We start from the raw sequence: 65921 nt of genomic DNA on the forward strand, positions 1-65921 counted from the left end.
GGTGTGAATGTCAGATCATAATTTGTAAAAAGCTGATGAGAAAGGGTGAGAATGCCCGACTATACACCATCAAATGCGGGAGCGGAGGTGTTCGGCTCTGAGTAGGTGTGAATGTCCGACCATAATTGCTGAAGAATGTGTTAGAAAAGGTAAGAATGCTGGACCATACATCATCAAAAGCGGGAGAGGTGGTGTTCGGCTGCAAAAAGGTGTGACTGTTCGACTAAAGTTTGTAAAAAGAGGGTAAGACAAGGTGCGAATGCCTGACAGTGTATGATCAAAAGCGGGAGCGGAGGTGTTCAGCTGCAAGAAGGTCTACATGTCCATCAATAATTGCTAGAAAACATGAAAGAAACTTTTCGAAAATCAAACCGCACATGATCATAAGTGGGATAGGAGGTGTTCAGCTGCAAGGTGTGAATGTCCACCCATAATTCCTGAAAAATGGGCAAAAAAAAGGTGTGAATGCCCAACCATACATCATCAAAAGCAGGAGTGGAAGTGTTCGGCTACAAGAATGTGTGAACGTCCAACCAAAATATGTAAAAAGAAGTTAAGAAAAGGTTTGAATATCCAACCAAACATAATCAAAAGCGGGAGCAGAGCTGTTCGACTGCAAGTAGGTGTGAATGTCAGATCATAATTTGCAAAAAGCTGATGAGAAAGGGTGAGAATGCCCGACTATACACCATCAAATGCGGGAGCGGAGTTGTTCGGCTGTGAGTAGGTGTGAATCTCCGACCATAATTGCTGAAAAATGTGTTAGAAAAGGTAAAAATGCCGGTCCATACATCATCAAAAGCGAGAGAGGTTGTGTTCGGCTGCAAGTAGGTGTGAATGTCCAGCCATAATTACTCACAAACGGGTAAGAAAAGGTAGTATTGCCAGACCATATATGATCAAAACAGGGAGCGGAGGTGGTTCAGCTGCAAGAAGGTTTGAATGTCAAACTAAAGTTCAAATATATTAACAAAAGCGGGAGGAGAGGTCTTCGGATGAGAGTGGTTGAAAATTTCCAACCATAATGTATAAAATGCGGTGAAAAAAAAGGTGTGATAGAACACTAAAAGGTGGAGCGGAAGTGTTCGGCTGCAAGAAGGTGTGAATGTCCGACTATATTTGGTGAAAAGCAGGTGAAGCAAGGTCTGAATGCCCAACCTTACATCATCAAAAGCAAGATCAGAGTTGTTTGGCTGCAAGAAGGCCATAGTTTGCCAAAAGCGGGTAAGGTTCGAATGTCCGACTAAATATCAACAAAATTTGGGGCGGAGGTCTTCGGATGCAAGTGGGTGTAAATATCCCACCATACAAGTATGGTGGAGAGGAAGCTGTGAATAGCTGACCATAGTTTGGAAAAAGCGGGTAAGAAAAGGTTTGAATGCCCGAACATACACCATCAAAAGAGGGAGCGGAGGTGTTCCGCTGTACGAAGGTGTGAATGTCAGACCATACTTGGTAAAAAGCGGGTAAGAAAAGGTTAAAATACCCGACTGTACACAATCAATAGCGGGAGCGGATGTGTTCGGCTACAAGAAGGTGTGAAAGTCCGACCATGGTTTGTAAAAAGCGGGTAAGAAAAGGTGCGAATGTCCGACAATGTATGATCAAAAGAGAGAGCGGAGGTTTTCGGATACAAGAAGGTTTGAATGTCCCACCATAGTTTGTAAAAAGCGGGTAAGAAAAGGTTCGAATGCCCGACTATACACCATCAAAAGCGGGAGCAGAGGTGTTCCGCTGTAAGACGGTGTGAATGTCCGACCATAGTTGGTAAAAAGCGGGTAAGAAAAGGTTAAAATACCCGACTGTACACAATCAATAGCGGGAGCGGAGTTGTTCGGCTACAAGAAGGTGTGAAAGTCCGACCATGGTTTGTAAAAACCGGGAAGAAAAGGCTCGAAAGCCCGACTATACACCATCAAAAAGAAGGTTTGAATGTCCATCAATAATTGCTTTAAAACAAGAAAGTAAATTTTCGAATATCAAACCGCACATGATGATAAGCGGGAGAGGAGGTGTTCGGCTGCAGGAAGGTGTGAATGTCCACCCATAATTCATGAAAAATGGGTAAAAAAAAAGGTGCGAATGCCTAACAATACATTATCAAAAGCAGGTGTGAATGTCAGATCATAATTTGCAAAAAGCTGATGAGAAAGGGTGAGAATGCCCGACTATACATCATCAAATGCGGAAGCGGAGTTGTTCGGCTGTGAGTAGGTGTGAATCTCCGACCATAATTGCTGAAAAATGTGTTAGAAAAGGTAAAAATGCCGGTCCATACATCATCAAAAGCGAGAGAGGTTGTGTTCGACTGCAAGTAGGTGTGAATGTCCAGCCATAATTACTCACAAACGGGTAAGAAAAGGTAGTAGCCAGACCATATATGATCAAAACAGGGAGCGGAGGTGGTTCAGCTGCAAGAAGGTTTGAATGTAAAACTAAAGTTCAAATATATTAACAAAAGCGGGAGGAGAGGTCTTCGGATGAGAGTGGTTGAAAATTTCCAACCATAATGTATAAAATGCGGTGAAAAAAAAGGTGTGATAGAACACTAAAAGGTGGAGCGGAAGTGTTCGGCTGCAGGAAGGTGTGAATGTCCACCCATAATTCATGAAAAATGGGTAAAAAAAAAGGTGCGAATGCCTAACAATACATTATCAAAAGCAGGTGTGAATGTCAGATCATAATTTGTAAAAAGCTGATGAGAAAGGGTGAGAATGCCCGACTATACACCATCAAATGCGGGAGCGGAGGTGTTCGGCTCTGAGTAGGTGTGAATGTCCGACCATAATTGCTGAAGAATGTGTTAGAAAAGGTAAGAATGCTGGACCATACATCATCAAAAGCGGGAGCAGAGCTGTTCGACTGCAAGTAGGTGTGAATGTCAGATCATAATTTGTAAAAAGCTGATGAGAAAGGGTGAGAATGCCCGACTATACACCATCAAATGCGGGAGCGGTGGTGTTCGGCTCTGAGTAGGTGTGAATCTCCGACCATAATTGCTGAAGAATTTGTTAGAAAAGGTAAGAATGCTGGACCATACATCATCAAAAGCGGGAGAGGTGGTGTTCGGCTGCAAAAAGGTGTGACTGTTCGACTAAAGTTTGTAAAAAGTGGGTAAGACAAGGTGCGAATGCCTTACAATGTATGATCAAAAGCGGGAGCGGAGGTGTTCAGCTGCAAGAAGGTCTACATGTCCATCAATAATTGCTAGAAAACATGAAAGAAACTTTTCGAAAATCAAACCGCACATGATCATAGGTGGGATAGGAGGTGTTCAGCTGCAAGGTGTGAATGTCCACTCATAATTCCTGAAAAATGGGCAAAAAAAATGTGTGAATGCCCAACCATACATCATCAAAAGCAGGAGTGGAAGTGTTCGGCTACAAGAAGGTGTGAACGTCCAACCAAAATATGTAAAAAGAAGTTAAGAAAAGGTTCGAATATCCAACCAAACATAATCAAAAGCGGGAGCAGAGCTGTTTGACTGCAAGTAGGTGTGAATGTCAGATCATAATTTGCAAAAAGCTGATGAGAAAGGGTGAGAATGCCCGACTATACATCATCAAATGCGGAAGCGGAGGTGTTCGGCTGTGAGTAGGTGTGAATCTCAAACCATAATTCCTGAAAAATGTGTTAGAAAAGGTAAAAATGCCGGTCCATACATCATCAAAAGCGAGAGAGGTTGTGTTCGACTGCAAGTAGGTGTGAATGTCCAGCCATAATTACTCACAAACGGGTAAGAAAAGGTAGTAGCCAGACCATATATGATCAAAACAGGGAGCGGAGGTGGTTCAGCTGCAAGAAGGTTTGAATGTAAAACTAAAGTTCAAATATATTAAAAAAAAGCGGGAGGAGAGGTCTTCGGATGAGAGTGGTTGAAAATTTCCAACCATAATGTATAAAATGCGGTGAAAAAAAAGGTGTGATAGAACACTAAAAGGTGGAGCGGAAGTGTTCGGCTGCAAGAAGGTGTGAATGTCCGACTATATTTGGTGAAAAGCAGGTGAAGCAAGGTCTGAATGCCCAACCTTACATCATCAAAAGCAAGATCAGAGTTGTTTGGCTGCAAGAAGGCCATAGTTTGCCAAAAGCGGGTAAGGTGCGAATGTCCGACTAAATATCAACAAAATTTGGGGCGGAGGTCTTCGGATGCAAGTGGGTGTGAATATCCCACCATACAAGTATGGTGGAGAGGAAGCTGTGAATAGCCGACCATAGTTTGGAAAAAGCGGGTAAGAAAAGGTTTGAATGCCCGAACATACACCATCAAAAGAGGGAGCGGAGGTGTTCCGCTGTACGAAGGTGTGAATGTCCAACCATACTTGGTAAAAAGCGGGTAAGAAAAGGTTAATATACCCGACTGTACACAATCAATAGCGGGAGCGGATGTGTTCGGCTACAAGAAGGTGTGACAGTCCGACCATGGTTTGTAAAAAGCGGGTAAGAAAAGGTCTGAATGTCCGACAATGTATGATCAAAAGAGAGAGCGGAGGTTTTCGGATACACGAAAGTTTGAATGTCCTACCATAGTTTGTAAATAGCGGGTAAGAAAAGGTTCGAATGCCCGACTATACACCATAAAAAGTGGGAGCGGAGGTGTTCCGCTGTAAGATGGTGTGAATGTCCGACCATAGTTGGTAAAAAGCGGGTAATAAAAGGTTAAAATACCCGACTGTACAAAATCAATAGCGGGAGCGGAGTTGTTCGGCTACAAGAAGGTGTGAAAGTCCGACCATGGTTTGTAAAAAGCAGTTAAGAAAAGGTTCGAATATCCAACCAAACGTAATCAAAAGCGGGAGCAGAGCTGTTCGACTGCAAGTAGGTGTGAATGTCCAGCCATAATTACTCACAAACGGGGGAAGAAAAGGTAGTATTGCCAGACCATACATGATCAAAACAGGGAGCGGAGGTTCAGCTGCAAGGTGTGAATGTCTGACTATAGTTTGTAAAAAGCGGGTAAGACAAGGTGCGAATGCCCGACAATGTATGATCAAAAGAGAGAGCGGAGGTGTTCGGCTGCAAGGTCTGAATGTCCAACCATAATTTGTAAAAACCGGTTAAGAAAAGGCTTGAAAGCCCGACTATACATCATCAAAAGCGGGAGCGGAGGTGTTCAGCTGCAAGAAGGTGTGAATGTTCGACTAAAGTTTGTAAAAAGCTGGTAAGACAAGGAGCGATGTCCCGACATTGTATGATCAAAAGTGGGAGCGGAGGTGTCCAGCTGTGAGTAGGTGTGAATGTCCGACCATAATTGCTGAAAAATGTGTTAGAAAAGGTAAGAATACTGAACCATACATCATCAAAAGCGGTAGAGGTGGTGTTCGGCTGCAAGAAGGTGTGAAAGTCCGACAATGGTTTGTAAAAAGCGGGTAATAAAAGGTTCGAATGCCCGAATATACATCATCAAAAGCGGAAGCGGAGGTGTTCGGATGCAAGAAGGTGTGAACGTCCGACCAAAGTTTGTAAAAAGCAGTGAAAAGCGAGAAAAAGCTTTTCGTGAGTTCTGCATGATTTGGGATTTTGCTTATAAAATGCATTACTTCACTCAAACTATGTTAAAACTGATTTGTCCTTCATATTTACCATGTCTACAAAGATTTAAACAAAAAAACAACGTTGTACTTTGCAGTAAAAGAAAGAGCAAATCTAAAGTTTCAGGAATCCGAGTATAAGCCTGCTTTCATGAGTTCTGCACGATTTCGGATTTTGCTATAAAATGAATTGCTTTGCTCAAACCAAGTTAAAACTGCTTTGTCCTTCCATATTCATCAATGTCTAGATCGACTTCAACAAAGAAAAACATTGGACTTTGAAGAAGTTGAAATCCATCTACATATTGATAAATATGTAGGACAAAGCAGTTCCCACTTGCCCATAAGAAAATAAGCTTATTCTCGGATTCCTGATCAGTTCAGGCAACTTCAGTTTTGCTCTTTCATCTACTGCAAAATACAATGTTTTTCTTTGTTGAAGTCGATCTAGACATTGATAAATATGAATGAAAAAGCAGTTTTAACTTGATTTGAGTGAATGAATTCATTTTATACATAAAATCCGAAATCGTGCAGAACTCATGAAAATAAGCTTATTCTCGGATTCCTAAAACTTTTGATTGGCTCTTTCTTTTACTGCAAAGTACAACGTTGTTTTTTTTGTTTAAATCTATCGAGACATTGATAAATATGAAGGTAAAAGCCGTTTTAACATAGTTTGAGTGAAGGAATTGATTTTATAGATAAAATCCCAAATCATGCAGAACTCCTCAAAAGGGGCGTATGGCTTAATCACAAGTGTGGCTCTTTCTCATTCAGAGTAGTATGAGGAAGTTTATGCTTGAAATATATGTAGAAATGGGTACATATGAAGGACAAAGCAGTGTTAACTTAGTTTGAGTGAAGGAATTCATTTTATACATAAAATCCCAAATCATGCAGAACGTATGAAAAGAAGCTTATTCTCGGATTCCTGATCCTTCAGTTTTGCTCTTTCTTCTACTGCAAAATACAATGTTGTTCTTTGTTGAAGTCGATCTAGACATTGATAAATATGAAGGAAAAAGCAGTTTTTAACTTGGTTTGAGTGAATGAATTCATTTTATACATAAAATCCGAAATCGTGCAGAACTCATGAAAATAAGCTTATTCTCGGATTCCTAAAACTTTTGATTTGCTCTTTCTTTTATTGCAAAGTAAAACGTTGTTTTTTTGTTTAAATCTATCGAGACATTGATAAATATGAAGGTAAAAGCCGTTTTAACATAGTTTGAGTGAAGGAATTAATTTTATAGATAAAATCCCAAACCATGCAGAACTCCTCAAAAGGGTCGTATGGCTTAATCACAAGTTTGGCTCTTTCTCATTCAGGGTAGTATGAGAAAGTTTATGCTTGAAATATATGTAGAAATGGGTACATATGAAGGACAAAGCAGTGTTAACTTAGTTTGCGTGAAGGAATTCATTTTATACATAAAATCCGAAATCGTGCAGAACTCATGAAAATAAGCTTATTCTCGGATTCCTAAAACTTTTGATTTGCACTTTCTTTTACTGCAAAGTACAACGTTGTTTTTTGTTGAAATCTATCAAGACATTGATAAATACGAGCCGAAACTCTGCTGCCGCTTTTGATAATTTATGGTTGGGCATTCTTACCTTTTCTTACCCGCTTTTTACAAATTATGATCTTACATTCACACCTACTTGCAGTCGAACACCTTCTCATCCACTTATGATCATGTGCGGTTGGGCTTTCGCACCTTTTCTTACCCATTTTTCAGTAATTATGGGTGGACATTCAGACCTTCTTGCAGCCGAAAACCTCCGCTCCTCTTTTGATCATACATTGTCGGGCATTCACACCTTGTCTTACCCGCTTTTTACAAACTTTAGTCGGACATTCAAACCTTCTTGCAGCTGAACCACCTCCGCTCCCTGTTTTGATCATATATGGTCTGGCAATAGTACCTTTTCTTACCCGTTTGTGAGTAATTATGGCTGGACATTCACACCTACTTGCAGCCGAACACAACCTCTCCCGCTTTTGATGATATATGGTCCGGCATTCTTACCTTTTCTAACACATTTTTCAGCAATTATGGTCGGACATTCACACCTACTCACAGACGAACACCTCCGCTCCCACATTTGATAGTGTATAGTTTGGCATTCTCACCCTTTCTCATCAGCTTTTTGCAAATTATGATCTGATATTCACACCTACTTGCAGTCGAACAGCTCTGCTCCCGCTTTTGATTATGTTTGGTTGGATATTCGAACATTTTCTTAACTGCTTTTTACAAACTTTGGTCGGACGTTCACACCGTCTTGCAGCCGAACACCTCCGCTTCCGCTTTTGATGGTATATAGTCGGGCATTCGAGCCTTTTCTTACCCGCCTATTACTTACTATGGTTGGACATTCAAACCTTCTTGTAGCCGAACACATCCGCTCCTGCTTTTGATGATGTATGTTTTGGCATTCGCACCTTTTCTTACCCATTTTTCAGTAATTTTTGGTCGGACATTCAGACCTTCTTGCACCTGAACACCTCTGCTCCCGCTTTTGATGGTGTATAGTCGGGCTTTCGAGCCTTTTCTTCCCCGATTTTTACAAATTGTGGTTGGACATTCAGACCTTGCAGCCGAAAACCTCCGCTCCCTCTTTTGATCATACATTGTCGGGCATTCGCCCCTTGTCTTACACGGTTTTTACAAACTTTAGTCAGACATTCACACCTTGCAGCTGAACCACCTCCATTCCCTGTTTTGATCATGTGTGGTCTGGAAATACTACCTTTTCTTCCCCCGTTTGTGAGTAATTATGGCTGGACATTCACACCTACTTGCAGCCGAAAAACCACCTCTCCCGCTTTTGATGATGTATTGTCCGGCATTCTAGTCTTTTCTATCACATTTTTCAGCAATTATGATCTGACATTCACACCTACTTGCAGTCGAACAGCTCTGCTCCCGCTTTTGATTATGTTCGGTTGGATATTCAAACCTTTTCTTAACTGCTTTTTACAAACTTTGGTCGGACGTTCACACCTTCTTGCAGCCGAACACCTCCGCTTCTGCTTTTGATGGTATATATTCGGGTATTCGAACCTTCTCTTACCCGCTTTTTACAAACCATGGTTGGACTTTCATACCTTCTTGTAGCTGAACAACTCCACTCCTGCTTTTGATGATTTATGGTTGGACATTCGCATCTTTTCCTACCCATTTTTCAGTAATTATGGGTGGATATTCACACCTTCTTGCAGCTGAACACCTCCTCTCCCGCTAATGATCATGTAAGGTTTGATATTCGAAAATTTTCTTTCATGTTTTAAAGCAATTATTAATGGACATTCACACCTACTTGCAGCCGAACACCACCTCTCCCGCTTTTGGTGATGTATGGACTGGCATTCTTACCTTTTCTAACACATTTTTCAGCAATTATGGTTGGAGAATCACACCTACTCACAGCCGAACAACTCCACTACCGCATTTGATGGTGTATAGTCGGGATTTCTCACCCTTTCTCATCAGCTTTTTGCAAATTATTCTCTGACATTCACACCTAGTTGCAGTCGAACAGCTCTGCTCCCGCTTTTGATTATGTTTGGTTAGATATTCGAACCTTTTCTTAACTGCTTTTTCACAAACTTTGGTTGGACGTTCACACCTTCTTGCAGCCGAACACCTACGCTTCCGGTTTTGATAGTGAATATTCGGGCATACGAACCTTTTCTTACCCGCTTTTTACAAACCATGGTCGGACTTTCACACCTTCTCTTAGCTGAACAACTCCGCTCCCTCTTTTGATTGTGTACAGTCGGGTATTTTAACCTTTTCTTACCCGCTTTTTACCAACTATGATCGGACATTCACACCGTCTTACAGCGGAACACCTCCGCTACCTCTTTTGATGGTGTATGTTCGGGCATTCGAACCTTTTCTTACCCGCTTTTTAAAACCAGGGTCGGACTTTCACACCTTTTAGTAGCCGAACAACTCCGCTCCCGCTATTGATTGTGTACAGTCGGGTATTTTAACCTTTTCTTACCCGCTTTTTACCAACTATGATCGGACATTCACACCTTCTTACAGCGGAACACCTCCGCTCCCTCTTTTGATGGTGTATGTTTGGGCATTCGAACCTTTTCTTACCCGCTTTTTACAAACTATGGTCGGACATTCAAACCTTCTTGTAGCCGAACACATCCACTCGTGCATTTGATGATGTATGGTTGGGAATTCGCACCTTTTCTTACCCATTTTTCAGTAATTATGGGTGGACATTCACACCTTCTTGCAGCTGAACACCTCCTCTCCCGCTTATTATCATGTGCGGTTTGATATTCGAAAATTCTCTTTCATGTTTTCTAGCAATTATTGATGGACATTCAGACCTTCTTGCAGCTGAACACCTCCGCTGCAGCTTTTGATGGTGTATAGTCGGGCTTTCGAGCCTTTTCTTCCCCGGTTTTTACAAATTATGGTTGGACATTCAGACCTTCTTTCATCCGAAAACATCCGCTCCCTCTTTTGATCTTACATTGTCGGGCATTCGCACCTTTTCTTACCCGCTTTTTACAAACCTTAGTCGGACATTAACACCTTCTTGCAGCTTAACCACCTCCGCTCCCTGTTTTGATCATGTATGGTCTGGCAATACTACCTTTTCTTACCCATTTGTGAGTAATTATGGCTGGACATTCACACCTACTTGCAGCCGAACACCACCTCTCCCGCTTTTGATGATGTATGGACCGGCATTCTTACCTTTTCTAACACATTTTTCAGCAATTATGGTTGGAGATTCACACCTACTCACAGCCGAACACCTCCGCTCCCGCATTTGATGGTGTATATTCGGGCATACGAACCTGTTCTTACCCGCTTTTTACAAACCATGGTCGGACTTTCACACCTTCTTGTAGCTGAACAACTCCGCTCCCTCTTTTGATTGTGTACAGTCGGGCATACAAACCTGTTCTTACCCGCTTTTTACAAACTATGGTCGGACATTCAAACCTTCTTGTAGCCGAACACATCCACTCCTGCTTTTGATGATGTATGGTTGGGCATTCGCACCTTTTCTTACCCATTTTTCAGTAATTATGGGTGGATATTCACACCTTCTTGCAGCGGAACACCTCCTCTCCCGCTTATGATTATGTGCGGTTTGATATTCGAAAATTTTCTTTCATGTTTTATAGCAATTATTGATGGACATTCATACCTTCTTGAAGCCGAACACATCCACTCCTGCTTTTGATGATGTATGGTTGGGCATTCGAACCTACTTGTTGCCCGTTTTTCATTAATTATGGGTGGACATTCACACCTTGTCGCAGCCAAACACCTCCGCTCCCTGTTTTGATCATGTATGTTTTGACATTCGCACCTTTTCTCACCTGCTTTTTACTATTGTCGGCCAATCACAGCTTCCTCTCCACCATACTTGTATGGTAGGAAATTCTCACCCACTCTCATCTGAAGACCTCTCCTCCCGCTTTTGTTAATATTTAGTCAGGCATTCGAACCTTTTCTTACCCACTTTTTACAAATTATGGTCGAACATTCACACCTACTTGCAGCTGAATACTTCCGCTCCACCTTTTAGTGATGTATGGTTGGCATTTGCACCTTTTGTTACCCTCTTTTTATACGTATTGCTGAAGATTAAGTTGTTCTTTCTCAAACTACAATTTTTTTTTAATTGTTGAAACTTGATTTGAAGTGGATAAATAAGGAGGACAAACAGTTTTAAGTCACGCTGATAGAAGAAATTAATTTTATAGCAAAATCTGTACTTCGTCATATGTCGAGAGATGCTTATTGCTGAAGAAGTTCTTTCTCATTCTACAAAGTACAACGTTGTTTATCGTTGAAACTTGATTAGACATGAATAAATATGAAGGACAAAGCAGTCTTAACTTGGTTTGAGTTAATTAATTCGTTTTATAGGAGAATCCGAATTCGTGCTTATTTTCGGATTCCTGAAGAATGAGTCTGGTTCTTTCTCATAATACAAAGTTTGTTGTTTATTGTTGAAACTTCATCAGAAGTGAAGAAATAAATGAATGCCTATCAACAAATGTGGGATCTAAACTCTACTGTTTCCTCTTAAATAATTTCTTTTCTCAATTCAGAAATGTGTGTGTGTAAGTCACAACACCCGTGACACCAAAACGGTTTTCTTTTCTCTCTTTTCTCTTCACTCTGCACTATGAGCACACACACCAAATCAGAAAGGCTTTTTTCTCTCTTTTCTACATTATGGACTGTGGGGACACAAAACCGCTCTCTCTTTTTTTTTTGATTGTGTGCCAGGGCGTTGTCTCACGTATGAGATTATGCTTAAGATACGAATGGGTTTATCAGTCACATCAGAATCCATACATACTGATCCTCCCGTAATAAAATGGTCGGATCTTATCAAACACACTTTGTTTCTTGTGACAATCAAGTCAGCGAAACAGCGTATACACGTCAAGAAACTGAATCAAGTTTGCCACAAGAACTCATAAGTTTGGCAGTATTGCTCTGCCGTCAGCAATCATACACCCATTTTATTTTCGTGAGACGTGCAGGCACCTGTTCATCTACTGTTCTATCACTATGAATTAGTTTATCTATTATCAATAAGGATACTTCTACAACTACTATCAAAGTATGTCCAGACTTCTTATGTTGTCAGTTGCTATATATGAATAAGTGGGTAGCTACTGACAAGCATTAAGCATGTCACACAGCCCAAACATATAACATTTCAGGACACACCACACAGTTAACAACCACAGTGAAGTGTCAAAGCCCAAACATTCAACAGGACACTTACACAACACATTCAAATCAAACAGTCAGACAACATACAAGAACATATACCCCAGCCGCCATTGCTCCCTGCCTATTTTCCTACAGCTCACTATGTGTGCGCACACCTTTAATCACAAACTCTTCAACTTATACTCTTTTACCAAAGCTGCTACAGCTCGATTGGCCGAATACCCTTAGATCCTATTTCGGTGAATTTGACATCTGCCTTACATGTAACAGATTAGCGGTTTAGCAGTTTTAATTTAGTTTGAGTGAAGGAATTCATTTTATAGCAAAATCCGAAATCGTGAAGAACTCATGAAAGTAAGCTTATTCTCGGATTCCTGAAACTTTAGATTTGCTCTTTCTTTTACTGCAAAGTCATGGTAAGACATGGTAAATATGAAGGACAAAGCAGTTTTAACATAGTTTGAGTGAAGGAATTAATTTTATAGATAAAATCCCAAGAGTCTGCTGAGAAAAGAGAGTGAATGCGAAGTAGACTTTAACACGGCTCTGGGAGCGAGCCGAGTGTGGGCTAACCGGGAGAATTGCTTGAAAGAAACGCGACACCGAATGAGCGGTCAGAACAAAGCCTCAATACGGTTTTCCCGTGGTGTTTTTGTTGCTGCCTTGTCGATTGCACAGGGGCAAGCGTTTCAACCAAGCAACGCTCACCATGGGGAAGGTGGCTATGGCAACTAGCCTGATGCCCTGCTCCCGCAGTGACGGATAATCGTACTCTGGTTTCTCTTCATAACATACAAGTCTTTCGCCTTTTACTAAAGACTTTCGTGGAGAGCAGCACTAATGAGTTGTTTCTATTTTTGGCAGGCTTTACCTTTGCGGGTGAAGCCCTTTCTGTCTGTGCAAAAGAAATCTTGTTACTGTGCAGAGTGACTTCTCTGAGTAGAGTCGCCTTACTTGTTGCGATTGTGCCGATGTTCGAAGCTGGAGTGCAAAGTTGTTGCTTGAATGGTGCTTGCTGGAGCATGCGGGAGTGCAAAGTTATACTATTTAAAAGGGCTGAAGAGTGCTCAGTGCAGCGGGTGGGCGGAGGTGCAACGTGACACTCTGGCCACCTATGGCCATAAAAAGAACACTGCTACAAGTGCGCATTGTGCCAGCAAGGGCCCTCGGACCTGAAACAGTGGACAGTTATCGCTTCTCGGCCTTTTGGCTAAGATCAAGTGTAGTATCTGTTCTTATCAGTTTAATATGTCCTCTATACGAGGACTACATATTAAATGGATTTTAAGAATAGGAGTTGAAAAAGAAGCTTGCTCCGTTCACTCCAAGCATCGACCCAGTACTGCAGTGCCGCTGGGAACGGTGCGCTCTTCTCTGCTCTTGTGAAAAAGCAAACAGCGGTGCAGGATGGAAGTTTCAGGGAGCCCAAGATGAAACTTTCTTTTAATCTGCTGAGAAAAGAGAGTGAATGCGAAGTAGACTTTAACACAGCTCTGGGAGCGAGCCGAGTGCGGGCTAACCGGGAGAATTGCTTGAAAGAAACGCGACACCGAATGAGTGGTCAGAACAAAGCCTCAATACGGTGTTCCTGTGGTGTTTGTGGCTGCCTTGTCTTTTGCACAGAGTAAAAGACAAGGCAGCCATCGAATAGGGCCCGATTGTTCCTACTTGGTCAGCCGAGGAGCAAGGGGGGGGAGCAAGCGTCTCAACCAAGCAAATCTCACCAAGTAGGAACAATCGGGCCCTATTCGATGGCTGCAACACCTGAAAGAGATATTGATGCGAGACCCGATCAAAAGCTTTTTCAAAGTCTAAATTTAAGATGACAAGCCGGGTGTTTCTGTCTCTAGCGTAATCAATGATGTCTCGAATCAGTACGAGGCTGTCGGTGAGTTGTCTCTCTGAGATGGCACAAGCCTGGTCTGGGTGAATTACCTCCTCTAAAACAGAGGACATCCGTGTCGTTAAAACCTTGCTAAAAAGTTTACAGTCAAAGTTTAAAAGTGTGATGGGCCTCCAATTCTTTAGGTCAGTCTTATCATTTTTATCAGAAGTGAAGAAATAAATGAATGCCTATCAACAAATGTGGGATCTAAACTCTAGTGCTTCCTCTAAAATAATTTCCTTTCTCAATTTAGAAATGTGTGTGTGTAAGTCACAACACCCGTGACACCAAAACGGCTTTCTTTTCTCTACACTCTGCACTATGAGCACACACACCAAATCAGAAAGGCTTTTTTCTCTCTTTTCTACATTATGGACTGTGGGGACACAAAACCGCTCTCTCTTTTTTTTTTATCGTGTGCCAGGGCGTTGTCTGACGTATTAGATTGTGCTTAAGATACGAATGGGTTTATCAGTCACATCAGAATCCATACATACTGATCCTCCCGTAATAAAATGGTCGGATCTTATCAAACACACTTTGTTTCTTGTGACAATCAAGTCAGCGAAACAGCGTATACACGTCAAGACACTGAATCAAGTTTGCCACAAGAACTCATAAGTTTGGCAGTATTGCTCTGCCGTCAGCAATCATACATCCATTTTATTTTCGTGAGACATGTGCAGGCACCTGTTCATCTACTGTTCTATCACTATGAATTAGTTTATCTATTATCAATAAGGATACTTCTACAACTACTCTATCAAAGTATGTCCGGACTTCTTACGTTGTCAGTTGCTATATATGAATAAGTGGGTAGCTACTGACAAGCATTAAGCATGTCACACAGCCCAAACATATAACATTTCAGGACACACCACACAGTTAACAACCACAGTGAAGCGTGTCAAAGCCCAAACATGTAACATTCAACAGGACACTTACACAACACATTCAAATCAAACAGTCAGACAACATACAAGAACATATACCCCAGCCGGCATTGCTCCCTGCCTATTTTCCTACAGCTCACTACGTGTGCGCACACCTTTATTCACAAACTCTTCAACTTATACTCTTTTACCGAAGCTGCTACAGCTCGATTGGCCGAATACCGAATAATCCTAATTCGGTGAATTTGACATCTGCCTTACATGTAACAGATTAGCAGTTTAGCAGTTTTAATTTAGTTTGAGTGAAGGAATTCATTTTATAGCAAAATCCGAAATCGTGAAGAACTCATGAAAGTAAGCTTATTCTCGGATTCCTGAAACTTTAGATTTGCTATTTCTTTTACTGCAAAGTACAACGTTGGTTTTTTTGTTTAAATCTTTCAAGACATGGTAAATATGAAGGACAAAGCAGTTTTAACATAGTTTGAGTGAAGGAATTCATTTTATTGATAAAATCCCAAGAGTCTGCTGAGAAAAGAGAGTGAATGCGAAGTAGACTTTAACACGGCTCTGGGAGCGAGCCGAGTGCGGGCTAACCGGGAGAATTGCTTGAAAGAAACGCGACACCGAATGAGCGGTCAGAACAAAGCCTCAATACGGTTTTCCAGGGGTGTTCTGCCGAAAGCCAGGGACTAGACCTGTTCTAAGTTCTGTACTTTTTAAAAGGGAGCCAACACAGGACAGGAGGGCCTGATGTCCACCAGGCTCGGGGCCTGCAGCGACCATATTCTGGGAGCTACTGTACCCCCAGAAGGTACCCATCCCGCCCCACCCCACTCAACCCAACCCCACTCCGGAGGACCTCTACAAAAAACAAACAAACAACAACAAAAAACAAACAAACAAACCACCCGGTCACACCAGTCGCAGCAGCCCGGGCCTGAGACCCACCATCACCCAGGCCCCCCCAGGCCCCCCCTCAACAGGTGCGCTCTTGTGAAAAAGCAAACAGCGGCAGCAACAAAAACACAACGGGAACACCGTATTGAGGCTTTGTTCTGACCGCTCATTTGGTATGGCATTTCTTTCAAGCAATTCTCCCGGTTAGCCCGCACTCGGCTCGCTCCCAGAGCCGTGTTAAAGTCTACTTCGCATTCACTCTCTTTTCTCAGCAGACTAAAAGAAAGTTTCATCTTGGGCTCCCTGAAACTTGCATCCTGCACCGCTGTTTGCTTTTTCACAAGAGTAGAGAAGAGCGCACCGTTCCCAGCGGCACTGCAGTACGGGGTCAATAGTTGGAGTAAACGGAGCAAGCTAATTTTTCAACTCCTATTGCTAAAAATCCATTTAATATGTAGTCCTCGTATAGAGGACATATCAGATATTAAACTGATAAGAACAGATACTACACTTGATCTTAGCCAAAAGGCCGAGAAGCGACAACTGTCCACTGGTTCACGTCCGAGGGCCCTTCCTGGCACAATGCGCACTTGTCCGCTAACACCCCTGTTCTTTTTATGGCCATAGGTGGCCAGAGTGTCACTTTGCACCTCCGCCCACCTGCTGCACTGAGCACTCTTCAGCCCTTTTAAATGGTATAACTTTGCACTCCCGCATGCTCCAGCAAGCACCATTCAAGCAACAACTTTGCACTCCAGCTTCGAACATCGGCACAGTCGCAACAAGTAAGGCGACTCTACTCAGAGAAGTCACTCTGCACAGTAACAAGATTTCTTTTGCACAGACAGAAAGGGCTTCACCCGCAAAGGTAAAGCCTGCCAAAAATACAAACAACTCATTAGTGCTGCTCTCCACAAAAGTCTTTAGTAAAAGGCGAAAGACTTGTACGTTATGAAGAGAAACCAGAGTACGATTATCCGTCACTGCGGGAGCAGGGCATCAGGCTAGTTGGCATAGCCACCTTCCCCATGGTGAGCTTTGCTTGGTTGAGACACTTGCCCCCCCCCCCCCCCCCCTTGCTCCTCGGCTGACCAAGTAGGAACAATCGGGCCCTATTTACTCTGTGCAAAAGACAAGGCAGCAACAAAAACACCACGGGAAAACCGTATTGAGGCTTTGTTCTGACCGCTCATTCGGTGTCGCGTTTCTTTCAAGCAATTCTCCCGGTTAGCCCGCACTCGGCTCGCTCCCAGAGCCGTGTTAAAGTCTACTTCGCATTCACTCTCTTTTCTCAGCAGACTCTTGGGATTTTATCAATAAAATGAATTCCTTCACTCAAACTATGTTAAAACTGCTTTGTCCTTCATATTTACCATGTCTTGAAAGATTTAAACAAAAAAACCAACGTTGTACTTTGCAGTAAAAGAAATAGCAAATCTAAAGTTTCAGGAATCCGAGAATAAGCTTACTTTCATGAGTTCTTCACGATTTCGGATTTTGCTCTAAAATGAATTCCTTCACTCAAACTAAATTAAAACTACTAAACCGCTAATCTGTTACATGTAAGGCAGATGTCAAAATTTCCGACCATAATGTATAAAATGCGGTGAAAAAAAGGTGTGATAGAACACTAAAAGGTGGAGCGGAAGTGTTCGGCTGCAAGAAGGTGTGAATGTCCGACTATATTTGGTGAAAAGCAGGTGAAGCAAGGTCTGAATGCCAAACCTTACATCATCAAATGCGAGATCAGAGGTGTTTGGCTGCAAGAAGGCCATAGTTTGCCAAAAGCGGGTAAGGTGCGAATGTCCGACTAAATATCAAAAAAATTTGGGGCAGAGGTCTTCGGATGCAAGTGGGTGTGAATATCCAACCATACAAGTATGGTGGAGAGGAAGCTGTGAATAGCCGACCATAGTTTGGAAAAAGCGGGTAAGAAAAGGTTTGAATACCCGAACATACACCATCAAAAGAGGGAGCGGAGGTGTTCCGCTGTACGAAGGTGTGAATGTCCGACCATAGTTGGTAAAAAGCGGGTAAGAAAAGGTTAAAATACCCGACTGTACACAATCAATAGCGGGAGTGGATGTGTTCGGCTACAAGAAGGTGTGAAAGTCCGACCATGGTTTGTAAAAAGCGGGTAAGAAAAGGTGCGAATGTCCGACAATGTATGATCAAAAGAGAGAGCGGAGGTTTTCGGATACAAGAAGGTTTGAATGTCCCACCATAGTTTGTAAAAAGCGGGTAAGAAAAGGTTCGAATGCCCGACTATACACCATCAAAAGCGGAAGCAGAGGTATTCCGCTGTAAGACGGTGTGAATGTCCGACCATAGTTGGTAAAAAGCGGGTAAGAAAAGGTTAAAATACCCGACTGTACACAATCAATAGCAGGAGCGGAGTTGTTCGGCTACAAGAAGGTGTGAAAGTCCGACCATGGTTTGTAAAAACCGGGAAGAAAAGGCTCGAAAGCCCGACTATACACCATCAAAAAGAAGGTTTGAATGTCCATCAATAATTGCTTTAAAACAAGAAAGTAAATTTTCGAATATCAAACCGTACATGATCATAAGCGGGAGAAGAGGTGTTCCGCTGTAAGACGGTGTGAATGTCCGACCATAGTTGGTAAAAAGCGGGTAAGAAAAGGTTAAAATACCCGACTGTACACAATCAATAGCGGGAGCGGAGTTGTTCGGCTACTAAAAGGTGTGAAAGTCCGACCCTGGTTTGTAAAAAGCGGGTAAGAAAAGGTTCGAATGCCCGAACATACACCATCAAAAGAGGGAGCGGAGGTGTTCCGCTGTAAGACGGTGTGAATGTCCGATCATAGTTGGTAAAAAGCGGGTAAGAAAAGGTTAAAATACCCGACTGTAAACAATCAAAAGAGGGAGCGGAGTTGTTCAGCTAAGAGAAGGTGTGAAAGTCCGACCATGGTTTGTAAAAAGCGGGTAAGAAAAGGTTCGTATGCCCGAATATACACTATCAAAACCGGAAGTGTAGGTGTTCGGCTGCAAGAAGGTGTGAACGTCTGACCAAAGTTTGTAAAAAAGCAGTTAAGAAAAGGTTCGAATATCTAACCAAACATAATCAAAAGCGGGAGCAGAGCTGTTCGACTGCAAGTAGGTGTGAATGTCAGAGAATAATTTGCAAAAAGCTGATGAGAAAGGGTGAGAAATCCCGACCATACACCATCAAATGCGGTAGCCTAGTTGTTCGGCTGTGAGTAGGTGTGAATATCCAACCATAATTGCTGAAAAATGTGTTAGAAAAGGTAAAAATGCCGGTCCATACATCATCAAAATCGGGAGAGGTGGTGTTCAGCTGCAAGAAGGTCTAAATGTCCATCAATAATTGCTAGATAACATGAAAGAAAATTTTCGAAAATCAAACCACACATGATCATAAGTGGGAGAGGAGGTGTTCAGCTGCAAGAATGTGTGAATGTCCACCCATAATACCTGAAAAATCGGTAAAAAAAAGGTGCGAATGCCCAACCATACATCATCAAAAGCAGGAGTGCATGTGTTCGGCTACAAGAAGGTGTGAACGTCCAACCAAAATTTGTAAAAAGCAGTTAAGAAAAGGTTCGAATATCCAACCAAACATAATCAAAAGCAGGAGTGGAGCTGTTCGACTGCAAGTAGGTGTGAATGTCAGATCATAATTTCCAAAAAGCTGATGAGAAAGGGTGAGAATGCCCGACTATACACCATCAAATGCGGGAGCGGAGTTGTTCGGCTGTGAGTAGGTGTGAATCTCCGACCATAATTGCTGAAAAATGTGTTAGAAAAGGTAAGAATGCCGGTCCATACATCATCAAAAGTGAGAGAGGTTGTGTTCGGCTGCAAGTAGGTGTGACTGTTCGACTAAAGTTTGTAAAAAGTGGGTAAGACAAGGTGCGAATGCCTGACAATGTATGATCAAAAGCGGGAGCGGAGGTGTTCAGCTGCAAGAAGGTCTACATGTCCATCAATAATTGCTAGAAAACATGAAAGAAACTTTTCGAAAATCAAACCGCACATGATCATAAGTGGGATAGGAGGTGTTCAGCTGCAAGGTGTGAATGTCCACCCATAATTCCTGAAAAATGGGCAAAAAAAAGGTGTGAATGCCCAACCATACATCATCAAAAGCAGGAGTGGAAGTGTTCGGCTACAAGAAGGTGTGAACGTCCAACCAAAATATGTAAAAAGAAGTTAAGAAAAGGTTCGAATATCCAACCAAACATAATCAAAAGCGGGAGCAGAGCTTTTCGACTGCAAGTAGGTGTGTATGTCAGATCATAATTTGCAAAAAGCTGATGAGAAAGGGTGAGAATGCCCGACTATACATCATCAAATGCGGGAGCGGAGTTGTTCGGCTGTGAGTAGGTGTGAATCTCCGACCATAATTGCTGAAAAATGTGTTAGAAAAGGTAAAAATGCCGGTCCATACATCATCAAAAGCGAGAGGGGTTGTGTTCGGCTGCAAGTAGGTGTGAATGTCCAGCCATAATTACTCACAAACGGGTAAGAAAAGGTAGTATTGCCAGACCATATATGATCAAAACAGGGAGCGGAGGTGGTTCAGCTGCAAGAAGGTTTGAATGTCCGACTAAAGTTCAAATATATTAAAGAAAGCGGGAGGAGAGGTCTTCGGATGAGAGTGGTTGAAAATTTCCGACCATAATGTATAAAATGCGGTGAAAAAAAGGTGTGATAGAACACTAAAAGGTGGAGCGGAAGTGTTCGGCTGCAAGAAGGTGTGAATGTCCGACTATATTTGGTGAAAAGCAGGTGAAGCAAGGTCTGAATGCCAAACCTTACATCATCAAATGCGAGATCAGAGGTGTTTGGCTGCAAGAAGGCCATAGTTTGCCAAAAGCGGGTAAGGTGCGAATGTCCGACTAAATATCAAAAAAATTTGGGGCAGAGGTCTTCGGATGTAAGTGGGTGTGAATATCCAACCATACAAGTATGGTGGAGAGGAAGCTGTGAATAGCCGACCATAGTTTGGAAAATGCGGGTAAGAAAAGGTTTGAATACCCGAACATACACCATCAAAAGAGGGAGCGGAGGTGTTCCGCTGTATGAAGGTGTGAATGTCCGACCATACTTGGTAAAAAGCGGGTAAGAAAAGGTTAAAATACCCGACTGTACACAATCAATAGCGGGAGCGGATGTGTTCGGCTACAAGAAGGTGTGAAAGTCCGACCATGGTTTGTAAAAAGCGGGTAAGAAAAGGTGCGAATGTCCGACAATGTATGATCAAAAGAGAGAGCGGAGGTTTTCGGATACAAGAAGGTTTGAATGTCCCACCATAGTTTGTAAAAAGCGGGTAAGAAAAGGTTCGAATGCCCAACTATACACCATCAAAAGCGGGAGCAGAGGTGTTCCGCTGTAAGACGGTGTGAATGTCCGACCATAGTTGGTAAAAAGCGGGTAAGAAATGGTTAAAATACCCGACTGTACACAATCAATAGCAGGAGCGGAGTTGTTCGGCTACAAGAAGGTGTGAAAGTCCGACCATGGTTTGTAAAAACCGGGAAGAAAAGGCTCGAAAGCCCGACTATACACCATTAAAAAGAAGGTTTGAATGTCCATCAATAATTGCTTTAAAACAAGAAAGTAAATTTTCGAATATCAAACCGTACATGATCATAAGCGGGAGAGGAGGTGTTCCGCTGTAAGACGGTGTGAATGTCCGACCATAGTTGGTAAAAAGTGGGTAAGAAAAGGTTAAAATACCCGACTGTACACAATCAATAGCGGGAGCGGAGTTGTTCGGCTACTAAAAGGTGTGAAAGTCCGACCCTGGTTTGTAAAAAGCGGGTAAGAAAAGGTTCGAATGCCCGAACATACACCATCAAAAGAGGGAGCGGAGGTGTTCCGCTGTAAGACGGTGTGAATGTCCGATCATAGTTGGTAAAAAGCGGGTAAGAAAAGGTTAAAATACCCGACTGTACACAATCAAAAGAGGGATCGGAGTTGTTCAGCTAAGAGAAGGTGTGAAAGTCCGACCATGGTTTGTAAAAAGCGGGTAAGAAAAGGTTCGTATGCCCGAATATACACTATCAAAACCGGAAGTGTAGGTGTTCGGCTGCAAGAAGGTGTGAACGTCCGACCAAAGTTTGTAAAAAAGCAGTTAAGAAAAGGTTCGAATATCTAACCAAACATAATCAAAAGCGGGAGCAGAGCTGTTCGACTGCAATTAGGTGTGAATGTCAGAGAATAATTTGCAAAAAGCTGATGAGAAAGGGTGAGAAATCCCGACTATACACCATCAAATGCGGTAGCGGAGTTGTTCGGCTGTGAGTAGGTGTGATTCTCCAACCATAATTGCTGAAAAATGTTTTAGAAAAGGTAAGAATGCCGGTCCATACATCATCAAAAGCGGGAGAGGTGGTGTTCGGCTGCAAGAAGGTCTGAATGTCCGACCAATAATTACTGAAAAATGGGTAAGAAAAGGTGCGAATGCCAAATCATACATCATCAAAAGCAGGAGCGGATGTGTTCGGCTACAAGAAGGTTTGAATGTCCAACCATAGTAAGTAATAGGTGGGTAAGAAAAGGCTCGAATGCCCGACTATACACCATCAAAACCGGAAGTGTAGGTGTTCGGCTGCAAGAAGGTGTGAACGTCCGACCAAAGTTTGTAAAAAAGCAGTTAAGAAAAGGTTCGAATATCTAACCAAACATAATCAAAAGCGGGAGCAGAGCTGTTCGACTGCAATTAGGTGTGAATGTCAGAGAATAATTTGCAAAAAGCTGATGAGAAAGGGTGAGAAATCCCGACTATACACCATCAAATGCGGTAGCGGAGTTGTTCGGCTGTGAGTAGGTGTGATTCTCCAACCATAATTGCTGAAAAATGTTTTAGAAAAGGTAAGAATGCCGGTCCATACATCATCAAAAGCGGGAGAGGTGGTGTTCGGCTGCAAGAAGGTCTGAATGTCCGACCAATAATTACTGAAAAATGGGTAAGAAAAGGTGCGAATGCCAAATCATACATCATCAAAAGCAGGAGCGGATGTGTTCGGCTACAAGAAGGTTTGAATGTCCAACCATAGTAAGTAATAGGTGGGTAAGAAAAGGCTCGAATGCCCGACTATACACCATCAAAAGCGGAAGCGGAGGTGTTCGGCTGCAAGACGGTTTGAACGTCCGACCAAAGTTTGTAAAAAGCATTAAGAAAAGGTTCGAATATCCAACCAAACATAATCAAAAGCGGGAGCAGAGCTGTTCGACTTCAAGTAGGTGTGAATATCAGATCATAATTTGCAAAAAGCTGATGAGAAAGGGTGAGAATGCCCGACTATACACTATCAAATGTGGGAGCGGAGGTGTTCGTCTGTGAGTAGGTGTGAATGTCCGACCATAATTGCTGAAAAATGTGTTAGAAAAGGTAAGAAGGCCGGACCATATATCATCAAAAGCGGGAGAGGTTGTGTTCGGCTGCAAGAAGGTGTGAATGTCCAGCCATAATTACTCACAAACGGGTAAGAAAAGGTACTATTGCCAGACCATATATGATCAAAACAGGGAGCGGAGGTGGTTCAGCTGCAAGAAGGTTTGAATGTCCGACTAAAGTTTGTAAAAAGCGGGTAAGACAAGGTGTGAATGCCCGACAATGTATGATCAAAAGAGGAGCGGAGGTTTTCGGCTGCAAGAAGGTCTGAATGTCCACCCATAATTACTGAAAAATGGGTAAGAAAAGGTGCGAAAGCCCAACCGCACATGATCATAAGTGGATGAGAAGGTGTTCGACTGCAAGTAGGTGTGAATGCAATCAATGTCTAGATAGATTTCAACAAAAAACAACGTTGTACTTTGCAGTAAAAGAAAGTGCAAATCAAAAGTTTTAGGAATCCGAGAATAAGCTTATTTTCATGAGTTCTGCACGATTTCAGATTTTATGTATAAAATGAATTTCTTCACGCAAACTAAGTTAACACTGCTTTGTCCTTCATATGTACCCCTTTCTACATATATTTCAAGCATAAACTTCCTCATATTACCCTGAATGAGAAAGAGCCACACTTGTGATTAAGCCATAACTCCCTTTTGAGGAGTTCTGCATGATTTGGGATTTTATCTATAAAATTAATTCCTTCACTCAAACTATGTTAAAACGGCTTTTACCTTCATATATATCAATGTCTCGATAGATTTAAACAAAAAAACAACGTTGTACTTTGCAATAAAAGAAAGAGCAAATCAAAAGTTTTAGGAATCCGAGAATAAGCTTATTTTCATGAGTTCTGCACGATTTCGGATTTTATGTATAAAATTAATTCATTCACTCAAACCAAGTTAAAACTGCTTTTTCCTTCATATTTATCAATGTCTAGATCGACTTCAACAAAGAACAACATTGTATTTTGCAGTAGAAGAAAGAGCAAAACTGAAGGATCAGGAATCCGAGAATAAGCTTCTTTTCATACGTTCTGCATGATTTGGGATTTTATGTATAAAATGAATTCCTTCACTCAAACTAAGTTAACACTGCTTTGTCCTTCATATGTACCCATTTCTACATATATTTCAAGCATAAACTTCCTCATACTACCCTGAATGAGAAAGAACCACACTTGTGATTAAGCTATACGCCCCTTTTGAGGAGTTCTGCATGATTTGGGATTTTATCTATAAAATTAATTCCTTCACTCAAACTATGTTAAAACGGCTTTTACCTTCATATTTATCAATGTCTCGATAGATTTAAACAAAAAAACAACGTTGTACTTTGCAGTAAAAGAAAGAGCCAATCAAAAGTTTTAGGAATCCGAGAATAAGCTTATTTTCATGAGTTCTGCACGATTTGGGATTTTATGTATAAAATGAATTAATTCACTCAAACCAAGTTAAAACTGCTTTTTCCTTCATATTTATCAATGTCTAGATCGACTTCAACAAAGAACAACATTGTATTTTGCAGTAGAAGAAAGAGCAACACTGAAGGATCAGGAATCCGAGAATAAGCTTATTTTCTTATTGGCAAGTGGGAACTGCTTTGTCCTTCATATTTATCAATGTGTAGATGGATTTCAACTTCTTCTACTGCAAAGTCCAATGTTTTTCTTTGTTGAAGTCGATCTAGACATTGATGAATATGGAAGGACAAAGCAGTTTTAACTTGGTTTGAGCAAAGCAATTCATTTTATAGCAAAATCCGAAATCGTGCAGAACTCGTGCAGGCTTATACTCGGATTCCTGAAACTTTAGATTTGCTCTTTCTTTTACTGCAAAGTACAACGTTGTTTTTTTGTTTAAATATTTCTAGACATGGTAAATATGAAGGACAAATCAGTTTGCCTAACAACTCTGATCTTGCTTTTGATGATGTAAGGTTGGGCATTCAGACCTTGCTTCACCTGCTTTTCACCAAATATAGTCGGACATTCACACCTTCTTGCAGCCGAACACTTCCGCTCCACCTTTTAGTGTTCTATCACACCTTTTTTTTCACCGCATTTTATACATTATGGTTGGAAATTTTCAACCACTTTCATCCGAAGACCTCTCCTCCCGCTTTTGTTAATATATTTGAACCTTAGTTTGACATTCAAACCTTCTTGCAGCTGAACCACCTCCGCTCCCTGTTTTGATCATATATGGTCTGGCAATACTACCTTTTCTTACCCGTTTGTGAGTAATTATGGCTGGACATTCACACCTACTTGCAGCCGAACACAACCTCTCTCGCTTTTGATGATGTATGGACCGGCATTTTTACCTTTTCTAACACATTTTTCAGCAATTATGGTCGGAGATTCACACCTACTCACAGCCGAACAACTCCGCTCCCGCATTTGATGATGTATAGTCGGGCATTCTCACCCTTTCTCATCAGCTTTTTGCAAATTATGATCTGACATTCACACCTACTTGCAGTCGAACAGCTCTGCTCCCGCTTTTGATTATGTTTGGTTGGATAATCGAACCTTTTCTAAACTTCTTTTTACATATTTTGGTTGGACGTTCACACCTTCTTGTAGCCGAACACTTCCACTCCTGCTTTTGATGATGTATGGTTGGGCATTCACACCTTTTTTTTGCCCATTTTTCAGGAATTATGGGTGGACATTCACACCTTGCAGCTGAACACCTCCTATCCCACTTATGATCATGTGCGGTTTGATTTTCGAAAAGTTTCTTTCATGTTTTCTAGCAATTATTGATGGACATGTAGACCTTCTTTCAGCTGAACACCTCCACTCCCGCTTTTGATCATACATTGTCAGGCATTCGCACCTTGTCTTACCCACTTTTTACAAACTTTAGTCGAACAGTCACACCTTTTTGCAGCCGAACACCACCTCTACCGCTTTTGATGATGTATGGTCCAGCATTCTTACCTTTTCTAACACATTCTTCAGCAATTATGGTCGGACATTCACACCTACTCAGAGCCGAACACCTCCGCTCCCGCATTTGATGGTCTATAGTCGGGCATTCTACAGCGGAAAAGACTCATTCTTATGTTTGGTTAGATATTCAAACCTTTTCTTAACTGCTTTTTACAAACTTTGGTCGGACGTTCACAATATCTTGCAGCCGAACACCTCCGCTTCCGCTTTTGAAGGTGTATATTCGGGCATACGAACCTTTTCTTACCCGCTTTTTACAAACCAAGGTCGGACTTTCACACCTTCTCTTAGCTGAACAACTCCGCTCCCTCTTTTGATTGTGTACAGTCGGGTAATTTAACCTTTTCTTACCCGCTTTTTACAAATTATGGTCGAACATTCACACCTACTTGCAGCCGAACACCTCCGCTCCCGCTTTTGATGGTGTATAGTCGGGCTTTCGAGCCTTTTCTTCCCCGGTTTTTACAAATTATGGTTGGACATTCAGACCTTGCAGCCGAAAACCCCCGCTCCCTCTTTTGATCATACATTGTCAGGCATTCGCACCTACTTGCAGCCGAATACTTCCGCTCCACCTTTTAGTGATGTATGGTTGGCATTTGCACCTTTTCTTACCCTTTCTTACCCTACTGATTGCTTAAGATTAAGTTGTTTTTTCTCAAACTACAACATTTTTTTAATTGTTGAAACTTGATTTGAAGTGGATAAATAAGGAGGACAAACAGTTTTAAGTCAGGCTGATAGAAGGAATTAATTTTATAGCAAAATCTGTATTTCGTCATATGTCGAGAGATGCTTATTGCTGAAGAAGTTCTTTCTCATTCTACAAAGTACAACGTTGTTTATCGTTGAAACTTGATTAGACATGAATAAATATGAAGGACAAAGCAGTCTTAACTTGGTTAGAGTTAAGGAATTCGTTTCATAGGAGAATCCAAATTCGTGCATAACTCGTAAAATAGAGCTTATTTTCGGATTCCTGAAGAATGAGTCTGGTTCTTTCTCATAATACAAAGTTTGTTGTTTATTGTTGAAACTTCATCAGAAGTGAAGAAATAAATGAATGCCTATCAACAAATGTGGGATCTAAACTCTAGTGCTTCCTCTAAAATAATTTCCTTTCTCAATTCAGAAATGTGTGTGTGTAAGTCACAACACCCGTGACACCAAAACGGCTTTCTTTTCTCTCTTTTCTCTACACTCTGCACTGTGAGCACACACACCAAATCAGAAAGGCTTTTTTCTCTCTTTTCTACGTTATGGACTGTGGGGACACAAAACCGCTCTCTCTTTTTTTTTTTGATTGTGTGCCAGGGCGTTGTCTCACGTATTAGATTATGCTTACGATACGAATGGGTTTATCAGTCACATCAGAATCCATACATACTGATCCTCCCGTAATAAAATGGTCGGATCTTATCAAACACACTTTGTTTCTTGTGACAATCAAGTCAGCGAAACAGCGTATACACGTCAAGACACTGAATCAAGTTTGCCACAAGAACTCATAAGTTTGGCAGTATTGCTCTGCCATCAGCAATGATACACCCATTTTATTTTCGTGAGACATGTGCAAGCACCTGTTCATCTACTGTTCTATCACTATGAATTAGTGATCTATTATCAATAAGGATACTTCTACAACTACTCTATCAAAGTATGTCCGGACTTCTTACGTTGTCAGTTGCTATATATGAATAAGTGGGTAGCTACTGACAAGCATTAAGCATGTCACACAGCCCAAACATATAACATTTCAGGACACACCACACAGTTAACAACCACAGTGAAGCGTGTCAAAGCCCAAACATGTAACATTCAACAGGACACTTACACAACACATTCAAATCAAACAGTCAGACAACATACAAGAACATATACCCCAGCCGGCATTGCTCCCTGCCTATTTTCCTACAGCTCACTATGTGTGCGCACACCTTTATTCACAAACTCTTCAACTTATACTCTTTTACCGAAGCTGCTACAGCTCGATTGGCCGAATACCGAATAATCCTAATTCGGTGAATTTGACATCTGCCTTACATGTAACAGATTAGCGGTTTAGCAGTTTTAATTTAGTTTGAGTGAAGGAATTCATTTTATAGCAAAATCCGAAATCGTGAAGAACTCATGAAAGTAAGCTTATTCTCGGATTCCTGAAACTTTAGATTTGCTATTTCTTTTACTGCAAAGTACAACGTTGGTTTTTTTGTTTAAATCTTTAAAGACATGGTAAATATGAAGGACAAAGCAGTTTTAACATAGTTTGAGTGAAGGAATTCATTTATTTATAAAATCCCAAGAGTCTGCTGAGAAAAGAGGGGGGGGGGCAAGCGTCTCAACCAAGCAAAGCTCACCATGGGGAAGGTGGCTATGCCAACTAGCCTGATGCCCTGCTCCCGCAGTGACGGATAATCGTACTCTGGTTTCTCTTCATAACGTACAAGTCTTTCGCCTTTTACTAAAGGCTTCTGTGGAGAGCAGCACTAATGAGTTGTTTCTATTTTTGGCAGGCTTTACCTTTGCGGGTGAAGCCCTTTCTGTCTGTGCAAAAGAAATCTTGTTACTGTGCAGAGTGACTTCTCTGAGTAGAGTCGCCTTACTTGTTGCGACTGTGCCGATGTTCGAAGCTGGAGTGCAAAGTTGTTGCTTGAATGCTGCTTGCTGGAGCGTGCGGGAGTGCAAAGTTATACCATTTAAAAGGGCTGAAGAGTGCTCAGTGCAGCAGGTGGGCGGAGGTGCAAAGTGACACTCTGGCCACCTATGGCCATAAAAAGAACAGGGGTGTTAGCGGACAAGTGCGCATTGTGCCAGGAAGGGCCCTCGGACGTTAACCAGTGGACAGTTGTCGCTTCTCGGCCTTTTGGCTAAGATCAAGTGTAGTATCTGTTCTTATCAGTTTAATATCTGATATGTCCTCTATACGAGAACTACATATTAAATGGATTTTTAGCAATAGGAGTTGAAAAAGTAGCTTGCTCCGTTCACTCCAAGCATTAACCCCGTACTGCAGTGCCGCTGGGAACGGTGCGCTCTTCTCTACTCTTGTGAAAAAGCAAACAGCGGTGCAGGATGCAAGTTTCAGGGAGCCCAAGATGAAACTTTCTTTTAGTCTGCTGAGAAAAGAGAGTGAATGCGAAGTAGACTTTAACACGGCTCTGGGAGCGAGCCGAGTGCGGGCTAACCGGGAGAATTGCTTGAAAGAAACGCCATACCAAATGAGCGGTCAGAACAAAGCCTCAATACGGTGTTCCCATTGTGTTTTTGTTGCTGCCGCTGTTTGCTTTTTCACAAGAGCGCACCTGTTGAGAGGGGGCCTGGGGGGGCCTGGGTGATGGTGGGTCTCAGGCCCGGGCTGCTGCGACTGGTGTGACCGGGTGGTTTGTTTGTTTGTTTTTTGTTGTTGTTTGTTTGTTTTTTGTAGAGGTCCTCCGGAGTGGGGTTGGGTTGAGTGGGGTGGGGCGGGATGGGTACCTTCTGGGGGTACAGTAGCTCCCAGAATATGGTCGCTGCAGGCCCCGAGCCTGGTGGACATCAGGCCCTCCTGTCCTGTGTTGGCTCCCTTTTAAAAAGTACAGAACTTAGAACAGGTCTAGTCCCTGGCTTTTGGCAGAACTGTCTTCTTTACTTTTTTTTTTTTTCCCCTTATTGTGTTCAGCATTACGGCAGCAGAATTGTAGTCTGAATACCTTTGATGCCAAACAGATTTGCTTTGCCAAGGGAAGTTTTATAAATGTAAAGCTCCCCTTGATTCCCATTTATTTATTTCTGTTTACAATATATGACATGTAATAGAACTGAACCGGACCGGGGGACAAGGAAAGAAGAAGAGGAAAGAAGAGAAAAACAGAACATACATCGCATACAACACAGCTGTGGATATAGATGACCTGAGACGACATGATAATACATCAACTGCTTAGCGACCATGCTACTGGACTAATTAATGTGGTTGTGTGTGTGTGAGAACATGCAACACCCATGGCACAGGACCTACATGATAACCGTGCTTAGTTATGAGTGTATAAGCGTACAGGGCCACAATCCACAGCCCCCCCAAGCAATCAGAAGCAGGCAGAGAGGGCCACAAGACCCAGGCCACCAGCAGCCCCCACAGAGCACAGAACCCAGGAAGCCCACCGCAGGGGCAACCACGCATCCACCCAGAAGACTGCAGAGGAAGCCCCCGGAAAGAGCCCCCATAAGCATAGGGCAGAGGCCCTCCGGGAGCCAGGGGCAACAGCCCACCGACGTCGCCAGGCCCCAGCCGCCCAGACATGGGCCGTGCACTGGATCCGGGCCCCAGGAGCCCGAGCGCCCCCAAACCCCCCGGCAGAGGCCCCACCCAATACCCAGGAGGGCCAAGCGCCCCAGACAGCCACACAGTGGGTCAGCGCCTGCCCCAGCACCCCTGGCCAAGTGCCCTGGGAGTCAAGACGTGCCCACAGGTGGGTGAAGTCGCGAGCAGCGGAGAGAGGCTACGCCGCCCCCCCCCATCGGGAGAAGCACAGGCAGGCCAGGCGACAGCAAGTCCAAGATCCAGGCCCAATCATTACCACACACACTTTCATGTCCCATACATCCACACGTCCTCCCTCCCTCGACTCCGCTGGGGTGTAGTGCAGCGGGCACACCAGGGGGCCAGCAGCCCCCCAGCCACCACAGACCCCAAACCAGCAGAACAATTAATTAATCCTCCTGGCCCCTCCCGCCCCGAGCAGCAACCAGGAAGCAGGGGTGTGCGAAGAAGACCCCTCCCCTCACCCTTCTGGCTCTTCAATATTTTCTAATAGTGAGCAATTAAAATTGAGGGGCAGCCAAACTTGTAGAACTGGGAGCGTGGCCCTCTGGGCAGCCTACATACCCAAAGAGCCCCGCCCACCAGATGCCACTCAGTGTAACCACCCCCCAAGACCTAATGTGTGTGTGTGAGTGTGTTTGATAAGTAGTAATGTCTAAGGTGTAATTAAAACAGGGGTGGGAACTGCAGAGTGCAACTACTGCAGAGTCCACTACACCCCACCGAACACACACGCCCCCAAAACCCTTCATGTGTGAGTGTGTGCTGTGTACAGGAGCCAGAAGGGAGAGAGGTATGGGGATATACACTGGGGGCAGCCAGGGACTGGCTGCAATAGGCATCCCCGCTACCAGGGAGCCAACACAGGACAGGAGGGCCTGATGTCCACCAGGCTCGGGGCCTGCAGCGACCATATTCTGGGAGCTACTGTACCCCCAGAAGGTACCCATCCCGCCCCACCCCACTCAACCCAACCCCACTCCGGAGGACCTCTACAAAAAACAAACAAACAACAACAAAAAACAAACAAACAAACCACCCGGTCACACCAGTCGCAGCAGCCCGGGCCTGAGACCCACCATCACCCAGGCCCCCCCAGGCCCCCTCTCAACAGGTGCGCTCTTGTGAAAAAGCAAACAGCGGCAGCAACAAAAACACAATGGGAACACCGTATTGAGGCTTTGTTCTGACCGCTCATTTGGTATGGCGGTTTCTTTCAAGCAATTCTCCCGGTTAGCCCGCACTCGGCTCGCTCCCAGAGCCGTGTTAAAGTCTACTTCGCATTCACTCTCTTTTCTCAGCAGACTAAAAGAAAGTTTCATCTTGGGCTCCCTGAAACTTGCATCCTGCACCGCTGTTTGCTTTTTCACAAGAGTAGAGAAGAGCGCACCGTTCCCAGCGGCACTGCAGTACGGGGTTAATGCTTGGAGTGAACGGAGCAAGCTACTTTTTCAACTCCTATTGCTAAAAATCCATTTAATATGTAGTTCTCGTATAGAGGACATATCAGATATTAAACTGATAAGAACAGATACTACACTTGATCTTAGCCAAAAGGCCGAGAAGCGACAACTGTCCACTGGTTAACGTCCGAGGGCCCTTCCTGGCACAATGCGCACTTGTCCGCTAACACCCCTGTTCTTTTTATGGCCATAGGTGGCCAGAGTGTCACTTTGCACCTCCGCCCACCTGCTGCACTGAGCACTCTTCAGCCCTTTTAAATGGTATAACTTTGCACTCCCGCACGCTCCAGCAAGCAGCATTCAAGCAACAACTTTGCACTCCAGCTTCGAACATCGGCACAGTCGCAACAAGTAAGGCGACTCTACTCAGAGAAGTCACTCTGCACAGTAACAAGATTTCTTTTGCACAGACAGAAAGGGCTTCACCCGCAAAGGTAAAGCCTGCCAAAAATAGAAACAACTCATTAGTGCTGCTCTCCACAGAAGCCTTTAGTAAAAGGCGAAAGACTTGTACGTTATGAAGAGAAACCAGAGTACGATTATCCGTCACTGCGGGAGCAGGGCATCAGGCTAGTTGGCATAGCCACCTTCCCCATGGTGAGCTTTGCTTGGTTGAGACGCTTGCCCCCCCCCCCTCTTTTCTCAGCAGACTCTTGGGATTTTATAAATAAATGAATTCCTTCACTCAAACTATGTTAAAACTGCTTTGTCCTTCATATTTACCATGTCTTTAAAGATTTAAACAAAAAAACCAACGTTGTACTTTGCAGTAAAAGAAATAGCAAATCTAAAGTTTCAGGAATCCGAGAATAAGCTTACTTTCATGAGTTCTTCACGATTTCGGATTTTGCTATAAAATGAATTCCTTCACTCAAACTAAATTAAAACTGCTAAACCGCTAATCTGTTACATGTAAGGCAGATGTCAAATTCACCGAATTAGGATTATTCGGTATTCGGCCAATCGAGCTGTAGCAGCTTCGGTAAAAGAGTATAAGTTGAAGAGTTTGTGAATAAAGGTGTGCGCACACATAGTGAGCTGTAGGAAAATAGGCAGGGAGCAATGCCGGCTGGGGTATATGTTCTTGTATGTTGTCTGACTGTTTGATTTGAATGTGTTGTGTAAGTGTCCTGTTGAATGTTACATGTTTGGGCTTTGACACGCTTCACTGTGGTTGTTAACTGTGTGGTGTGTCCTGAAATGTTATATGTTTGGGCTGTGTGACACGCTTAATGCGTGTCAGTAGCTACCCACTTATTCATATATAGCAACTGACAACGTAAGAAGTCCGGACATACTTTGATAGAGTAGTTGTAGAAGTATCCTTATTGATAATAGATAAACTAATTCATAGTGATAGAACAGTAGATGAACAGGTGCCTGCACATGTCTCACGAAAATAAAATGGATGTATGATTGCTGACGGCAGAGCAATACTGCCAAACTTATGAGTTCTTGTGGCAAACTTGATTCAGTGTCTTGACGTGTATACGCTGTTTCGCTGACTTGATTGTCACAAGAAACAAAGTGTGTTTGATAAGATCCGACCATTTTATTACGGGAGGATCAGTATGTATGGATTCTGATGTGACTGATAAACCCATTCGTATCTTAAGCACAATCTAATACGTCAGACAACGCCCTGGCACACGATAAAAAAAAAAAAAAGAGAGCGGTTTTGTGTCCCCACAGTCCATAATGTAGAAAAGAGAGAAAAAACCCTTTCTGATTTGGTGTGTGTGCTCATAGTGCAGAGTGTAGAGAAAAGAAAGCCGTTTTGGTGTCACGGGTGTTGTGACTTACACACACACATTTCTAAATTGAGAAAGGAAATTATTTTAGAGGAAGCACTAGAGTTTAGATCCCACATTTGTTGATAGGCATTCATTTATTTCTTCACTTCTGATAAAAATGATAAGACTGACCTAAAGAATTGGAGGCCCATCACACTTTTAAACTTTGACTGTAAACTTTTTAGCAAGGTTTTAACGACACGGATGTCCTCTGTTTTAGAGGAGGTAATTCACCCAGACCAGGCTTGTGCCATCTCAGAGAGACAACTCACCGACAGCCTCGTACTGATTCGAGACATCAATGATTACGCTAGAGACAGAAACACCCGGCTTGTCATCTTAAATTTAGACTTTGAAAAAGCTTTTGATCGGGTCTCGCATCAATATCTCTTTCAGGTGTTGCAGCCATCGAATAGGGCTCGATTGTTCCTACTTGGTGAGATTTGCTTGGTTGAGACGCTTGCTCCCCCCCCTTGCTCCTCGGCTGACCAAGTAGGAACAATGGGGCCCTATTCGATGGCTGCCTTGTCTTTTACTCTGTGCAAAAGACAAGGCAGCCACAAACACCACGGGAACACCGTATTGAGGCTTTGTTCTGACCACTCATTCGGTGTCGCGTTTCTTTCAAGCAATTCTCCCGGTTAGCCCACACTCAGCTCGCTCCCAGAGCTGTGTTAAAGTCTACTTCGCATTCACTCTCTTTTCTCAGCAGATTAAAAGAAAGTTTCATCTTGGGCTCCCTGAAACTTCCATCCTGCACCGCTGTTTGCTTTTTCACAAGAGCAGAGAAGAGCGCACCGTTCCCAGCGGCACTGCAATACTGGGTCGATGCTTGGAGTGAACGGAGCAAGCTTCTTTTTCAACTCCTATTCTTAAAAATCCATTTAATATGTAGTCCTCGTATAGAGGACATATTAAACTGATAAGAACAGATACTACACTTGATCTTAGCCAAAAGGCCGAGAAGCGATAACTGTCCACTGTTTCAGGTCCGAGGGCCCTTGCTGGCACAATGCGCACTTGTAGCAGTTTTCTTTTTATGGCCATAGGTGGCCAGAGTGTCACGTTGCACCTCCACTGAGCACTCTTCAGCCCTTTTAAATGGTATAACTTTGCACTCCCGCATGCTCCAGCAAGCACCATTCAAGCAACAACTTTGCACTCCAGCTTCGAACATCGGCACAATCGCAACAAGTAAGGCGACTCTACTCAGAGAAGTCACTCTGCACAGTAACAAGATTTCTTTTGCACAGACAGAAAGGGCTTCACCCGCAAAGGTAAAGCCTGCCAAAAATAGAAACAACTCATTAGTGCTGCTCTCCACGAAAGTCTTTAGTAAAAGGCGAAAGACTTGTATGTTATGAAGAGAAACCAGAGTACGATTATCCGTCACTGCGGGAGCAGGGCATCAGGCTAGTTGCCATAGCCACCTTCCCCATGGTGAGCGTTGCTTGGTTGAAACGCTTGCCCCTGTGCAATCGACAAGGCAGCAACAAAAACACCACGGGAACACCGTATTGAGGCTTTGTTCTGACCGCTCATTCGGTGTCGCGTTTCTTTCAAGCAATTCTCCCGGTTAGCCCACACTCGGCTCGCTCCCAGAGCCGTGTTAAAGTCTTTTTCGCATTCACTCTCTTTTCTCAGCAGACTCTTGGGATTTTATCTATAAAATGAATTCCTTCACTCAAACTATGTTAAAACTGCTTTGTCCTTCATATTTACCATGTCTTGAAAGATTTAAACAAAAAAACCAACGTTGTACTTTGCAGTAAAAGAAATAGCAAATCTAAAGTTTCAGGAATCCGAGAATAAGCTTACTTTCATGAGTTCTTCACGATTTCGGATTTTGCTATAAAATGAATTCCTTCACTCAAACTAAATTAAAACTGCTAAACCGCTAATCTGTTACATGTAAGGCAGATGTCAAATTCACCGAAATAGGATCTAAGGGTATTCGGCCAATCGAGCTGTAGCAGCTTTGGTAAAAGAGTATAAGTTGAAGAGTTTGTGAATAAAGGTGTGCGCACACATAGTGAGCTGTAGGAAAATAGGCAGGGAGCAATGCCGGCTGGGGTATATGTTCTTGTATGTTGTCTGACTGTTTGATTTGAATGTGTTGTGTAAGTGTCCTGTTGAATGTTTGGGCTTTGACACTTCACTGTGGTTGTTAACTGTGTGGTGTGTCCTGAAATGTTATATGTTTGGGCTGTGTGACATGCTTAATGCTTGTCAGTAGCTACCCACTTATTCATATATAGCAACTGACAACATAAGAAGTCTGGACATACTTTGATAGTAGTTGTAGAAGTATCCTTATTGATAATAGATAAACTAATTCATAGTGATAGAACAGTAGATGAACAGGTGCCTGCACGTCTCACGAAAATAAAATGGGTGTATGATTGCTGACGGCAGAGCAATACTGCCAAACTTATGAGTTCTTGTGGCAAACTTGATTCAGTGTCTTGACGTGTATACGCTGTTTCGCTGACTTGATTGTCACAAGAAACAAAGTGTGTTTGATAAGATCCGACCATTTTATTACGGGAGGATCAGTATGTATGGATTCTGATGTGACTGATAAACCCATTCGTATCTTAAGCATAATCTCATACGTGAGACAACGCCCTGGCACACAATCAAAAAAAAAAAGAGAGAGCGGTTTTGTGTCCCCACAGTCCATAATGTAGAAAAGAGAGAAAAAAGCCTTTCTGATTTGGTGTGTGTGCTCATAGTGCAGAGTGTAGAGAAAAGAGAGAAAAGAAAGCCGTTTTGGTGTCACGGGTGTTGTGACTTACACACACACATTTCTGAATTGAGAAAAGAAATTATTTTAGAGGAAGCAGTAGAGTTTAGATCCCACATTTGTTGATAGGCATTCATTTATTTCTTCACTTCTGAGGAAGTTTCAAGAATAAACAACAAACTTTGTATTATGAGAAAGAACCAGACTCATTCTTCAGGAATCCGAAAATAAGCACGAATTCGGATTCTCCTATAAAACGAATTAATTAACTCAAACCAAGTTAAGACTGCTTTGTCCTTCATATTTATTCATGTCTAATCAAGTTTCAACGATAAACAACGTTGTACTTTGTAGAATGAGAAAGAACTTCTTCAGCAATAAGCATCTCTCGACATATGACGAAGTACAGATTTTGCTATAAAATTAATTTCTTCTATCAGCGTGACTTAAAACTGTTTGTCGTCCTTATTTATCCACTTCAAATCAAGTTTCAACAATTAAAAAAAAATTGTAGTTTGAGAAAGAACAACTTAATCTTCAGCAATAAGTATAAAAAGAGGGTAACAAAAGGTGCAAATGCCAACCATACATCACTAAAAGGTGGAGCGGAAGTATTCAGCTGCAAGTAGGTGTGAATGTTCGACCATAATTTGTAAAAAGTGGGTAAGAAAAGGTTCGAATGCCCGACTAAATATTAACAAAAGCGGGAGGAGAGGTCTTCGGATGAGAGTGGGTGAGAATTTCCTACCATACAAGTATGGTGGAGAGGAAGCTGTGATTGGCCGACAATAGTAAAAAGCAGGTGAGAAAAGGTGCGAATGTCAAAACATACATGATCAAAACAGGGAGCGGAGGTGTTTGGCTGCGACAAGGTGTGACTGTCCACCCATAATTAATGAAAAATGGGCAACAAGTAGGTTCGAATGCCCAACCATACATCATCAAAAGCAGGAGTGGATGTGTTCGGCTTCAAGAAGGTATGAATGTCCATCAATAATTGCTATAAAACATGAAAGAAAATTTTCGAATATCAAACCGCACATAATCATAAGCGGGAGAGGAGGTGTTCCGCTGCAAGAAGGTGTGAATATCCACCCATAATTACTGAAAAATGGGTAAGAAAAGGTGCGAATGCCCAACCATACATCATCAAAAGCAGGAGTGGATGTGTTCGGCTACAAGAAGGTTTGAATGTCCGACCATAGTTTGTAAAAAGCGGGTAAGAACAGGTTTGTATTACCGACTGTACACAATCAAAAGAGGGAGCGGAGTTGTTCAGCTACAAGAAGGTGTGAACGTCCGACCATGGTTTGTAAAAAGCGGGTAAGAACAGGTTCGTATGCCCGAATATACACCATCAAATGCGGGAGCGGAGGTGTTCGGCTGTGAGTAGGTGTGAATCTCCAACCATAATTGCTGAAAAATGTGTTAGAAAAGGTAAGAATGCCGGTCCATACATCATCAAAAGCGGGAGAGGTGGTGTTCGGCTGCAAGTAGGTGTGAATGTCCAGCCATAATTACTCACAAATGGGTAAGAAAAGGTAGTATTGCCAGACCATACATGATCAAAACAGGGAGCGGAGGTGGTTAAGCTGCAAGAAGGTGTTAATGTCCGACTAAGGTTTGTAAAAAGCGGGTAAGAAAAGGTGCGAATGCCCGACAATGTATGATCAAAAGAGGGAGCGGAGGTTTTCGGCTGAAAGAAGGTCTGAATGTCCAACCATAATTTGTAAAAACCGGGGAAGAAAAGGCTCGAAAGCCCGACTATACACCATCAAAAGCTGGAGCGGAGATGTTCAGCTGCAAGAAGGTCTGAATGTCCATCAATAATTGCTAGAAAACATGAAAGAGAATTTTTGAATATCAAACCGCACATGATAATAAGCGGGAGAGGAGGTGTTCAGCTGCAAGAAGGTGTGAATGTCCACCCATAATTACTGAAAAATGGGTAAGAAAAGGTGCGAATTCCCAACCATACATCATCAAATGCACGAGTGGATGTGTTCGGCTACAAGAAGGTTTGAATGTCCGACCATAGTTTTTAAAAAGCGGGTAAGAAAAGGTTCGAATGCCCAAACATACACCATCAAAAGAGGGAGCGGAGGTGTTCCGCTGTACGAAGGTGTGAATGTCCGACCATACTTGGTAAAAAGCGGGTAAGAAAAGGTTAAAATACCCGACTGTACCCAATCAATAGCGGGAGCGGATGTGTTCGGCTACAAGAAGGTGTGACAGTCCGACCATGGTTTGTAAAAAGCGGGTAAGAAAAGGTGCGAATGTCCGACAATGTATGATCAAAAGAGAGAGCGGAGGTTTTCGGATACACGAAGGTTTGAATGTCCTACCATAGTTTGTAAATAGCGGGTAAGAAAAGGTTTGAATGCCCAACTATACACCATCAAAAGAGGGAGCGGAGGTGTTCCGCTGTACGAAGGTGTGAATGTCCGACCATAGTTGGTAAAAAGCGGGTAAGAAAAGTTTAAAATACCCGACTGTACACAATCAATAGCGGAAGCGGAGTTGTTCGGCTACAAGAAGGTGTGAAAGTCCAACCATGGTTTGTAAAAAGCAGTTAAGAAAAGGTTCGAATATCCAACCAAACATAATCAAAAGCGGGAGCAGAGCTGTTCGACTGCAAGTAGGTGTGAATGTCCAGCCATAATTACTCACAAACGGGGGAAGAAAAGGTAGTATTGCCAGACCATACATGATCAAAACAGGGAGCGGAGGTTCAGCTGCAAGGTGTGAATGTCTGACTATAGTTTGTAAAAAGCGGGTAAGACAAGGTGCGAATGCCCGACAATGTATAATCAAAAGAGAGAACGGAGGTGTTCGGCTGCAAGGTCTGAATGTCCAACCATAATTTGTAAAAACCGGGTAAGAAAAGGCTCGAAAGCCCGACTATAAATCATCAAAAGCGGGAGCGGAGGTGTTCAGCTGCAAGAAGGTGTGAATGTTTGACTAAAGTTTGTAAAAAGCTGGTAAGACAAGGAGCGATGTCCCGACATTGTATGATCAAAAATCCGAAATCGTGCAGAACTCATGAAAATAAGCTTATTCTCGGATTCCTAAAACTTTTGATTGGCTCTTTCTTTTACTGCAAAGTACAACGTTGTTTTTTTGTTGAAATCTATCGAGACATTGATAAATATGAAGGTAAAAGCCGTTTTAACATAGTTTGAGTGAAGGAATTGATTTTATAGATAAAATCCCAAATCATTCAGAACTCCTCAAAAGGGGCGTATGGCTTAATCACAAGTGTGGCTCTTTCTCATTCAGGGTAGTATGAGGAAGTTTATGCTTGAAATATATGTAGAAATGGGTACATATGAAGGACAAAGCAGTGTTAACTTAGTTTGAGTGAAGGAATTCATTTTATACATAAAATCCCAAATCATGCAGAACGTATGAAAAGAAGCTTATTCTCGGATTCCTGATCCTTCAGTTTTGCTCTTTCTTCTACTGCAAAATACAATGTTGTTCTTTGTTGAAGTCGATCTAGACATTGATAAATATGAAGGAAAAAGCAGTTTTAACTTGGTTTGAGTGAATGAATTCATTTTATACGTAAAATCCGAAATCGTGCAGAACTCATGAAAATAAGCTTATTCTCGGATTCCTAAAACTTTTGATTTGCTCTTTCTTTTATTGCAAAGTACAACGTTGTTTTTTTTGTTTAAATCTATCGAGACATTGATAAATATGAAGGTAAAAGCCGTTTTAACATAGTTTGAGTGAAGGAATTAATTTTATAGATAAAATCCCAAATCATGCAGAACTCCTCAAAAGGGAGGTATGGCTTAATCACAAGTGTGGCTCTTTCTCATTCAGGGTAATATGAGGAAGTTTATGCTTGAAATATATGTAGAAATGGGTACATATGAAGGACAAAGCAGTGTTAACTTAGTTTGCGTGAAGAAATTCATTTTATACATAAAATCCGAAATCGTGCAGAACTCATGAAAATAAGCTTATTCTCGGATTCCTAAAACTTTTGATTTGCACTTTCTTTTACTGCAAAGTACAACGTTGTTTTTTGTTGAAATCTATCTAGACATTGATAAATACCAGCCGAAACTCTGCTGCCGCTTTTGATAATTTATGGTTGGGCATTCTTACCTTTTCTTACCCGCTTTTTACAAATTATGATCTTACATTCACACCTACTTGCAGTCGAACACCTTCTCATCCACTTATGATCATGTGCGGTTGGGCTTTCGCACCTTTTCTTACCCATTTTTCAGTAATTATGGGTGGACATTCAGACCTTCTTGCAGCCGAAAACCTCCGCTCCTCTTTTGATCATACATTGTCGGGCATTCACACCTTGTCTTACCCGCTTTTTACAAACTTTAGTCGGACATTCAAACCTTCTTGCAGCTGAACCACCTCCGCTCCCTGTTTTGATCATATATGGTCTGGCAATAGTACCTTTTCTTACCCGTTTGTGAGTAATTATGGCTGGACATTCACACCTTCTTGCAGCCGAACACAACCTCTCCCGCTTTTGATGATATATGGTCCGGCATTCTTACCTTTTCTAACACATTTTTCAGCAATTATGGTCGGACATTCACACCTACTCACAGACGAACACCTCCGCTCCCACATTTGATAGTGTATAGTCGGGCATTCTCACCCTTTCTCATCAGCTTTTTGCAAATTATGATCTGATATTCACACCTACTTGCAGTCGAACAGCTCTGCTCCCGCTTTTGATTATGTTTGGTTGGATATTCGAACATTTTCTTAATGCTTTTTACAAACTTTGGTTGGACGTTCACACCGTCTTGCAGCTGAACACCTCCGCTTCCGCTTTTGATGGTGTATAGTTGGGCATTCGCACCTTTTTTTTTTACCCATTTTTCAGGTATTATGGGTGGACATTCACACCTTCTTTCAGCTGAACACCTCCTCTCCCACTTATGATCATGTGTGGTTTGATTTTCGAAAATTTTCTTTCATGTTTTCTAGCAATTATTGATGGACATTTAGACCTTCTTGCAGCTGAACACCAACTCTCCCGATTTTGATTATGTATGGACCGGCATTTTTACCTTTTCTAACACATTTTTCAGCAATTATGGTTGGAGATTCACACCTACTCACAGCCGAATAATCCCCTACCGCATTTGATGGTGTATAGTCGGGCATTCTCACCCTTTCTCATCAGCTTTTTGCAAATTATGATCTGACATTCACACCTACTTCCAGTTGAACAGCTCTGCTCCCGCTTTTGATTATGTTTGGTTAGATATTCGAACCTTTTCTTAACTGCTTTTTACAAACTTTGGTCGGACGTTCACAATATCTTGCAGCCGAACACCTCCGCTTCCGCTTTTGATGGTGTATATTCGGGCATACGAACCTTTTCTTACCCGCTTTTTACAAACCAATGTCGAACTTTCACACCTTCTCTTAGCTGAACAACTCCGCTCCCTCTTTTGATTGTGTACAGTCGGGTAATTTAACCTTTTCTTACCCGCTTTTTACCATCTATGGTCGGACATTCACACCGTCTTACAGCGGAACACCTCCGCTCCCTCTTTTGATGATGTATGGTTAGGCATTCGCACCTTTTCTTACCCATTTTTCAGTAATTATGGGTAGACATTCACACCTTCTTGCAGCTGAACACCTCCTCTCCTGCTTATGATCATGTGCAGTTTGATATTCGAAAATTTTCTTTCATGTTTTCTAGCAATTATTGATGGACATTCAGACCGTCTTGCAGCTGAACACCTCCGCTCCCACTTTTGATGGTGTATAGTCGGGCTTTCGAGCCTTTTCTTCCCCGGTTTTTACAAATTATGGTTGGACATTCAGACCTTCTTGCAGCCGAAAACCTCCACTCCCTCTTTTGATCATACATTGTCGGGCATTCGCACCTTTTCTTACCCGCTTTTTACAAACCATGGTCGGACTTTCACACCTTTTAGTAGCCGAACAACTCCGCTCCCGCTATTGATTGTGTACAGTCGGGTATTTTAACCTTTTCTTACCCGCTTTTTACCAACTATGGTTGGACATTCACACCTTCTTACAGCAGAACACCTCCGCTCCCTGTTTTGATTATGTATGGTTTGACATTCGCACCTTCTCTCACCCGCCTTTTACTATGGTCGGCCATTCACAGCTTCCTCTCCACCATACTTGTATGGTGGGATATTCACACCCACCTGTATCCGAAGACCTCCGCCCCCACTTTTGTTGATATTTAGTCGGTCATTCGCACCTTACCCGCTTTTGGCAAACTATGGCCTTCTTGCAGCCCAACACCTCTGATCTCGCTTTTGATGATGTAAGGTTGGGCATTCAGACCTTGCTTCACCTGCTTTTCACCAAATATAGTTGGACATTCACACCTTCTTGCATCCGAAGACCTCCGCCCCAAATTTTGTTGATATTTAGTCGGACATTCGCACCTTACCCGCTTTTGGCAAACTATGGCCTTCTTGCAGCCAAACACCTCTGATCTCGCTTTTGATGATGTAAGGTTGGGAATTCAGACCTTGCTTCACCTGCTTTTCACCAAATATAGTCGGACATTCACACCTTCTTGCAGCCGAACACTTCCGCTCCACCTTTTAGTGTTCTATCACAACTTTTTTTCACCGCATTTTATACATTATGGTTGGAAATTTTCAACCACTCTCATCCGAAGACCTCTCCTCCCGCTTTTGTTAATATATTTGAACTTTATTCGGACATTCAAACCTTCTTGCAGCTGAACCACCTCCGCTCCCTGTTTTGATCATATATGGTCTGGCAATACTACCTTTTCTTACCCGTTTGTGAGTAATTATGGCTGGACATTCACACCTACTTGCAGCCGAACACAACCTCTCTCGCTTTTGATGATGTCTGGACCGGCATTCTTACCTTTTCTAACACATTTTTCAGCAATTATGGTCGGAGATTCACACCTACTCACAGCCGAACAACTCCGCTACCGCATTTGATGGTGTATAGTCGGGCATTCTCACCCTTTCTCATCAGCTTTTTGCAAATTATGATCTGACATTCACACCTATTTGCAGTTGAACAGCTCTGCTCCCGCTTTTGATTATGTATGGTTGGATATTCGAACCTTTTCTTAACTGCTTTTTACAAACTTTGGTTGGACGTTCACACCTTCTTGTAGCCGAACACATGCACTCCTGCTTTTGATAATGTATGGTTGGGCATTAGCACCTTTTTTTTTACCCATTTTCAGGTATTATGGGTGGACATTCACACCTTCTTGCAGCTGAACACCTCCTCTCCCACTTATGATCATGTGTGGTTTGATTTTCGAAAATTTTCTTTCATGTTTTCTAGCAATTATTGATGGACATTTAGACCTTGCAGCTGAACACCACCTCTCCCGATTTTGATTATGTATGGACCGGCATTTTTACCTTTTCTAACACATTTTTCAGCAATTATGGTTGGAGATTCACACCTACTCACAGCCGAACAACTCCGCTACCGCATTTGATGGTGTATAGTCGGGCATTCTCACCCTTTCTCATAAGCTTTTTGCAAATTATGATCTGACATTCACACCTACTTAAAGTCGAACAGCTCTGCTCCCGCTTTTGATTATGTATGGTTGGATATTCGAACCTTTTCTTAACTGCTTTTTACAAACTTTGGTTGGACGTTCACACCGTCTTGTAGCCGAACACATGCACTCCTGCTTTTGATAATGTATGGTTGGGCATTCGCACCTTTTTTTTTACCCATTTTTCAGGTATTATGGGTGGACATTCACACCTTCTTGCAGCTGAACACCTCCTCTCCCACTTATGATCATGTGTGGTTTGATTTTCGAAAATTTTCTTTCATGTTTTCTAGCAATTATTGATGGACATTTAGACCTTGCAGCTGAACACCACCTCTCCCGATTTTGATTATGTATGGACCGGCATTTGTACCTTTTCTAACACATTTTTCAGCAATTATGGTTGGAGATTCACACCTACTCACAGCCGAACAACTCCGCTACCGGATTTGATGGTGTATAGTCGGGCATTCTCACCCTTTCTCATCAGCTTTTTGCAAATTATGATCTGACATTCACACCTACTTGCAGTCGAACAGCTCTGCTCCCACTTTTGATTATGTATGGTTGGATATTCGAACCTTTTCTTAACTGCTTTTTACAAACTTTGGTTGGACGTTCACACCTTCTTGTAGCCGAACACATGCACTCCTGCTTTTGATAATGTATGGTTGGGCATTCGCACCTTTTTTTTTACCCATTTTTCAGGTATTATGGGTGGACATTCACACCTTCTTGCAGCTGAACACCTCCTCTCCCACTTATGATCATGTGTGGTTTGATTTTCGAAAATTTTCTTTCATGTTTTCTAGCAATTATTGATGGACATTTAGACCTTGCAGCTGAACACCACCTCTCCCGATTTTGATTATGTATGGACCGGCATTTTTACCTTTTCTAACACATTTTTCAGCAATTATGGTTGGAGATTCACACCTACTCACAGCCGAACAACTCCGCTACCGCATTTGATGGTGTATAGTCGGGCATTCTCACCCTTTCTCATCAGCTTTTTGCAAATTATGATCTGACATTCACACCTACTTAAAGTCGAACAGCTCTGCTCCCGCTTTTGATTATGTATGGTTGGATATTCGAACCTTTTCTTAACTGCTTTTTACAAACTTTGGTTGGACGTTCACACCGTCTTGTAGCCGAACACATGCACTCCTGCTTTTGATAATGTATGGTTGGGCATTCGCACCTTTTTTTTTACCCATTTTTCAGGTATTATGGGTGGACATTCACACCTTCTTGCAGCTGAACACCTCCTCTCCCACTTATGATCATGTGTGGTTTGATTTTCGAAAATTTTCTTTCATGTTTTCTAGCAATTATTGATGGACATTTAGACCTTGCAGCTGAACACCACCTCTCCCGATTTTGATTATGTATGGACCGGCATTTGTACCTTTTCTAACACATTTTTCAGCAATTATGGTTGGAGATTCACACCTACTCACAGCCGAACAACTCCGCTACCGGATTTGATGGTGTATAGTCGGGCATTCTCACCCTTTCTCATCAGCTTTTTGCAAATTATGATCTGACATTCACACCTACTTGCAGTCGAACAGCTCTGCTCCCACTTTTGATTATGTATGGTTGGATATTCGAACCTTTTCTTAACTGCTTTTTACAAATTTTGGTTGGACGTTCACACCTTCTTGTAGCCGAACACATGCACTCCTGCTTTTGATAATGTATGGTTGGGCATTCGCACCTTTTTTTCACCCATTTTTCAGGTATTATGGGTGGACATTCACACAATCCTGCAGCTGAACACCTCCTCTCCCACTTATGATCATGTGTGGTTTGATTTTCGGAAATTTTCTTTCATGTTTTCTAGCAATTATTGATGGACATTTAGACCTTCTTGCAGCTGAACACCACCTCTCCCGATTTTGATTATGTATGGACCGGCATTTTTACCTTTTCTAACACATTTTTCAGCAATCATGGTTGGAGATTCACACCTACTCACAGCCGAATAATCCCCTACCGCAATTTGATGATGTATAGTCGGGCATTCTCACCCTTTCTCATCAGCTTTTTGCAAATTATGATCTGACATTCACACCTACTTCCAGTTGAACAGCTCTGCTCCCGATTATGTTTGGTTAGATATTCGAACCTTTTCTTAACTGCTTTTTACAAACTTTGGTTGGACGTTCACACCTTCTTGTAGCCGAACACATGCACTCCTGCTTTTGATAATGTATGGTTGGGCATTCGCACCTTTTTTTTTACCCATTTTTCAGGTATTATGGGTGGATATTCACACCTTCTTGCAGCTGAACACCTCCTCTCCCACTTATGATCATGTGTGGTTTGATTTTTTGAAATTTTCTTTCATGTTTTCTAGCAATTATTGATGGACATTTAGACCTTGCAGCTGAACACCACCTCTCCCGATTTTGATTATGTATGGACCGGCATTTTTACCTTTTCTAACACATTTTTCAGCAATTATGGTTGGAGATTCACACCTACTCACAGCCGAACAACTCCGCTACCGCATTTGATGGTGTATAGTCGGGCATTCTCACCCTTTCTCATCAGCTTTTTGCAAATTATGATCTGACATTCACACCTACTTAAAGTCGAACAGCTCTGCTCCCGCTTTTGATTATGTATGGTTGGATATTCGAACCTTTTCTTAACTGCTTTTTACAAACTTTGGTTGGACGTTCACACCGTCTTGTAGCCGAACACATGCACTCCTGCTTTTGATAATGTATGGTTGGGCATTCGCACCTTTTTTTTTACCCATTTTTCAGGTATTATGGGTGGACATTCACACCTTCTTGCAGCTGAACACCTCCTCTCCCACTTATGATCATGTGTGGTTTGATTTTCGAAAATTTTCTTTCATGTTTTCTAGCAATTATTGATGGACATTTAGACCTTGCAGCTGAACACCACCTCTCCCGATTTTGATTATGTATGGACCGGCATTTGTACCTTTTCTAACACATTTTTCAGCAATTATGGTTGGAGATTCACACCTACTCACAGCCGAACAACTCCGCTACCGGATTTGATGGTGTATAGTCGGGCATTCTCACCCTTTCTCATCAGCTTTTTGCAAATTATGATCTGACATTCACACCTACTTGCAGTCGAACAGCTCTGCTCCCACTTTTGATTATGTATGGTTGGATATTCGAACCTTTTCTTAACTGCTTTTTACAAACTTTGGTTGGACGTTCACACCTTCTTGTAGCCGAACACATGCACTCCTGCTTTTGATAATGTATGGTTGGGCATTCGCACCTTTTTTTTTACCCATTTTTCAGGTATTATGGGTGGACATTCACACCTTCTTGCAGCTGAACACCTCCTCTCCCACTTATGATCATGTGTGGTTTGATTTTCGAAAATTTTCTTTCATGTTTTCTAGCAATTATTGATGGACATTTAGACCTTGCAGCTGAACACCACCTCTCCCGATTTTGATTATGTATGGACCGGCATTTTTACCTTTTCTAACACATTTTTCAGCAATTATGGTTGGAGATTCACACCTACTCACAGCCGAACAACTCCGCTACCGCATTTGATGGTGTATAGTCGGGCATTCTCACCCTTTCTCATCAGCTTTTTGCAAATTATGATCTGACATTCACACCTACTTGCAGTCGAACAGCTCTGCTCCCGCTTTTGATTATGTATGGTTGGATATTCGAACCTTTTCTTAACTGCTTTTTACAAATTTTGGTTGGACGTTCACACCTTCTTGTAGCCGAACACATGCACTCCTGCTTTTGATAATGTATGGTTGGGCATTCGCACCTTTTTTTCACCCATTTTTCAGGTATTATGGGTGGACATTCACACAATCCTGCAGCTGAACACCTCCTCTCCCACTTATGATCATGTGTGGTTTGATTTTCGGAAATTTTCTTTCATGTTTTCTAGCAATTATTGATGGACATTTAGACCTTCTTGCAGCTGAACACCACCTCTCCCGATTTTGATTATGTATGGACCGGCATTTTTACCTTTTCTAACACATTTTTCAGCAATCATGGATGGAGATTCACACCTACTCACAGCCGAATAATCCCCTACCGCAATTTGATGATGTATAGTCGGGCATTCTCACCCTTTCTCATCAGCTTTTTGCAAATTATGATCTGACATTCACACCTACTTCCAGTTGAACAGCTCTGCTCCCGATTATGTTTGGTTAGATATTCGAACCTTTTCTTAACTGCTTTTTACAAACTTTGGTTGGACGTTCACACCTTCTTGTAGCCGTACACATGCACTCCTGCTTTTGATAATGTATGGTTGGGCATTCGCACCTTTTTTTTTACCCATTTTTCAGGTATTATGGGTGGACATTCACACCTTCTTGCAGCTGAACACCTCCTCTCCCACTTATGATCATGTGTGGTTTGATTTTTTGAAATTTTCTTTCATGTTTTCTAGCAATTATTGATGGACATTTAGACCTTGCAGCTGAACACCACCTCTCCCGATTTTGATTATGTATGGACCGGCATTTTTACCTTTTCTAACACATTTTTCAGCAATTATGGTTTGAGATTCACACCTACTCACAGCCGAACAACTCCGCTACCGCATTTGATGGTGTATAGTCGGGCATTCTCACCCTTTCTCTTCAGCTTTTTGCAAATTATGATCTGACATTCACACCTACTTGCAGTCGAACAGCTCTGCTCCCGCTTTTGATTATGTATGGTTGGATATTCGAACCTTTTCTTAACTGCTTTTTACAAACTTTGGTTGGACGTTCACACCTTCTTGTAGCCGAACACATGCACTCCTGCTTTTGATAATGTATGGTTGGGCATTCGCACCTTTTTTTTTACCCATTTTTCAGGTATTATGGGTGGACATTCACACCTTCTTGCAGCTGAACACCTCCTCTCCCACTTATGATCATGTGTGGTTTGATTTTCGAAAATTTTCTTTCATGTTTTCTAGCAATTATTGATGGACATTTAGACCTTCTTGCAGCTGAACACCACCTCTCCCGATTTTGATTGTGTATGGACCGGCATTTTTACCTTTTCTAACACATTTTTCAGCAATTATGGTTGGAGATTCACACCTACTCACAGCCGAATAATCCCCTACCGCAATTTGATGATGTATAGTCGGGCATTCTCACCCTTTCTCATCAGCTTTTTGCAAATTATGATCTGACATTCACACCTACTTCCAGTTGAACAGCTCTGCTCCCGCTTTTGATTATGTTTGGTTAGATATTCGAACCTTTTCTTAACTGCTTTTTACAAACTTTGGTCGGACGTTCACAATATCTTGCAGCCGAACACCTCCGCTTCCGCTTTTGATGGTGTATATATTCGGGCATACGAACCTTTTCTTACCCGCTTTTTACAAACCAAGGTCGGACTTTCACACCTTCACTTAGCTGAACAACTCCGCTCCCTCTTTTGATTGTGTACAGTCGGGTAATTTAACCTTTTCTTACCCGCTTTTTACCATCTATGGTCGGACATTCACACCGTCTTACAGCGGAACACCTCCGCTCCCTCTTTTGATGATGTATGGTTAGGCATTCGCACCTTTTCTTACCTATTTTTCAGTAATTATGGGAAGACATTCACACCTTCTTGCAGCTGAACACCTCCTCTCCCGCTTATGATCATGTGCAGTTTGATATTCGAAAATTTTCTTTCATGTTTTCTAGCAATTATTGATGGACATTCAGACCGTCTTGCAGCTGAACACCTCCGCTCCCACTTTTGATGGTGTATAGTCGGGCTTTCGAGCCTTTTCTTCCCCGGTTTTTACAAATTATGGTTGGACATTCAGACCTTCTTGCAGCCGAAAACCTCCACTCCCTCTTTTGATCATACATTGTCGGGCATTCGCACCTTTTCTTACCCGCTTTTTAAAAACCATGGTCGGACTTTCACACCTTTTAGTAGCCGAACAACTCCGCTCCCGCTATTGATTGTGTACAGTCGGGTATTTTAACCTTTTCTTACCCGCTTTTTACCAACTATGGTTGGACATTCACACCTTCTTACAGCAGAACACCTCCGCTCCCTGTTTTGATTATGTATGGTTTGACATTCGCACCTTCTCTCACCCGCCTTTTACTATGGTCGGCCATTCACAGCTTCCTCTCCACCATACTTGTATGGTGGGATATTCACACCCACCTGCATCCGAAGACCTCCGCCCCCACTTTTGTTGATATTTAGTCGGTCATTCGCACCTTACCCGCTTTTGCCAAACTATGGCCTTCTTGCAGCCCAACACCTCTGATCTCGCTTTTGATGATGTAAGGTTGGGCATTCAGACCTTGCTTCACCTGCTTTTCACCAAATATAGTCGGACATTCACACCCACTTGCATCCGAAGACCTCCGCCCCAAATTTTGTTGATATTTAGTCGGACATTCGCACCTTACCCGCTTTTGGCAAACTATGGCCTTCTTGCAGCCAAACACCTCTGATCTCTCTTTTGATGATGTAAGGTTGGGCATTCAGACCTTGCTTCACCTGCTTTTCACCAAATATAGTCGGACATTCACACCTTCTTGCAGCCGAACACTTCCGCTCCACCTTTTAGTGTTCTATCACACCTTTTTTTCACCGCATTTTATACATTATGGTTGGAAATTTTCAACCACTCTCATCCGAAGACCTCTCCTCCCGCTTTTGTTAATATATTTGAACTTTATTCGGACATTCAAACCTTCTTGCAGCTGAACCACCTCCGCTCCCTGTTTTGATCATATATGGTCTGGCAATACTACCTTTTCTTACCCGTTTGTGAGTAATTATGGCTGGACATTCACACCTACTTGCAGCCGAACACAACCTCTCTCGCTTTTGATGATGTATGGACCGGCATTCTTACCTTTTCTAACACATTTTTCAGCAATTATGGTCGGAGATTCACACCTACTCACAGCCGAACAACTCCGCTCCCGCATTTGATGGTGTATAGTCGGGCATTCTCACCCTTTCTCATCAGCTTTTTGCAAATTATGATCTGATATTCACACCTACTTGCAGTTGAACAGCTCTGCTCCCGCTTTTGATTATGTATGGTTGGATATTCGAACCTTTTCTTAACTGCTTTTTACAAACTTTGGTTGGACGTTCACACCTTCTTGTAGCCGAACACATGCACTCCTGCTTTTGATAATGTATGGTTGGGCATTCGCACCTTTTTTTTTACCCATTTTTCAGGTATTATGGGTGGACATTCACACCTTCTTGCAGCTGAACACCTCCTCTCCCACTTATGATCATGTGTGGTATAATTTTCGAAAATTTTCTTTCATGTTTTCTAGCAATTATTGATGGACATTTAGACCTTCTTGCAGCTGAACACCACCTCTCCCGATTTTGATTATTTATGGACCGGCATTTTTACCTTTTCTAACACATTTTTCAGCAATTATGGTTGGAGATTCACACCTACTCACAGCCGAACAACTCCGCTACCGCATTTGATGGTGTATAGTCGGGCATTCTCACCCTTTCTCATCAGCTTTTTGCAAATTATGATCTGACATTCCCACCTACTTGCAGTCGAACAGCTCTGCTCCCGCTTTTGATTATGTATGGTTGGATATTCGAACCTTTTCTTAACTGCTTTTTACAAACTTTGGTTGGACGTTCACACCTTCTTGTAGCCGAACACATGCACTCCTGCTTTTGATGATGTATGGTTGGGCATTCGCACCTTTTTTTTACCCATTTTTCAGGTATTATGGGTGGACATTCACACCTTCTTGCAGCTGAACACCTCCTCTCCCACTTATGATCATGTGTGGTTTGATTTTCGAAAATTTTCTTTCATGTTTTCTAGCAATTATTGATGGACATTTAGACCTTCTTGCAGCTGAACACCACCTCTCCCGATTTTGATTATGTATGGACCGGCATTTTTACCTTTTCTAACACATTTTTCAGCAATTATGGTTGGAGATTCACACCTACCCACAGCCGAATAATCCCCTACCGCATTTGATGGTGTATAGTCGGGCATTCTCACCCTTTCTCATCAGCTTTTTGCAAATTATGATCTGACATTCACACCTACTTCCAGTTGAACAGCTCTGCTCCCGCTTTTGATTATGTTTGGTTAGATATTCGAACCTTTTCTTAACTGCTTTTTACAAACTTTGGTCGGACGTTCACAATATCTTGCAGCCGAACACCTCCGCTTCCGCTTTTGATGGTGTATATATTCGGGCATACAAACCTTTTCTTACCCGCTTTTTACAAACCAAGGTTGGACTTTCACACCTTCTCTTAGCTGAACAACTCCGCTCCCTCTTTTGATTGTGTACAGTCGGGTAATTTAACCTTTTCTTACCCGCTTTTTACCATCTATGGTCGGACATTCACACCGTCTTACAGCGGAAAACCTCCGCTCCCTCTTTTGATGATGTATGGTTAGGCATTCGCACCTTTTCTTACCCATTTTTCAGTAATTATGGGTAGACATTCACACCTTCTTGCAGCTGAACACCTCCTCTCCCGCTTATGATCATGTGCAGTTTGATATTCGAAAATTTTCTTTCATGTTTTCTAGCAATTATTGATGGACATTCAGACCGTCTTGCAGCTGAACACCTCCGCTCCCACTTTTGATGGTGTATAGTCGGGCTTCGAGCCTTTTCTTCCCCGGTTTTTACAAATTATGGTTGGACATTCAGACCTTCTTGCAGCCGAAAACCTCCACTCCCTCTTTTGATCAAACATTGTCGGGCATTCGCACCTTTTCTTACCCGCTTTTTACAAACCATGGTCGGACTTTCACACCTTTTAGTAGCCGAACAACTCCGCTCCCGCTATTGATTGTGTACAGTCGGGTATTTTAACCTTTTCTTACCCGCTTTTTACCAACTATGGTTGGACATTCACACCTTCTTACAGCAGAACACCTCCGCTCCCTGTTTTGATTATGTATGGTTTGACATTCGCACCTTCTCTCACCCGCCTTTTACTATGGTTGGCCATTCACAGCTTCCTCTCCACCATACTTGTATGGTGGGATATTCACACCCACCTGCATCCGAAGACCTCCGCCCCCACTTTTGTTGATATTTAGTCGGTCATTCGCACCTTACCCGCTTTTGGCAAACTATGGCCTTCTTGCAGCCCAACACCTCTGATCTCGCTTTTGATGATGTAAGGTTGGGCATTCAGACCTTGCTTCACCTGCTTTTCACCAAATATAGTCGGACATTCACACCCACTTGCATCCGAAGACCTCCGCCCCAAATTTTGTTGATATTTAGTCGGACATTCGCACCTTACCCGCTTTTGGCAAACTATGGCCTTCTTGCAGCCAAACACCTCTGATCTCGCTTTTGATGATGTAAGGTTGGGCATTCAGACCTTGCTTCACCTGCTTTTCACCAAATATAGTCGGACATTCACACCTTCTTGCAGCCGAACACTTCCGCTCCACCTTTTAGTGTTCTATCACACCTTTTTTTCACCGCATTTTATACATTATGGTTGGAAATTTTCAACCACTCTCATCCGAAGACCTCTCCTCCCTCTTTTGTTAATACATTTGAACTTTATTCGGACATTCAAACCTTCTTGCAGCTGAACCACCTCCGCTCCCTGTTTTGATCATATATGGTCTGGCAATACTACCTTTTCTTACCCGTTTGTGAGTAATTATGGCTGGACATTCACACTTACTTGCATTCGAACACAACCTCTCTCGATTTTGATGATGTATGGACCGGCATTCTTACCTTTTCTAACACATTTTTCAGCAATTATGGTCGGAGATTCACACCTAATCACAGCCGAACAACTCCGCTCCCGCATTTGATGGTGTATAGTCGGGCATTCTCACCCTTTCTCATCAGCTTTTTGCAAATTATGATCTGACATTCACACCTACTTGCAGTTGAACAGCTCTGCTCCCGCTTTTGATTATGTATGGTTGGATATTCGAACCTTTTCTTAACTGCTTTTTACAAACTTTGGTTGGACGTTCACACCTTCTTGTAGCCGAACACATGCACTCCTGCTTTTGATAATGTATGGTTGGGCATTCGCACCTTTTTTTTTACCCATTTTTCAGGTATTATGGGTGGACATTCACACCTTCTTGCAGCTGAACACCTCCTCTCCCACTTATGATCATGTGTGATTTGATTTTCGAAAATTTTCTTTCATGTTTTCTAGCAATTATTGATGGACATTTAGACCTTCTTGCAGCTGAACACCACCTCTCCCGATTTTGATTATGTATGGACCGGCATTTTTACCTTTTCTAACACATTTTTCAGCAATTATGGTTGGAGATTCACACCTACTCACAGCCGAACAACTCCGCTACCGCATTTGATGGTGTATAGTCGGGCATTCTCACCCTTTCTCATCAGCTTTTTGCAAATTATGATCTGACATTCACACCTACTTGCAGTCGAACAGCTCTGCTCCCGCTTTTGATTATGTATGGTTGGATATTCGAACCTTTTCTTAACTGCTTTTTACAAACTTTGGTTGGACGTTCACACCTTCTTTTAGCCGAACACTTCCACTCCTGCTTTTGATGATGTATGGTTGGGCATTCGCACCTTTTTTTTTACCCATTTTTCAGGTATTATGGGTGGACATTCACACCTTCTTGCAGCTGAACACCTCCTCTCCCACTTATGATCATGTGTGGTTTGATTTTCGAAAATTTTCTTTCATGTTTTCTAGCAATTATTGATGGACATTTAGACCTTCTTGCAGCTGAACACCACCTCTCCCGATTTTGATTATGTATGGACCGGCATTTTTACCTTTTCTAACACATTTTTCAGCAATTATGGTTGGAGATTCACACCTACTCACAGCAGAATAATCCCCTACCGCATTTGATGGTGTATAGTCGGGCATTCTCACCCTTTCTCATCAGCTTTTTGCAAATTATGATCTGACATTCACACCTACTTCCAGTTGAACAGCTCTGCTCCCGCTTTTGATTATGTTTGGTTAGATATTCGAACCTTTTCTTAACTGCTTTTTACAAACTTTGGTCGGACGTTCACAATATCTTGCAGCCGAACACCTCCGCTTCCGCTTTTGATGGTGTATATATTCGGGCATACGAACCTTTTCTTAACCTCTTTTTACAAACCAAGGTTGGACTTTCACACCTTCTCTTAGCTGAACAACTCCGCTCCCTCTTTTGATTGTGTACAGTCGGGTAATTTAACCTTTTCTTACCCGCTTTTTACCATCTATGGTCGGACATTCACACCGTCTTACAGCGGAACACCTCCGCTCCCTCTTTTGATGATGTATGGTTAGGCATTCGCACCTTTTCTTACCCATTTTTCAGTAATTATGGGTAGACATTCACACCTTCTTGCAGCTGAACACCTCCTCTCCCGCTTATGATCATGTGCAGTTTGATATTCGAAAATTTTCTTTCATGTTTTCTAGCAATTATTGATGGACATTCAGACCGTCTTGCAGCTGAACACCTCCGCTCCCACTTTTGATGGTGTATAGTCGGGCTTTCGAGCCTTTTCTTCCCCGGTTTTTACAAATTATGGTTGGATATTCAGACCTTCTTGCAGCCGAAAACCTCCACTCCCTCTTTTGATCAAACATTGTCGGGCATTCGCACCTTTTCTTACCCGCTTTTTACAAACCATGGTCGGACTTTCACACCTTTTAGTAGCCGAACAACTCCGCTCCCGCTATTGATTGTGTACAGTCGGGTATTTTAACCTTTTCTTACCCGCTTTTTACCAACTATGGTTGGACATTCACACCTTCTTACAGCAGAACACCTCCGCTCCCTGTTTTGATTATGTATGGTTTGACATTCGCACCTTCTCTCACCCGCCTTTTACTATGGTCGGCCATTCACAGCTTCCTCTCCACCATACTTGTATGGTGGGATATTCACACCCACCTGCATCCGAAGACCTCCGCCCCCACTTTTGTTGATATTTAGTCGGTCATTCGCACCTTACCCGCTTTTGGCAAACTATGGCCTTCTTGCAGCCCAACACCTCTGATCTCGCTTTTGATGATGTAAGGTTGGGCATTCAGACCTTGCTTCACCTGCTTTTCACCAAATATAGTCGGACATTCACACCCACTTGCATCCGAAGACCTCCGCCCCAAATTTTGTTGATATTTAGTCGGACATTCGCACCTTACCCGCTTTTGGCAAACTATGGCCTTCTTGCAGCCAAACACCTCTGATCTCGCTTTTGATGATGTAAGGTTGGGCATTCAGACCTTGCTTCACCTGCTTTTCACCAAATATAGTCGGACATTCACACCTTCTTGCAGCCGAACACTTCCGCTCCACCTTTTAGTGTTCTATCACACCTTTTTTTCACCGCATTTTATACATTATGGTTGGAAATTTTCAACCACTCTCATCCGAAGACCTCTCCTCCCTCTTTTGTTAATATATTTGAACTTTATTCGGACATTCAAACCTTCTTGCAGCTGAACCACCTCCGCTCCCTGTTTTGATCATATATGGTCTGGCAATACTACCTTTTCTTACCCGTTTGTGAGTAATTATGGCTGGACATTCACACCTACTTGCAGCCGAACACAACCTCTCTCGATTTTGATGATGTATGGACCGGCATTCTTACCTTTTCTAACACATTTTTCAGCAATTATGGTCGGAGATTCACACCTAATCACAGCCGAACAACTCCGCTCCCGCATTTGATGGTGTATAGTTGGGCATTCTCACCCTTTCTCATCAGCTTTTTGCAAATTATGATCTGACATTCACACCTACTTGCAGTTGAACAGCTCTGCTCCCGCTTTTGATTATGTATGGTTGGATATTCGAACCTTTTCTTAACTGCTTTTTACAAACTTTGGTTGGACGTTCACACCTTCTTGTAGCCGAACACATGCACTCCTGCTTTTGATAATGTATGGTTGGGCATTCGCACCTTTTTTTTTACCCATTTTTCAGGTATTATGGGTGGACATTCACACCTTCTTGCAGCTGAACACCTCCTCTCCCACTTATGATCATGTGTGGTTTGATTTTCGAAAATTTTCTTTCATGTTTTCTAGCAATTATTGATGGACATTCAGAAAGTCTTACAGCAGAACACCTCCGCTCCTTCTTTTGATTATGTATGGTTTGACATTCGCACCTTCTCTCACCCGCCTTTTACTATGGTCGGCCATTCACAGCTTCCTCTCCACCATACTTGTATGGTGGGATATTCACACCCACTTGCATCCGAAGACCTCCGCCCCCACTTTTGTTGATATTTAGTCGGTCATTCGCACCTTACCCGCTTTTGGCAAACTATGGCCTTCTTGCAGCCAAACACCTCTGATCTCGCTTTTGATGATGTAAGGTTGGGCATTCAGACCTTGCTTCACCTGCTTTTCACCAAATATAGTCGGACATTCACACCTTCTTGCAGCCGAACACTTCCGCTTTTAGTGTTCTATGAGGCATTCACATATTTTTTTTCACCGTATTTTATAGATTATGGTTGGAAATTCTCACCCACTCTCATCCGAAGACCTCTCCTCCCGCTTTTGCTAATATATAGTCGGGCATTCGAACCTTTTCTTACACGCTTTTTACAAATTATGGTCGAACATTCACACCTACTTGCAGCTGAATACTTCCGCTCCACCTTTTAGGTATGTATGGTTGTCATTTGCACCTCTTTTTATACTGATTGCTGAAGATTAAGTTGTTTTTTCTCAAACTACAAATTTTTTTTAATTGTTGAAACTTGATTTGAAGTGGATAAATAAGGAGGACAAACAGTTTTAAGTCAGGCTGATAGAAGGAATTAATTTTATAGCAAAATCTGTATTTCGTCATATGTCGAGAGATGCTTATTGCTGAAGAAGTTCTTTCTCATTCTACAAAGTACAACGTTGTTTATCGTTGAAACTTGATTAGACATGAATAAATATGAAGGACAAAGCAGTCTTAACTTGGTTTGAGTTAAGGAATTCGTTTTATAGGAGAATCAGAATTCGTGCATAACTCATAAAATAGAGCTTATTTTCGGATTCCTGAAGAATGATTCTGGTTCTTTCTCATAATATAAAGTTTGTTGTTTATTGTTGAAACTTCATCAGAAGTGAAGAAATAAATGAATGCCTATCAACAAATGTGGGATCTAAACTCTAGTGCTTCCTCTAAAATAATTTCCTTTCTCAATTTAGAAATGTGTGTGTGTAAGTCACAACACCCGTGACACCAAAACGGCTTTCTTTTCTCTACACTCTGCACTATGAGCACACACACCAAATCAGAAAGGCTTTTTTCTCTCTTTTCTACATTATGGACTGTGGGGACACAAAACCGCTCTCTCTCTTTTTTTTTTTTTATCGTGTGCCAGGGCGTTGTCTCATGTATTAGATTATGCTTAAGATACGAATGGGTTTATCAGTCACATCAGAATCCATACATACTGATCCTCCCGTAATAAAATGGTCGGATCTTATCAAACACACTTTGTTTCTTGTGACAATCAAGTCAGCGAAACAGCGTATACACGTCAAGACACTGAATCAAGTTTGCCACAAGAACTTTGGCAGTTTGGCAGTATTGCTCTGCCATCAGCAACGATACACCCATTTTATTTTCGTGAGACATGTGCAAGCACCTGTTCATCTACTGTTCTATCACTATGAATTAGTGATCTATTATCAATAAGGATACTTCTACAACTACTATCAAAGTATGTCCGGACTTCTTATGTTGTCAGTTGCTATATATGAATAAGTGGGTAGCTACTGACAAGCATTAAGCATGTCACACAGCCCAAACATATAACATTTCAGGACACACCACACAGTTAACAACCACAGTGAAGCGTGTCAAAGCCCAAACATGTAACATTCAACAGGACACTTACACAACACATTCAAATCAAACAGTCAGACAACATACAAGAACATATACCCCAGCCGGCATTGCTCCCTGCCTATTTTCCTACAGCTCACTATGTGTGCGCACACCTTTATTCACAAACTCTTCAACTTATACTCTTTTACCAAAGCTGCTACAGCTCGATTGGCCGAATACCCTTAGATCCTATTTCGGTGAATTTGACATCTGCCTTACATGTAACAGATTAGCGGTTTAGCAGTTTTAATTTAGTTTGAGTGAAGGAATTCATTTTATAGCAAAATCCGAAATCGTGAAGAACTCATGAAAGTAAGCTTATTCTCGGATTCCTGAAACTTTAGATTTGCTCTTTCTTTTACTGCAAAGTACAACGTTGTTTTTTTTTTTGTTTAAATCTTTCTAGACATGGTAAATATGAAGGACAAAGCAGTTTTAACATAGTTTGAGTGAAGGAATTCATTTTATAGATAAAATCCCAAGAGTCTGCAGAGAAAAGAGAGTGAATGCGAAGTAGACTTTAACACGGCTATGGGAGCGAGCCGAGTGTCGGCTAACCGGGAGAATTGCTTGAAAGAAACGCGACACCGAATGAGCGGTCAGAACAAAGCCTCAATACGGGATTCTCGTGGTGTTTTTGTTGCTGCCTTGTCTTTTGCATAGAGTAAAAGACAAGGCAGCCATCGAATAGGGCCCGATTGTTCCTACTTGGTCAGCCGAGGAGCAAGGGGGGGGGGGGCAAGCGTCTCAACCAAGCAAAGCTCACCATGGGGAAGGTGGCTATACCAACTAGCCTGATGCCCTGCTCCCGCAGTGACGGATAATCGTACTCTGGTTTCTCTTCATAACATACAAGTCTTTCGCCTTTTACTAAAGACTTCCGTGGAGAGCAGCACTAATGAGTTGTTTCTATTATTGGCAGGCTTTACCTTTGCGGGTGAAGCCCTTTCTGTCTGTGCAAAAGAAATCTTGCTACTTTGCAGAGTGACTTCTCTGAGTAGAGTCGCCTTACAAGACAAGGCAGCCATCGAATAGATTGTTTCTACTTGGTCAGCCGAGGAGCAGGGGGGGGGGGCAAGCGTCTCAACCAAGCAAAGCTCACCAAGTAGGAACAATCGGGCCCTTTTCGATGGCTGCAACACCTGAAAGAGATATTGATGCGAGACCCGATCAAATGCTTTTTCAAAGTCTAAATTTAAGATGACAAGCCGGGTGTTTCTGTCTCTAGCGTAATCAATGATGTCTCGAATCAGTACGAGGCTGTCGGTGAGTTGTCTCCCTGAGATGGCACAAGCTTGGTCTGGGTGAATTACCTCCTCTAAAACAGAGGACATCCGTGTCGCTAAAACCTTGCTAAAAAGTTTACAGTCAAAGTTTAAAAGTGTGATGGGCCTCCAATTCTTTAGGTCAGTCTTATCATTTTTTTTATAAAGTAGAGTCACTATTCCCACTCTAAAACTGTCAGGCAGTCGGTCGAGTTTTTCAAAATCTTTAAAAACATCTAAAATGTCTGATGATAAAAGGTCCCAATAGGTCAGATAGAATTCTGCAGGAAGCCCGTCTAAACCCGGAGCTCGACTTCTCTTAAAACCTGTTAGGCATTTTTTTTAACTCTAAAGCAGTAAAATTCTGTGTCAAGTGTGCATTCTCTTTTACGGTTTTGTCAACGAATTTTAAGATTTCTGCCGATGTTTCCAAGTGCACTGGTTTCTCTTTGTACATGTTACTATAAAAGGTATGTACAGTTTCAATCATCTCTTGTGTGGATTTTGTTAAAAACCCATCTTCTCTTTTTAGATTTTGAATACACTCCTTTTTATTTATAACTTTCTTTCTTTTTCACCTTCCTCAATTTCCTGCTCCCTGCTTCTTACAAAAATTCCTTTACTCTTTATTTCTGCTAAAACTGACATTTCCTTTTTGACATCTTTGATTTCTTCTTTAAAGTCTATGCCACACTGATTTAGTTTAAAGTAGCGCTGTAAGCGTTTATGTAGTCCCATCATACATCTATTCTCTTTCCTTTTTTTACGTTTACCTTGCTGTTTAAAAAAAGTCTGGGTCGTTTCCTTCACCATTTCCCACCATTGTGCATGTGTTTCGTAGAGGTCTTGAAGGGTCTGCCACTCTTTATAACATTCCCTGTACTGACTGACTATGATTTCATCCTCCAACAGGGAACAGTTGAGTTTCCACAGACCACTTCCTACCGTCACACCAGAAGGGGGTGAAAGGGTGCAGGAGAGCATAAGGTGGTCTGAAAAGAAAACAGGGGTTAATCTAACATCAGTGGGTGGGCAATCTCTAGTAAAGAAATAATCAATGCGAGAGGTTCTGGTGCCATCATGACTAAACCAGGTGAAGCCCTCCTCTCTGGGATGCATGGTTTTAAAACAGTCAGTAAGCTTAAAATCCCTGCATATGCCCTGAAGTAAAATCGAAGTCTTATCCACTTTAAAATCTACCCCTGCTCTTTTTCTATCTTTCCTGCTCAAGATACAGTTAAAATCCCCTCCTACAACTAAAGGTACTTGCCCTAGCATGTAAAGCTGTATATCTTCTAAAAGGTCATACCTTTCATTTTTTCCATTGAAACCATAAATATTTAAGAGGTTAAAGTCTTGCCCCATAAAATTCAAGTGTGCTAAAAGTGCCCGTCCGTCTCTCACCACTGTGCTACCTTTCACCAGAACATGCGGATTTTTAATTAGAATGGCCACACCATCATTTTTATTTTGATTTGAGCCACTCCATATCGATAAATGGGGCCACATTTCCTCCCATTGTCTATGGTTTTTTAAAAAACGTAGTCCACATTCTTGTATTAAAAACACATCTGATTTTATGGAGTCTAAGAAGGATAAAATACTCTGGGCTCTTGTCTTTGATTTCACACTTCTCACATTTAGTGTTGAGAAGGTGAGAACCATTAAAAGCATAAAGGAAAGTAGGTATGTCATTTTCGTTTTTCTAAGTTATCAAAACAAATTACACACAGGTTATTTCTTGGGAAACTAGCTCTTCCTTCATTTCTTTAGGTGAAAAGTGAGTAGGGTGATCTATATTTCCTTTTCGGACTCTTGGTGTTGGCCTCTGACGCAATGTTGCATTTAACTTTGAGTCCCTGGGGGTCGAGTGCAGAGCTGAAGTTAAAAAGGAGACCTCATTTGGTGAGTCGGAGGGGAAGACTCTAGGTTCTTCCACTGAAGAACTGTCTGAAAGGGACCTAACCCTTCCCCTCTTCTCTGATACCACTGGGGAATCAGAGGCTCAGATGCCGTCCTCTTCGGCTGTTGACCTTCGGGGAGGTGAGTATCTTCAGTAGACTCACCTGTCTGCTCTTCCTCCTCATTTAGCGTAGCTCCACCCTCTGCCTGTGAATTCTCACAGACTTCAACACTGAGTGGTGAGGCCTCTACAGGCCCCTCCCCTTTTTGCTCCTCACTTCCAATCCAAGCTTTTGGCGGGAAGTTTGAATTTATTGGGTCAACCTCTTCACTTTGTTCACCAACTGCCACCTTTGGTCCTTCTCTTTGTTGGCTTGACTGTGGCTTTACCGTCTTTAATTTGTTGGCAAAAGATTTAGGGCAATCTCTGAAGAGGTGATTTAATTCTCCACAGAGATTACATTTCCTGCCATTTGGACACTCTCCAAAAGTTTGCCCAATTTCTCTGCTCTTCCCACATTGGTACAAGCCTCAACCAGGTGCCCATGCTCACCACACTTGCGGCAGAACTTGGGCTGCCCCTGGTAGTGGATGTAACCTCGGTTTTCAAGGTGGCCAGAGTGTCGCCCACCCGCTGCACTGAGCACTCTTCAGCCCTTTTAAATGGTATAACTTTGCACTCCCGCACGCTCCAGCAAGCACCATTCAAGCAACAACTTTGCACTCCAGCTTCGAACATCGGCACAGTCGCAACAAGTAAGGCGACTCTACTCAGAGAAGTCACTCTGCACAGTAAGAAGATTTCTTTTGCACAGACAGAAAGGGCTTCACCCGCAAAGGTAAAGCCTGCCAAAAATAGAAACAACTCATTAGTGCTGCTCAACATTGTACTTTGCAGTAAAAGAAAGAGCAAATCTAAAGATTCAGGAATCCGAGAATAAGCTTAGTTCTTCACGATTTCGGATTTTGCTATAAAATGAATTCCTTCACTCAAACTAAATTAAAACTGCTAAACCGCTAATCTGTTACATACAAGGCAGATGTCAAATTCACCGAAATAGGATCTAAGGGTATTTGGCCAATCGAGCTGTAGCAGCTTCGGTAAAAGAGTATAAGTTGAAGAGTTTGTGAATAAAGGTGTGCGCACACATAGTGTGCTGTACGAAAATAGGCAGGGAGCAATGCCGGCTGGGGTATATGTTCTTGTATGTTGTCTGACTGTTTGATTTGAATGTGTTGTGTAAGTGTCCTGTTGAATGTTACATGTTTGGGCTTTGACACGCTTCACTGTGGTTGTTAACTGTGTGGTGTGTCCTGAAATGTTATATGTTTGGGCTGTGTGACATGCTTAATGCTTGTCAGTAGCTACCCACTTATTCATATATAGCAACTGACAACATAAGAAGTCCGGACATACTTTGATAGTAGTTGTAGAAGTATCCTTATTGATAATAGATCACTAATTCATAGTGATAGAACAGTAGATGAACAGGTGCTTGCACATGTCTCACGAAAATAAAATGGGTGTATCGTTGCTGATGGCAGAGCAATACTGCCAAACTGCCAAAGTTCTTGTGGCAAACTTGATTCAGTGTCTTGACGTGTATACGCTGTTTCGCTGACTTGATTGTCACAAGAAACAAAGTGTGTTTGATAAGATCCGACCATTTTATTACGGGAGGATCAGTATGTATGGATTCTGATGTGACTGATAAACCCATTCGTATCTTAAGCATAATCTAATACATGAGACAACGCCCTGGCACACGATAAAAAAAAAAAAGAGAGAGAGCGGTTTTGTGTCCCCACAGTCCATAATGTAGAAAAGAGAGAAAAAAGCCTTTCTGATTTGGTGTGTGTGCTCATAGTGCAGAGTGTAGAGAAAAGAAAGCCGTTTTGGTGTCACAGGTGTTGTGACTTACACACACACATTTCTAAATTGAGAAAGGAAATTATTTTAGAGGAAGCACTAGAGTTTAGATCCCACATTTGTTGATAGGCATTCATTTATTTCTTCACGTCTGATGAAGTTTCAACAATAAACAACAAACTTTGTATTATGAGAAAGAACCAGAATCATTCTTCAGGAATCCGAGAATAAGCTCTATTTTATGAGTTATGCACGAATTCGGATTCTCCTATAAAACGAATTCCTTAACTCAAACCAAGTTAAGACTGCTTTGTCCTTCATATTTATTCATGTCTAATCAAGTTTCAACGATAAACAACGTTGTACTTTGTAGAATGAGAAAGAACTTCTTCAGCAATAAGCATCTCTCGACATATGACGAAGTACAGATTTTGCTATAAAATTAATTCCTTCTATCAGCCTGACTTAAAACTGTTTGTCCTCCTTATTTATCCACTTCAAATCAAGTTTCAACAAATAAAAAAATGTTGTAGTTTGAGAAAGTACAACTTAATCTTCAGCAATCAGTATAAAAAGAGGTGCAAATGCCAACCATACATACCTAAAAGGTGGAGCGGAAGTATTCAGCTGCAAGTAGGTGTGAATGTTCGACTATAATTTGTAAAAAGCGGGTAAAAAAAGGTTCGAATATTAACAAAAGCGGGAGGAGAGGTCTTCGGATGAGAGTGGGTGAGAATTTCCAACCATAATCTATAAAATACGGTGAAAAAAAATATGTGAATGCCTCATAGAACACTAAAAGCGGAAGTGTTCGGCTGCAAGAAGGTGTGAATGTCCGACTATATTTGGTGAAAAGCAGGTGAAGCAAGGTCTGAATGCCCAACCTTACATCATCAAAAGCGAGATCAGAGGTGTTTGGCTGCAAGAAGGCCATAGTTTTCCAAAAGCGGGTAAGGTGCGAATGTCCGACTAAATATCAACAAAATTTAGGGCGGAGGTCTTCGGATGCAAGTGGGTGTGAATATTCCACCATACAAGTATGGTGGAGAGGAAGCTGTGAATAGCCGACCATAGTTTGGAAAAAGCGGGTAAGAAAAGGTTTGAATGCCCGAACATACACCATCAAAAGAGGGAGCGGAGGTGTTCCGCTGTACGAAGGTGTGAATGTCCGACCATAGTTGGTAAAAAGCGGGTAAGAAAAGGTTAAAATACCCGACTGTACACAATCAATAGCGGGAGCGGAGTTGTTCGGCTACAAGAAGGTGTGAAAGTCCGACCATGGTTTGTAAAAACCGGGAAGAAAAGGCTCGAAAGCCTGACTATACACCATCAAAAAGAAGGTTTGAATGTCCATCAATAATTGCTTTAAAACAAGAAAGTAAATTTTCGAATATCAAACCGCACATGATCATAAGCGGGAGAGGAGGTGTTCGGCTGCAAGAAGGTGTGAATGTCCACCCATAATTCATGAAAAATGGGTAAAAAAAATTTGCGAATGCCTAACAATACATTATCAAAAGCAGGTGTGAATGTCAGATCATAATTTGTAAAAAGCTGATGAGAAAGGGTGAGAATGCCCGACTATACACCATCAAATGCGGGAGCGGAGGTGTTCGGCTCTGAGTAGGTGTGAATGTCCGACCATAATTGCTGAAGAATGTGTTAGAAAAGGTAAGAATGCTGGACCATACATCATCAAAAGCGGGAGAGGTGGTGTTCGGCTGCAAAAAGGTGTGACTGTTCGACTAAAGTTTGTAAAAAGTGGGTAAGACAAGGTGCGAATGCCTGACAATGTATGATCAAAAGCGGGAGCGGAGGTGTTCAGCTGCAAGAAGGTCTACATGTCCATCAATAATTGCTAGAAAACATGAAAGAAACT

At 42.2% G+C, this 65921-nt stretch overlaps 11 non-coding genes across 11 annotated transcripts; 5 read left to right on the forward strand and 6 right to left on the reverse strand.

Annotated features, from left to right (window-relative positions):
• Positions 1-13048: 13048 nt before the first annotated feature.
• On the forward strand, positions 13049-13162 carry LOC140285905 (U5 spliceosomal RNA). Its single transcript, XR_011910844.1, has one exon. It is a non-coding gene; the product is annotated as a U5 spliceosomal RNA (small nuclear RNA).
• A 308-nt stretch (positions 13163-13470) lies between these two features.
• LOC140285886 (U2 spliceosomal RNA) lies at positions 13471-13653 on the forward strand. Its single transcript, XR_011910827.1, has one exon. It is a non-coding gene; the product is annotated as a U2 spliceosomal RNA (small nuclear RNA).
• Positions 13654-16308: 2655 nt separating this feature from the next.
• LOC140285875 (U2 spliceosomal RNA) lies at positions 16309-16499 on the reverse strand. Its single transcript, XR_011910816.1, has one exon. It is a non-coding gene; the product is annotated as a U2 spliceosomal RNA (small nuclear RNA).
• Positions 16500-16815: 316 nt separating this feature from the next.
• Positions 16816-16929, reverse strand: LOC140285915 (U5 spliceosomal RNA). The gene has a single exon (XR_011910853.1). It is a non-coding gene; the product is annotated as a U5 spliceosomal RNA (small nuclear RNA).
• Positions 16930-28718: 11789 nt separating this feature from the next.
• Positions 28719-28832, forward strand: LOC140285899 (U5 spliceosomal RNA). Its single transcript, XR_011910839.1, has one exon. It is a non-coding gene; the product is annotated as a U5 spliceosomal RNA (small nuclear RNA).
• A 316-nt stretch (positions 28833-29148) lies between these two features.
• On the forward strand, positions 29149-29339 carry LOC140285873 (U2 spliceosomal RNA). The gene has a single exon (XR_011910814.1). It is a non-coding gene; the product is annotated as a U2 spliceosomal RNA (small nuclear RNA).
• A 2641-nt stretch (positions 29340-31980) lies between these two features.
• On the reverse strand, positions 31981-32171 carry LOC140285874 (U2 spliceosomal RNA). Its single transcript, XR_011910815.1, has one exon. It is a non-coding gene; the product is annotated as a U2 spliceosomal RNA (small nuclear RNA).
• A 316-nt stretch (positions 32172-32487) lies between these two features.
• Positions 32488-32601, reverse strand: LOC140285901 (U5 spliceosomal RNA). The gene has a single exon (XR_011910840.1). It is a non-coding gene; the product is annotated as a U5 spliceosomal RNA (small nuclear RNA).
• Positions 32602-34644: 2043 nt separating this feature from the next.
• On the reverse strand, positions 34645-34828 carry LOC140285877 (U2 spliceosomal RNA). Its single transcript, XR_011910818.1, has one exon. It is a non-coding gene; the product is annotated as a U2 spliceosomal RNA (small nuclear RNA).
• A 295-nt stretch (positions 34829-35123) lies between these two features.
• LOC140285906 (U5 spliceosomal RNA) lies at positions 35124-35237 on the reverse strand. Its single transcript, XR_011910845.1, has one exon. It is a non-coding gene; the product is annotated as a U5 spliceosomal RNA (small nuclear RNA).
• Positions 35238-59831: 24594 nt separating this feature from the next.
• Positions 59832-59945, forward strand: LOC140285892 (U5 spliceosomal RNA). Its single transcript, XR_011910832.1, has one exon. It is a non-coding gene; the product is annotated as a U5 spliceosomal RNA (small nuclear RNA).
• Positions 59946-65921: the final 5976 nt, after the last annotated feature.

The sequence above is a fragment of the Leuresthes tenuis genome, unplaced genomic scaffold (assembly GCF_036924035.1).
Source record: "Leuresthes tenuis unplaced genomic scaffold, fLeuTen1.0.hap1 SCAF_63, whole genome shotgun sequence".
In the NCBI taxonomy this organism is placed as follows: domain Eukaryota; kingdom Metazoa; phylum Chordata; class Actinopteri; order Atheriniformes; family Atherinopsidae; genus Leuresthes; species Leuresthes tenuis.